At 40.5% G+C, this 70,377-nt stretch overlaps 7 protein-coding genes and 1 pseudogene across 8 annotated transcripts; 4 read left to right on the forward strand and 4 right to left on the reverse strand.

Moving 5' to 3' along the window:
- Nucleotides 1-9,795: 9,795 nt before the first annotated feature.
- Nucleotides 9,796-22,863, forward strand: LOC121976714 (histidine--tRNA ligase, chloroplastic/mitochondrial-like). 2 transcript variants are annotated; one of them, XR_006110683.1, is made up of 14 exons: nt 9,796-10,119; nt 10,195-10,316; nt 10,402-10,497; nt 13,801-13,889; nt 14,065-14,194; nt 16,468-16,560; nt 18,178-18,252; nt 19,747-19,864; nt 19,987-20,129; nt 21,173-21,301; nt 21,548-21,708; nt 21,968-22,122; nt 22,484-22,617; nt 22,707-22,863. XR_006110683.1 is itself a non-coding variant. In XM_042529014.1 (12 exons), the coding sequence occupies exons 1-12, from the start codon at nt 9,957-9,959 to the stop codon at nt 22,104-22,106; spliced, it is 1,458 nt and encodes a 485-aa protein (XP_042384948.1). In that variant the 5' UTR covers nt 9,796-9,956; the 3' UTR covers nt 22,107-22,284. The 2 variants fall into 2 exon arrangements, 1 of the variants encoding a protein (XP_042384948.1); XM_042529014.1 differs by lacking the exons at nt 22,484-22,617; nt 22,707-22,863 and having other exon boundaries at nt 21,968-22,284.
- Nucleotides 22,864-31,068: 8,205 nt separating this feature from the next.
- Nucleotides 31,069-35,804, forward strand: LOC121976716 (calmodulin-like). The gene is made up of 4 exons (XM_042529017.1): nt 31,069-31,233; nt 32,370-32,527; nt 35,080-35,160; nt 35,330-35,804. The coding sequence occupies exons 1-4, from the start codon at nt 31,158-31,160 to the stop codon at nt 35,462-35,464; spliced, it is 450 nt and encodes a 149-aa protein (XP_042384951.1). The 5' UTR covers nt 31,069-31,157; the 3' UTR covers nt 35,465-35,804.
- Nucleotides 35,805-35,825: 21 nt separating this feature from the next.
- On the reverse strand, nt 35,826-36,394 carry LOC121976715 (zinc-finger homeodomain protein 11-like). Its single transcript, XM_042529015.1, has one exon. The coding sequence runs from the start codon at nt 36,375-36,377 to the stop codon at nt 35,826-35,828; it is 552 nt and encodes a 183-aa protein (XP_042384949.1). The 5' UTR covers nt 36,378-36,394.
- A 1,355-nt stretch (nt 36,395-37,749) lies between these two features.
- Nucleotides 37,750-40,900, forward strand: LOC121978680. The gene is made up of 10 exons (XM_042530988.1): nt 37,750-37,765; nt 38,252-38,305; nt 38,414-38,472; nt 38,935-39,015; nt 39,273-39,335; nt 39,418-39,591; nt 39,705-39,800; nt 39,897-40,065; nt 40,194-40,507; nt 40,610-40,900. Exons 1-8 carry the CDS (start codon nt 37,750-37,752, stop codon nt 39,975-39,977), a joined length of 624 nt encoding a protein of 207 aa, XP_042386922.1. The 3' UTR covers nt 39,978-40,065; nt 40,194-40,507; nt 40,610-40,900.
- LOC121976717 (protein ELF4-LIKE 3-like) lies at nt 40,067-41,101 on the reverse strand. Its single transcript, XM_042529018.1, has 2 exons — nt 40,967-41,101; nt 40,067-40,552 (listed from the first exon to the last, which is right to left on the reverse strand). Exon 2 carries the CDS (start codon nt 40,522-40,524, stop codon nt 40,210-40,212), a length of 315 nt encoding a protein of 104 aa, XP_042384952.1. The 5' UTR covers nt 40,525-40,552; nt 40,967-41,101; the 3' UTR covers nt 40,067-40,209.
- A 447-nt stretch (nt 41,102-41,548) lies between these two features.
- On the reverse strand, nt 41,549-42,503 carry LOC121978681 (transcription factor MYB1-like). Its single transcript, XM_042530989.1, has 3 exons — nt 42,368-42,503; nt 42,152-42,281; nt 41,549-42,071 (listed from the first exon to the last, which is right to left on the reverse strand). Exons 1-3 carry the CDS (start codon nt 42,501-42,503, stop codon nt 41,549-41,551), a joined length of 789 nt encoding a protein of 262 aa, XP_042386923.1.
- A 3,833-nt stretch (nt 42,504-46,336) lies between these two features.
- Nucleotides 46,337-49,789, forward strand: LOC121976718 (probable cinnamyl alcohol dehydrogenase 9). The gene is made up of 5 exons (XM_042529019.1): nt 46,337-46,457; nt 48,301-48,414; nt 48,521-49,034; nt 49,146-49,299; nt 49,400-49,789. The coding sequence occupies exons 1-5, from the start codon at nt 46,369-46,371 to the stop codon at nt 49,600-49,602; spliced, it is 1,074 nt and encodes a 357-aa protein (XP_042384953.1). The 5' UTR covers nt 46,337-46,368; the 3' UTR covers nt 49,603-49,789.
- On the reverse strand, nt 49,715-50,933 carry LOC121976719 (annotated as a pseudogene).
- Between the last annotated feature and the right edge of the window lie 19,444 nt (nt 50,934-70,377).

Here is a 70,377-nt window from a genome sequence, read left to right on the forward strand (position 1 = left end):
GGCTCGGCACAACACTGGTTCCGGAGATTGTCGGACGGATCGATCAAAAGCTTCACGGACTTTCGAACGGCCTTCCTCCACCACTTCGTTAACAGCCGACGTTGTCAGAAGACAAGTGTCAGCCTGTTTTCTATGAAGCAAGGGCCGAGAGAGACCCTTCGAGCCTACATTCAGCGCTTCAATCAGGCTGCAATGGGCATCCCCACGGTCTCCTCCGAAACCATGATGCATGCCTTCACCCAAGGGCTTACCGATGGTGACTTCTTCCGCTCGCTCATCCGGAAATCACCTCGCGATTATGATCATATGCTGAAGAAGGCGAGCGAGTATATCAATGTGGAGGCGACCCGAATAAAGGAGGTTCCGGCCGAGCCTGCTGCGCCGACCGAGCAAAGGCCGCCGGTTAATCATCAACCACCCGAGGACCTCAAACCGAAGGGATAAGGCCCCATCAAGAAGCCAGGTCACACGTCGTTCAACGTGTGGCTTCCGAGCGACCAAAGCCAAGGGGAAAGGTATGGACTCCCATGTTTTGTTCTTTCCACCAGTCTGTCAGCCACAACACACGAGACTATCGGGGGTTCGCCCCGGGCGTCCAGCCAACCCCGAGAACTATCGTCGTCGATCGCCCTCGCCCGAGCAGCGGCATCCAGATACCGGGCGGCGATCGGTTAGACGGTCGCCTGATCGGAAGCACCATCGTTCGCCCAGGAGTGGCGATCGACCCCGGGCCTCGCACAAGCGAGCTAGGCCCTCCGCTCAGGAAGAAGATAATAGGAACAACGCCGCTCGAGGGGAGATCAACATCATAGCGGGAGGCCCAACCGGCGAGGACTCCAATCGAGCCCGCAAGTCACACGCCCAGCGGCTAGAGATCCATGTCATCGGTTGCAGCAAGGAGAAGGCGAGCGGGCCCGAGATCAGTTTCGGTCTCAGGGATCTCGAGGGAGTCGAAGTGTCGCACGACGATGCCCTCATCATCCGAGCGGTAATAGCGAATTATACTATTCATCGCATCTTCATTGACACAGTGAGTTCGGTCAACATCATCTTCAAGAAGGCGTTCGACCAACTCCAGATCGACTGCGCCGGGCTGCTGCCAATGACAACCTCCCCTGTACGGGTTCACGGGCAACGAGGTCCTGCCGCTCGGCCATATCAAATTGGACATGTCGCTCGGAGAGGAGCCCTTTCGGAGGACAAGAGTAACTAACTTCATCGTAGTGGAGGCCCTCTCAGCATACAATGTCATTTTGGGTCGACCGACCCTCAATGGGTTCCCCGTGGTCGTCTCGACTTTTTGCCAGAAGATCAAATTCCCGGTCGAGGATCGAGTAGGAGAAGTGAAGGGGGACCAGCTGACGGCTCAGCGATGCTATGTCGAGATGGTCAGGACAGAAGTTAGGTCTGCCCAGAAAACCCCGCGAATTGAGGTAAACGCCATAACTGAGAAGTCCCTTGTTTTTGTTTATGAAGAAAATGAAGAAGTGCATATACATCCTTGCCGACCAGAGGCGACGACTTTCATAGCATCTGATATGGGAGCTGATCAAAAAGTCGAGCTGATCAGATACCTCCAGCATAACCATGATGTCTTCGCGTGGTTAACACACGAGCTGCCTAACATCTCCCCAGCGTCGCGCGGCATGAGCTTCATGTACGCTCAGATGCCCCGCCAGTAAAGCAAAGAAAGAGAGATTTCAGCGCCAAGCAGAATCAGATTATCCGGGCGGAGGTCGAGAAGCTGCTAGAGGCCGGCCACATACGGGAGGTCCAATTCCCGGGCTGGTTAGCGAACGTAGTACTCGTCTCCAAGTCGAACAACAAGTGGAGGGTTTGCATCGACTTTTGGGACTTGAACAAAGCGTACCCGAAAGACTTCTATCCCCTGCCCAGAATCGATCAGATGGTAGACTCAACCGCTGGGTGCGAGCTGATATGCATGCTGGATGCATACCAGGGATACCATCAGTTGCCGCTCACCCGGGAGGATCAAGAGAAGGTGAGCTTCATCACGGCGGGCGACATCTATTGCTACAACGTAATGTTGTTCGGATTGAAAAATGCGGGAGCTACCTACCAACGACTCATGAACAAGGTGTTCAGGAGGCAGATCGGCTGCAATATGGAGGTATACGTCGACGATATCCTAATTAAATCCCTCTGAGCTACTGACCTTTGCACAGATATCAGGGAGACCTATCAGACCCTACGAACGTATGGAATCAAGCTGAATCCCCAAAAGTGTATGTTCGGCGCAAAGAGTGGGCGTTTCTTGGGATATATAGTCACAGAGCGGGGGATTGAGGTCAACCCCAGCAAAGTAAAGACACTCCAAGATATGTCGCCTCCAAGAAATCTGAAAGAAACCTAACGTCTTACTGGACGGATAATAGCTTTATCGAGGTTCATCTCAAAATCTGCCGACCGGAGCTTGCCCTTTTTCAAAATCCTACGCCGAGCCACAAAGTTTCAATAGGATGAAGAATGTGATCGGGCGTTCGAAAAACTTAAGTCTTATCTCAATTCTTTGCCTGTGCTCGCCAAGCCGGTTGCTGGTGAACCCCTAAGGATCTACCTATCCTCGACCGAGCATGCGGTCGACTCGGCTCTTGTAAGGCCGAACGGCGAGGAGCAGCATGTATACTTCTTGAGCCATATATTGAAAGACACTGAATCTCGCTACACCGGCCTCGAAAGCTCGCCTTCGCGTTAATACTGGCCGCTCGGAGGCTTCGCCCATACTTCCTCGCGCACACTATCATTGTGAGGACCAACAGTCCCCTGGGACGAGTCCTCCTCAACCCGGAAGCGTCCGGACGATTGATCAAGTGACAACAGAGCTTAGCAAGTTCGACATCTAGTATCAACCCCGAACTGTTATTAAGGCGCAGTCTTTGACAGATTTCGTCACTGAAGTGCAGAACCCCGAGCCTGAGACCACGTGGCGAATATATGTGGACGGGTCGTCTACTCGGCGAGGTGGTGGAATTGGTGTACTGCTAGTTTCTCCCCGGGACGAACGAATACATCTAGCCGTCCGGCTGGACTATCGGGCCACCAATAATGAGGCCGAGTATGAGGCCCTCATAGCCGGCTTACAAGTCGCTCGGCATGTGGGAGCAGTCAAGGTTTTGATCTACTCAGATTCTTGGCTAGCCGCTCAGCAACTTGCCAGAAACTTTAAGATAAGCAACCCAAGGCTCAGACTCTATGCAGAGTTGTTTAAGAGGCTAAAGGGCAATTTCGAGGAAGTGATCGTACAAAAGATTCCCCGATCAAAAAATCAAGCTGCTGATGATTTAGCCAAGCTCGCCAGTTCCATATCACCAGTCCTCATTCAGCAACCGGTCGAACAGGTAGCCTTAGTAGCTCATGTAGACAAGATGGAAGGGCTCAACTTTCCCCATGACTGACGGATGGTCATAACGGAATTCTTGAAGTCTGGGGCCACACCCTCCGATCGGAAGGAAGCGCATCTGCTTCGAAGAAGGGCTGGTCGTTTCGTCCTGATCGGAGAACAACTTTATAAGAAAGCATTCTCCAGGCCTTTACTTAAATGCATCGGTCTGGAAGACGTCGACTATATACTACAACAGGCGCATCAAGGGTCCTGCGGAGGACATCCGGGCGGCCGCGCGTTAGCAAGAAAGGTCATTTTAGTCGTGTATTTTTGGCCGACACTCCAGGAATACACCGCTCGGATAGTCAGCATGTGCCTGTCCTGCAAAAAATACCATAGCTTCTCGCATCGCCCGACGGAAGAGATGAAATCCTCCACCATGTCCTGCCCGTTCGATCAATGGGGCATGGACATCGTGGGGTCATTTTCTATGGCACCTGGGCAACGAAAATTCTTACTGGTGGCGGTTGACTATTTCTCCAAGTGGAACGAGGTCGAGCCGTTAGCGAAGATAACAGAGCAGATGGTCATGAAGTTCATCTGGCAGCATATCATCTGTTGGTTCGGCATTCCCCATCTGCTCATTTTGGACAATGGGAGGCAGTTCTCAGGTCAGCAACTGAAGGAATGGTGTGAGGGGTACGACATACAACAAGCCTTCACCTCTGTGGCATACCCGCAGAGTAATGGGCAAGCCGAGGTAGCAAATCGAGAAATCTTACGGATTCTTCGAGCTCGGCTCGATCATGAAGGGGGAAGCTGGGTGGACGAGCTGTCGGGTGTATTGTGGGTGATCCGCATAACGCCTAAGGAAGGGACGGGGGTCACCCGTTCCATTTGGTATACGGAGGAGAAGTCGTCGTTCCGGTCGAAGTCGGAATAGAGTCCGACCGGATCCGACACTACAGCGAGGACAACGTCGAACGGAGGCAATTGGAGCTAAACCTGGTGGACGAGACGCGAGCCAAGGCAGCCGTCCGGCTGATGGCGTATCGACAAAGAATGAAATAGAAGTACAACAGGTGAGTGGTACCCAGATCATTTCAGGTCGGCGACTTAGTTTAGAAGAAAGTCAAGCTAGTCGGCGACGTCACCAAACTGGAGGCCGCATGGGCTGGGCCATTCAAGGTTGTGGAAAAACTTCGCTCGGGGGCATATTATCTGGAAGACGAGAACGGGCGGCGATTGGAGCACCCGTGGAGCACCAAACACCTGCAGTCATACCGAGCTGGATGATAGGTGAGATAATGTAACTAATATTCTGTACCTTTGCATTCCCCTTCGCCTTTTCATTACAGGCTGAAAACCAAAAGCACAGTGTTCGCTGAATTTATTGTCGAACGACCAATCCTCAAGACCTCACCAGACCGTCGAGCGGCGACGTTAAACCCCAGAGTCGACTCGACGACTATAAAAACCCCGCTCGGAAGACCGTCGAGCGGCGATGTTAAACCCCAGAGTCGACGCGGCGACTATAAAAACCCCACTCAGAAGTCCGTCGAGCGGGGACGTTAAACCCCAGAGTTGACTATAAAAACCCCTCTTGGAAGACCGTCGAGTGGCGACGTTAAACCACAGAGTCGACACGGCGACTATAAAAATCTCGCTCAGAAGACCGTTGAATGGCGATGTTAAACCCCAGAGTCGACGCGACGACTATAAAAATCCCGCTCTGAAGACCGTCGAGCGACGACGTTAAACCCCAGAGTCGACGCGGTGACTATAAAAACCCCGCTCGGAAGATCGTCGAGTGGCGACGGTAAACCCCAGAGTCGACGTAGCGACTATAAAAACTCCGCTCGGAAGACCGTCAAGCGACGACGTTAAACCCCAGAGTCGACGTGGCGACTATAAAAATCCCGCTCGGAAGACCGTCGAGCGACGACGTTAAACCCCAGAGTCGATGCAGCGACTATAAAAACCCCGCTCGGAAGACTGTCGAGTAGCGACGTTAAACCCCAGAGTCGACGCGATGACTATAAAAACTCCACTCGGAAGACAGTCGAGCGGCGACTATAAACCCCTGGGTCGGAGCGACGACCATAAATACTCCGTCTAGAAGACCATCGAGCGGCGATGTTAAACCCTAGAGTCGACGCGATGAGTACAAATACCTCGCCTAGAAGACCACCGAGCGGCAACGTTAAACCCCGACCTTGAAAAATCGCCTAACACAAACACTAAAGCTGAAGTCAGACAACAATTCTAAACCCCAGAGGTATAATCCTAAGAGAATCTTTCAGTAATATCATGGGCGTCATTGCCGATCGGGACTACGCGACCACATACACAGCAAATCGACAGCATATGAAAGAGACAAGATTTCATTCATAGACATTATCGAACGACAAGAAAGTCATTAAGGCTTACAAAAAACAAGGCTTTTACAAAATAGCAACTTCTTGCTCACTCGATATATTCAAAGGCCTCGTTAGGGATACCCTCCAGGAGCTGGACTCGATTGACATCCCGGTCGGAAAAACCTTCAAAGAGGTGGTCGTTTGTCTTCAGTTGGGCGAGCGTGGCGGTAATGGCCAGCTCGAACGAATGGATGATACGGTCTGTCGCCTTCTCCAGAAAGGGCTCCGAGCGGAGGTATTGATGCTTCATGGCGGCAAAGCGAAACGGTTCGGCCTCCTAGTAGGCCTTCAAGGCAGCACGCAATGCCAGCAGCTCATCTTCAAGACGCTTCACGTGGCCTTGTAGTTCAGTCTCCTTGGCCGAGTGGCTCTCCCGCTCAGCAACCAGGGAGTTCTCCGCTGCCTTCAGCTTCTCGGCTAGTCGCCTGGCTTCCTTGTTCTTTTCTTTTAAGTCAGCGACAACCCGTTGCTTCCTCGTGGAGGCCAACTCCAACTTCCTATTGTAGGTCTTCAATAGAGCCTCGATCTGACTCAACCTGCTGGCCTGTTCGGCCGACTTCTGCTGCTCTTCCGTCAGAAGTTGTTGGGCCTTCTCTAGCTCTGCCTTCAACCGAGTGGGTGACGTCCCCTGGGAGGAAGAGCCTTCTCCCGAAAGTTTGAGCTTCTTCAGCTCATCCTCCACCTGTGCCAGCCGTTGGCACATGGCGATGCTTTCCACCCAGTACTGCAAAACAAATATTAGTGACAATCGGAGGTAAGTTATAACCAAAAGTACTAACCCTGGTGGACATCTCCAGGTGATTATCGGCCAGTGCGCCCGGGGGGTTTCATGGCTGCTCGAGCCCTCGCCTCCTCCCATACATGGGCGAGCTGACCCCCGATGTAGATTTGATGTTGGGGAGATTCGCCCTGATCGCCCGGCTAGCGAAGATCCTGGGTCGGCAAATGAAGGGTGGCGGTGATGAATCATCTCCCGCCCGGTGTTGATTAGGCAGAGGAAGACAGACCGGAGGACTGGGCAGGACGAATGGGATGAATGGCTGAGCGAGTTATCCTCCTCCCAGCCAGAGGAAGGGAGGTAAGTGGCTGCACGGGAAGTGGCTCCTGCAGCTCGGCCACAGATGGGGTCTGATTGAAGGAGATAGCCTCCACTGTTGTGGGGGTTGCAGATGGGACACCTCCCGCGGAAGTTTGCACAACAAACGTGGCAGACCGGGAGGGCACGTTGGGCCGACGCCTCTTGTAGGAGAGCGGAACTTCATCGCCCGAGGATCTTGATCCCTCGGTGGGAATGGCTAGAGGCACCTCTGGGGCACTCCTGGGTCAGTAGTCCCTCCCACGCTTGGCGTTTGTTCGGCGGTCCCCTCACTCGCAGTCGCAGTTTCTCCAGCTGCGCCCTCCTACGAGCCGACAGGGGTCAAGCCGAGTCGTTCCAGCTCCTTGGTTACAGTTGCCTCATCTCGGTCTGCTTGGCCTTCATTATACCGGCAGCTCGGGCTCGCATCATAATGTCAGCTGTAAAAGAAAAACAGAATCAGTTAGATTCAAAGGAAGAAGGTTTAAGAAATTTTTTACCTAGGCTGCTCGGAAGCTTCACTCGACTCGGATTCAACCCGAAAATATACATTACTCCCTGTGGAAGCAATTTGTGGATATTGAACTTCAGACCGACCAATATGTTAGCGGCGTGGAGATAATCTGGTTGGGTCTTGTACCTCTTCAGTTCAGGCGGAGGTGGCAGAGCGGTCTGGCCGCTCGGGGAGTCTGATGTAGAAGAAATACTCCTTCCAGTGCTTGTTGGAGGAAGACATCCTATCGAAAAACACTAGGCCGATCCGAGATTGGAAGAGATACGTGCCCAGCTCGGATTGTTTGGGATAGTAAAAGTAGTGGAAGACCTGAGGGGTCAGTGGGATGTTGTGCACCTGGAACAACACCACCACGCCGCACAGCAGGCGGAAAGAATTAGGGACGAGCTGGGCGAGTGGGATTCGGAAAAAATTATAAACTTCAGTTATAAATGGGTGGATAGGGAACCGGAGACCGCCCACAAACTGGTCTCGAAAGAAACAAACAGTGTCGGTCAATGGGTTGTGTGGCCAATCGGTTGGTCCGGCTAGGACAAGCTCATGGTCGGACGAGAGGTCAAAGGCATTTATGAGATGTGCCGCATCACCAGCATCAAACCTGGTCTCCATGGTGGTGTACCAAGGACCAGGGGTCACGTCGACCGGTTGGGAGGAACTGACCATAGTCGGAAAACAAAGAGGCGGAAGAATTTACTAAGAGAGTTGACGGAAGAATGAGGCAGGATCGACAAGGGGTTCACTAAACAGAATAAAGGAATGTCGAAGGACGATGAAGGCTAAAAGGAAAAAAATGGAAGTTAGAGCTTACAGGAAAATGAAGTGTCAGAGGAGAAAGCTGGGAGTCGCCGGAGCACTGGAAGCAAGCAAAGTCGCCAGAGCAAACGAGGGAGAAGTGGAAATAGAGCGCCGAGGAAGCGGCGCCGCCACAGCTTTATAAAGATGGGCACGACTGAGCTGAGCCGTCCAATCTAAGGCACAAGGATCGAGGTGCACACTGACCGTTGAATTCAAACCACCAAACGTCACGTCAGCAGCTATCACCTCGGATGTGCGACGGCTGCACCAGCGACACGTGACATCCCCCCACGAGTCAACATTTAATGGGCGCGTGCTCGACCTTAATGGAAGCGATCTGCACGTATCGTGAGGAGATTCGGACGACGTCAGCAGTAGCCGACCGGCCTGCGCCCCCTCGACAGTGGTGAGGAAAAGTATCCAAAAATGACCAAGTACAAAGACACGAAGCACCGACTGGGAGAAAAAGGTCGGTCCTACGGGAACCGGCGGGATCCAGCTCATCTACTGGCCGACCAGTCAATTTCTCAACAGGCTACTTGTCTAGTCAGTTGGACTTTCAGCCTCCTTCGACTAGACTTGAAGGGAAGGCATGTGATCTGGTGGTAAGGGGGGCCCGTCCGCCAGGAGGTCAAGGTGGTCAACACCCTGTAGGCGCCCGACCGGGCGAATCACCTCCCCGATCGGAGGAAAGCAGACCCGACATCCCGATAGCTCGGCTTGACCCGGGTCCGAGCTCCTGACGCGCCGACGAGTGACTAGCACAGCTTAACAGCAGGGGACAAAGGCTGAGCGATTTTCATCTTGACCGAACGAGAACCATGGCCATCGAGGTTCTCCTGTTCGAGCAACGCTAGGGCTGCCGTATGATTGGCTGAGCAGATGTCCCGCTCGGCCAACCGCGACGTTAGCCGAGCGGTTCTTCTGTCCGACTTGGTATGAGACAAAAGGGGCAGGTAACTGTATCTTCCTCGAGACAAGTGTCGCCGACATAAAGCATGGTAGGCGGCCGGATCAGACAGAGAATCGTAAGACGGAAGTTTCCACTGTCACCTCAGGGATATGCTCGCGCTATTGAGGTATGACGTCAGACATGCTTTTCTGACACATTCATTACAGGTATGCTTTGAGAAGCGTGCACATCTCGGTAAGCGTGCACGCGCCTTCAGGGAGCCTTATATAAGGACGGCTAGACTCCAACGGAGGTATGCACTATTCACCACTGTAGCTACAATTCTCGTCACTCTCTTTCGATTTCTTGCCGCCGAGAGTTGACTTGAGCGTCGGAGGGTCGTCGCCGGGATTCCCTTCCCGGCTCGGTTTTGTGCTTGCAAGTTCTCGACGGAGATCTGTGTTACTTAGAGGGTTACACGGAGTCAATGAGAATACCACGTTCCCAACGACCATCGACTCATCACTCGGACAGGATCAATGACATTTTTAATGCTTTTTTTAATTCGGTGAGCGGATTTTAAAAGTGAGAAAAGTTATTCCCACACAAAATTTTCTTGTTTATTTAGTAAGAAAATATGGATTACTCTTTCCTTTTTTTTTTCATTATTTTACTTATTATCACATAATAATGACGGATGGATTTATGAATCAATTTTTTGGGTTTTTTGATTCACTCAAATCGGATAGAAAAGCTACCTCTTTCTCTAATCCGCATCTCCACCCTTAACTCGCATCGGCCACGGGCGGCTCGCGAGACACGGGCGGTCGCGCCCTACGCGAGACGGAGAAGCCCCAGTCCATCCGTTCTCCCCAGTCCGTCCGTCTCGCGGAGAAGTGAAGAATTCGCGTCTCGCCATGGCGGCCTTCCCTGTCCTCCACTACCACCGCCTTCTCCTCCGCCCCGGCCTCCGCCTCTCCCGCACACCTTTCTCCCCTCCACTCCTCCGGCCTTTCTGCTTCCCCGTCTCCGCCCGGTCCTCTTCTTCCTCCTCCTCATCCGCCTCGACGGCCTCCCGAGGTGAGCTCTTATCTACCGTCCCTAGTTCGCACATTCACGTTTCTTGCTCTATTCATCTCACCAGAGTTCTTTCAGAGGAGACCGAGGAAATCGCGCAGCAGCAGCAGCTCATCGATGTGAACCCGCCAAGAGGGACGAGGGATTTTCCGCCAGAGGACATGAGGCTGCGCAACTGGATTTTCCAGCACTTTAGAGAGGTAAAGTGCCGGTAGGTGGCTTTGATCACTTCGGTTTGTGTTCTCTAGGTGTTTGAAGTGGTTCTTAATGGCGTACCTGTATCAGGTGTCCCGGATTCTATCTTTCGAAGAGGTTGACTTCCCGGTCCTTGAGTCTGAGGCGCTTTTCATCAGGAAGGCTGGGGAAGAGATAACCCAACAAGTACGTAATAATTAGTTTGGGTTGCGAGGTTGTTCTTTGGAGTTAAAGGATGTGATTTTTTTAGGGTGATGTCTCGATGAATGAACAAGAAAGACTGTAACTTTTGTCCTCTTCCCTTCACTTTGTACCTTTTGCTTTGGGTTATAGAACTAAAATGGTTGGAGAAAAGGAAGAATAGATAGCATTTAATTATCTGATCTTGCTGAAAACATAATTTAATACCTTTGACTGAATTATATCCTTTACAAATTTACCTGATCCCTCCCTCCGAGAACACCAGACTTCGTACAGGAACATTACATAGTTATCATCATTGTTATCATCTAACCCATGCCTGTTCCATCTAACCCATCTTATTCCTTCATAACTCTAATCAAGGCATATCTCTAGGAGCCTTAGGATTATTGATTTGCTAAATTATATTTTGACAACGACCAATTGTGATGTTGTTTAATGATTATGCACGATTTAGGTGTTATCCCTAAGCTTGAATACTGTTGCAATTCTTATTTCCAATATTTCCCTGATTAGGTGTGGATTTCTTACATCATTTGTTTGCTAGGATGTTGCAATATTGCTTCATTTCAAGTCCTTTATGGTATTTTGACGTGTCATACTAGACCTTTTTTGTTATATGTGGTATTTTTAGGTGCTTGTTACTCATGGGTAAAGTTGTTCATGGTTTGATACTAAGATGCATATGGTTAGATACTAAGCTGCATATGTCAGTGTATCAATTTAAACACTATATGCAAACTTCATATTGCGTTGGCAGTATTGGCAAAACATGCAATATCATGGCTATTGAACTATTAATTATAAGGCATGCTAAGTAAGCCAAGGATAATAGGTGTCCAATTATTTTATTGAGTTCAGTTTAGAGTACAGATCAATTTATATTCCCTCATCCTTCCTACAGGAAGGCCCCGCTTAACTGTGGTGGATATACTTGTGTCATAACAATTAAGCTCCAATTGAAGGACCTATTCTATTAATTAATTTTGAATTAAAATAAAGCCTGAGTAGTGTTTTCCTCAATGGATTCTTATTTCCAAATACATTTGAAGTTAAATCCTCATACACAATGATTTGGTGAAAGGTCAAAATGTACTATCATCTTTCTAAAGGAGAAGACATTAAAGAGAGATATATAAGCATTAAAATATGGTCACTGTGCTGAAAAATCCTTGTGGAGACCTCAAACAAACAAAGAGGCAATCAGGGCATATGACCTCTTTTGTTTTTTTATTGTTCGTTACTTAATGAAAATGAGGTTATAATTTTGTGAGAAAGGATGCTCTTTATTTCATTACTTACTATGTTATACAATTTGATAAAATATGCTTGCTCATGCAATGCGTTGGCAAGCTAAAGACTTTTTGTGGTAATAGATCATCCACTTTTTGAATTGCAAGCTCAAAATATTTTAATGTCTGATGGAATAATTTTGAGCGACTCTGGGCAATTACTATGTGTCATACAATGTTCATAAGGTAGAGAATCTAATCTTAGTTTAATTCAACAAAGTTAATATTACTTCCCTTTTAGCCCTATCAACAACAATCAAGCCTTATCCCACTAGGTGGGGTCGGCTATATGGTTCCTTTCATAATATTGAACTCTATCTCCAACTATATCATCATCTATATTTAAATAAAGTTTATCTTTTTTTATCATTGCTAACCAAGTTTTTTTTTGTCTTCCTCGTTTGATATGCGTGTTTGTTATAGTTTCACATTGCCTAACTGGAACATTTATTGGTTGTCTAAGTACATGCCCATACCATCTTAAACGTGTCTCTTGGAGTTTTCCCTCAATAAATGCAACTTCGACTTTCTTTCTAATGTTTTCATTTCTTATTCTGTCCATTCTCGTATGTCCACACATTCATCTTAATATCCTCATCTCTGCAACTCTCATCTTCTACTCATGTGCTCGAGTCATAGCCTAGCATTCAGCTCTATATAACATAGTAGGTCTAACTGTAGTTTTGTAGAATTTTTCTTTAAGTTTTAGAGGTACTTTACGATCACATAAAACACCTGACGCTCTCCTCCATTTCAACCATCCTACTTGTATTCTATGTAACACATCTCTCTCAATCCCCCCATTATTTTACAAAACTGATCCTAAATATCTAAACCTCTTGGTTTCGGGCAACTCGTCATCTCCTATCTTGACAATTATCTCATTATATCTAATATTGTTAAACTTAAATTCCATATATTCTGTCTTTATTCTACTTAGCCTAAAATCTTTCCCTTTTAGTGTTTCCTGCCAAGATTCTAATTTAACATTTACTCCTTCACGTGTTTCATCTACTAAAACAATATTATCTACAAACAACATGCGCCACAGTACTATGCCTTGAATATGTGTAGTGAGTTCGCCCATAATTAGTGTGAAAAGATAGGGACTTAGAGCTGATCATTGATTAACCTTATCTTTATTGGAAATGCTTCAGTTACTCCACCTAAACTCTTTACTCTAGTCGTTACATCCTCGTACATATCCTTAATTAGTTCAATATATGTTACGCTAACACTTTTCTTTTCTAGAATTCTCCATATAGTTTCTCTTGGAACTCTATCATAAGCTTTTTTTAAGTCAGTGAATACCATGTATAGATCTTGTCTTTGCGCCCTATATTTTTCAATTAATTGTCTAAGATGTATAACTTCTATTGTCGACCTTCCAGGCATGAATCCAAATTGATTTTCGGTCGCCGTAGTCTCCTTCCTTAATCTTTTTTCTATTACTTTTTCCTAAGTTTCATGGTATGACTTATTAGTTTAATACTCCTATAGTTTGCACAATTTTGTACGTCTCCCTTGTTCTTATATAAAGAAACTAGAGTACTTATCCTCCATTGATCAGATATTTTTTTTTTATTTTCAATATCATGTTAAATAATTTTGTAAGTCATTCAATACCTTGTTTCCCTAAGCACTTCCATACCTCTATCGGAATATCATCTAGTCCAACGACTTTTCCATTGTGCATTCCATTTAAAGCTTGTTCTACTTCTGAAGTTTGAACTCTACGATAAAAATTAAAATTTCTATACTCATTTGACCTACTTAAATTACCTAAGTTAAGTTGATCACCTAAACCTTCACCATAAACCCTAAGCCCTATGTGATGTGTTATTTTAGATTATTATTTATTTTTTAATATAATATTCTCCAGGATTAAAGAGAACCCAGAATATGTTCATGATTTGCATTACTTTCAATTTCATGTTAAATTTTATTGAAATATTCACATGGAATGATTTTGACTTGTAACCTTTTCAATTTTCAGCTGTATAATTTTGAGGACAAAGGAGGTCGCCGTGTTGTTTTGAGGCCCGAACTCACCCCCTCACTTGCACGGCTAGTAATCAAGCAAGGGTAATGTTTTACATGAGACATTTGAAGACATCAAAATTTCCCATTGCACATGCATGCCCTCCTCTTGAACTCTGCTTTACTTATGAAGTTTTTGCAATTATCCACAGCTTTAGTAGTTTATAGTACTTGCAGTATCTTTCACCAGACCTAATGCCTCATGAGTCTTTTTGCTCAGAAAGTCTGTCTCTCTTCCATTAAAATGGTTTACGATCGGGCAATGTTGGAGATATGAACGAATGACAAGGGGAAGACGTCGAGAGCATTATCAATGGAATATGGATATCTTTGGTGTAACCAGAGTGCGGGTATGCCCAATTTCATATTACATTATTTATATATATTTGCATTGATGCATTGATTGCACATGATGCGTTACTATTCTTTAATTTATCATGTGAAATCTTCGTCATATGAATGATAAAGATTAGGGCTTCCTTGATTCTTCTTTTTTGATAAATAAGTTAATGGTTAAATAAGTTGGTGAGGTAAAGAAGTAAGCATTAAAATCAATTTTTCTCTCAAAATAAAAGATGGTGGCAGGAATGTAAATGCTTTTAAAGGAGTTATTCTAGAATTGCCGGAGCTAATGAATCAATTGACATGCAATGTATGGTTGCCTTTGAGTCTACGGGTTGAATCAGCATATTCTTTATAATAATCATTTCCCGATAAAATTTCATTCCAACAATCAATATGCGTCTCTTGTATCAGCTTATCAGAAATCTCAATCATAGGCAACGCATAGATAATAAAGCAAACTCTTGAGGTTGTGAACCTTTAGAGCATGAATAACAACCATAGGCCCTGCATTCTTGCTTCTGATTTTTCTTGTTCAGTTTCCTATTTTGGTTTCTCCGAAAAATATAAATGAGTTGTTTTATGAATCTAGCCATGATTGGTGGCATATGGATTGCTCTATAAAGGATTGTGTGAATAGGAGTCTCTTCCAAGGATATGCCATCTGACGTATCTTCTAAAATCAAATCATTAGGGCAATCTTTTAAAGTCAATTCATTAAGATGATCCCTCTAAGATTGTCATTTTTCTAAGGTCAAGTCTTGTGGTTTATGTAATGATTTTTTATTCTTAGGGGAAGGATTACTAAGTGAGACTATAACATTTATCTGTGTCAATGTTATGGGTCCACTAAGGCTTTTCCTTAACATCACAACACCTACGTAGACTGTAAGTTCGAATCAATATTCTATCTGACTTAAGTGTGGTTGTTCTAGGTTTATGAATTTATTATACAGTTGATCAAGTATGATGAAATATATGTGCAATCATTTCTCGTTTCATCTCTAGTTATATCATCATTAGTTCTTCCACTATCATGTTATAATTGGCTTGGAAGCTGTTCCAAAACTTTTTGGCAGCTCCTAAAAGTTTGATTTTGACAAATTGTGCTCGTTCAACAAGGGTCATATTGTACCAGTTAAAAAAAAAATTTCTTTTTCAATTAATCAATTTAGAAATATGTTAAATCTAATCATCTGTCAAAACTCAGGCATCTGTCTTAACATGAATGAACCTTGTACCAATTCCAATTATCCTGTAGGTTTGTATTTACAATAACTCTTGGTGCAGATCTAGTGATTTTATAGGATTCAAAAGGAGATAAGGCCTCTATCAACATTTTTTTTTCCTTGAAGGAAAGCTATAGTAAAATTAGGTATATTGTCTGAGAAAGAGGTGTTCTCCTGATTTTGATTCGTCCTAGTGGGTGCTCAGATTAATCCTGCTTGTGGCTGGAGAGGCGTTTAATGCTTGTGAGAGGCAACAAGGAAGGGATTCAGAGGGCAATCCTATGACTGACAGTATAGTGACAGCTGGGGTAGGAAGACCATGGGCATTTGATACGGGTAGTGGAGCATAGAGCATATATTGTGGCCGATGGTGTGGTTGCGTGAGTTCGCCTGTGGTTGACGGAGGTGCTTGCAGTGCTGATTGGCAGTTGATCAATGTTAAGAGTGGCGATGCAGTGCTTGTCCAATGACGTGCAGATTTTGCACAATTTTAAAGCTAATGTAATCAAGTTAGACAAATGTTTTTAGTTAATTTTGCATGTTTTAGGATAATACAGCGACATAATATCTCAGGGTTCAGTTACATCAGTGCGCTTTTTGTTATTTGGCTTTAGACCTACATTGGTTCTGATAATCATTTATTTATATTTTTTTCTAGATGTAAGAGAAAACAAATATTTAGCATTTTTTAGGTCTTTGAATTTATTAGAGAAAAATGGTGCTATAAATATTTATTTCGCTTTTCTTTTTAAATTTCAATAGCCTTTTCTGAATATTGAAAATTAAAATTAGAAAATTTTCAAACGCCAAAGAAGACCTAACGGTATTTTATATTTGCTGAACAGCAAAATCTTCATGCAATCTTTTGACTGTAGATTTTGAAAATTTCTTAAATTTTTGTTCCAAATAGCATGTCAAACACTAGTTATTTGAATTGGACAAAAAATTTGAATTAGAAAGCGTGCATTTTGTTTCAGCTTTTCCTGAGTGGTCATTGTGAGATTTCTTCTGTATCACTTTTGTTATTATGAACTTGTCTTGCTTTTTGATAGGCAGAGGCTGAACTTATTCATGCTATTGTTCTGTTATTTGAACGGCTTGGAATAACATCGTCAGATGTGGGAATCAGAATCTCTAGCCGAAAGGTATTTCAAACAAATCCTTCATTTTCTTGCTATCATTTGACTTACCTTGATTCTGTATCATTGAAGAAGCAAAACTTTGACTTATTTATCTATCAAAAGTGGTGAGGGAGATTGTAATTTTTGACACATTTGTATTTATCAACGTGGACATAATGCGAGCATGTGCATTGCAGAGTGAAATCAGGGTTTTACTGTAGGATTACTAAAATTGCAATTCTCTCGAGAATAGTTTTTTACATTACATATATTTGCTTGTAGAAGTGATTCAAGTAAACAAAGGAAGACGTGTAAGATTACATCTTAAATGATTGACAATCTTTAATCTTGCATGTCACAGAAAAGACAAGTAGGATCAATATCGGTTTTCATGACAAGGTTCTCTTTAAATAGCCATCTTAAAATTTGAATGCAGGTGGACTTTTAATCTTTCTAATGTAGTGGCTAATAGTGTTACGAACACTTCCATTCTTTTGAAAAAGAATATTATGACCTTTTTGTATCAAGTCTATTTGAGAATAAGTAACCATCATAAAGTTTCAATGTAGGTGCAGTTTAATCTTCTTAATGGTGTTGCACCTATTGCCGTCCAACAGCAAGTTGTGGACCTTGCAAAAAGGAAAGTCGCTTAGGAGGAATCGAGGATCATTATTGTTGTGCATACAAAAAGAAGCCTCTAGGTTTTTTTAATTGAAACAAGTGCTCAGTTATTTGAGTCCAATAACATGCACAATTGTAGTAACTGGGATGCTAAGTGGTACAAACTAAAGAAACTATCAATTTTGACTACGATGTCAAAAGTCTGTCACTATATTTGTGAGCTTGGATGCAATAAAATCATCTGAAAATCCGTTAGTATATATGACTAGGGCCTGTTTCTGCAATCATTCTTCTGTTTTTATAAGATGATTTTGCATCCGAAGGCAGATTTAGGCTCCTTAGTTACTTATAAACCTATGTAAGTTGTGAGTTGTAGTCTAAAGTTTCATCACCTTCTAGTTCCTACTATTTGGATGTTTAACTTACAAACTTATATAGACTATACAATCTGGCCAGTGGCCTTTGCCATTTCATGAGAGGTTGCTATAACTATGTTGATAGGTCTATTTTCCTAGCCAATTTTTATTATCTCTCATGGCTAGAACTCAGTCTATGCAGTTTTGTTTTCATTATTATTATTTTTGGACATATATATTATAGTGCAAGAAGGAGAACCTTGGCACAATGGTAAAATTGTTACCGTATGACCTGGAGATCGCATGTTTGAGTCTCGAAAACAGTCTTGCAAAATAGGGTAAGGCTGCGTACAATAGACCCTCCCCAAACTGCACATTGGCAGAAGTTTCATGCACTGGACTGCCCTTATATATATATATATATATATATATATATAGTGCAACGGTAAAATTGTTGCCATGTGACCAAAAGGTCACGGGTTTGAATCCTGGAAACAACCTCTTGCAAAAAGCAGGGTAAGGCTGCGTACAATGGATCCTTCCCCGGGACCCCGCATGGCGGGAGCTTTGTGCACCGGGCTGCCCTTTTTTTTTTTTTTATAGTACAAATTAGTGCAGTGCAATGGTTTGCAAATAACTTACAAATTGATTATTTACCTTGCAGGTCCTTCAGGCAGTGCTGCAAATGTATTCTATACCAGAAAATTTGTTTGCAGAAGTTTGCGTGATGGTCGACAAAGTTAGTTTGCCTCCTGATATTAGTATTTTTATTTTGCTATTTAATGTTGGGGTGAAAATTTTGGTTTCTGGACTACTAATTATTTACCTCAGAGTGCCTTTTTTAGTGCAAGTTTATCATCCATGAGATGTAAAATTCCATCGGCTTCAAAGATTTTTCTGTCGATTAAGGATTCTAGTTAGACATTGTTTTATTCAGGCAAGAGAGGTTGGTAAGGAATAAAAGAGAGATTTTTCATTTACTATCAGAACCAGTAAGAAAATCACTTGGGTCCTCAATTGTTTCCGGCAACTGCCTAATTATTCCCTAAATAAATAAATAAATATATTTCATCTTGACATATGGAAGCTTTGCAAATGAGATGTAAAAAATGGAAACTTTCAAAGTATGTTCTTAGTAGATAACAAACAGGTGTATTAACTGACATAACTCGGATAACAATTTCAAATTGTGCAAATATTTGCATTCTCAATACTCTGTTTCATCAACCAGACGGATTGTTTTACAGGAACTACCAAGCGAACCCAATGGGAAGAGGGGGAGGGGAGGAATCGAAAAGTTTTTAAAACTACTTGTTTTCTATACAGACTAATTTAATTCAACATACATCAACCCTTAATGCACGGCTTTGACCCGTACCATTGTGCAAATTACTAAGGTGCTACTATTTTCTAACTAATGTTTCCATGTGCAGCATTTAACCATTGATACATTCATATTCTTTGGTTGCTAATATTGCTGAATTGTTTGAAGTATCATCATCGACAATCAGCTATATGATTTTAATCATCCCCATTATGTATGTACAAATTCCTTTCAGTATGGTATATTAAGCTTTTCAGGAATTGGAGTATTGTATCTGGTGGCACACATCACACTCCAAGGTTTTGGCTCCACAGCTTGCTGTGAAGAAGTGCTTAACCTGCTTTACTTTATTTATTATAGCTAAATAAAAGGATTCATGCAGCCGACCCCACCTAGTGGGAAAAAGCTTGGTTGTTGTTGTTGTTGTATGTATTAATTTGTATAGGTTTCAGTGGGCATCCACAAACTCATGGCATTTGCCTCAAAAAAACACGAAGTGCAGTAGTAGAGTATTTTAAGGGAATGCTACTCATCTAGCGCATGATTTGATGCGAAGGGTTCTTGCTGATGTTTTCCATCTTGTGTGAATTTTCTAATAACAACTGAGAACACAAATGCTCATCCTAGGAGAGTTGTACACTAATTGACCTAGCTTAATTTTAGTTCCATCAGAATTTAGTATGCTATTATGTCTCTCTCATGGAATTTTTTTAAAATATGTTTCTTCACACAGCCAAGCAATATCTCAATATTAATTGTTTTATTACATTCAAAACTCATCTCCTTAAAGTGTTTGTTGTTTATGTATTCTTTGTTGAGTTCTTAAATGCCCGTTTAAACTTAGTTTGCAACTGCAATATATTTTAGCATTTGTTCTTATAACGCTCAGCATTGTTACATATAGTGCAGTTGGGAAAAATCACCAAAGAAGAGGTTGAGAAGGAATTGATGTTGGCTGGGGTGACACCAGAAGCTGTCAAAGGAATAGTTGAAGTACTCTCCCTTAAATCATTGGAGAGACTTGAAGGTTTGTTTATAGAATTTTCAAGTTTACTGCTGCTGTTGTTTTGTGATAGTCAAACATATATCATGTTGCATGAACTAATGGAGTGACCGTCTCTTATGATTTTTCTTATTCTTTGATTGTAGAGATTCTGGGATCTGATGGTGAAGCTGTTGCTGATTTGAAAAAACTGTTTTCACTTGCTGAGCATTATGGCTATTCTCAGTGGATTAGTTTCGATGCATCTGTAGTCCGTGGACTTGCCTATTACACAGGAATTGTCTTTGAGGTCAGACATCTAATAAACTATTCTTTTTTGTTAGTGTAGGCTGGTTTGTTTTCCAAAATCATTGGAATTGGTACATACCAAAATATGGTTGTATAATTTAGGTCTAACGTCAGATTGTCCATGGTGTGGTCAAAATCTGATTTATTGATAGCTATCCTATTGCTTTTTTTTTTTTTGCCGGCTTTGGTCTACTTTGTTTGAAGAAGAATGTTACAATAATATGACAAAAAGTTTAATTATTTGTTTAAGAAATGATCTCAGCTACACCTTTTACATCTGCTTTGGTTAAGTAACATCTTGCAATACACTATGATTTGAAAGCCTAGTCTGGGCTGAGACTAGTTGATTAGTTTTGTTATCACCTGCAGACCTTGGTTTCTTTAATTAGATGTATTTGATTTTGGGTTTTTCAGTTCAAATTTAAATAGGAATGAGGTAATGTTAAGATAACAATTTGTTTCTTTCTTTTTATGTATTATCGACTTTTTTTTTTGTAATTCTTGCCATTCCAATCGATTGGCATGATTTCCTCATTTAGCAGTAGAGTGACTTTGTACTTGGTATCAACTTGGGTTGTGGATTCAACCATCTATATTAACTAAATTTTGGCACCTAAGGTGACCGAGAACTAAAATTCACTTCAGATTTCACTAGAAGTAAGCTGTTTATTTAAACCAATATTCTAACTCCTTTTCGGTTTTCAAGTAATCTGTTGATTAGGGAAATGCCAATGCCACATAGATGAATGGAATATGCCTTAATGGCAATCTTAATTAAATTTATACCATGGCAAATCACCAGATAGGAAAAAATTACAGATGACAGGAAAGGCGAAGGAGAACAACCTAGATTAACTGTTGAGTGGAAAATTTTATCATACGCATCTTTTGTTTTGGTGATTATTTTTGACCTTTTCTTAGTTTTGATGTACCTAAAATGTAATTCAATTGCAATTTTTTGGCCTCATGTTGTATGTCATGCCACAGAATAATTTGAAGGGCCTGGTTCTTGCTTCATATGTTCAGATTTTTTTGTCTTATCAGGCATTTGACCGAGAAGGTAAGCTCCGAGCAATTTGTGGCGGTGGAAGATATGATCGATTGCTATCCACATTCGGTAGTGAAGATATTCCAGCTTGTGGTTTTGGATTTGGGGATGCTGTTGTAGTTGAAGTAAGTAGATTCTATCATTTATTATTGTTATTGTTATTGTTATTGTTATTGAGACGTCCAGAATGAAAACTTAGAAACTTCATCAAGAGTCATATTCGTTAAGAAGAAATTGTTGTTACTGGACAAATTTTCCTTGAACTAGCATCTCGGTTATCCACTTCTTAGTTAGCAACGCGAGGATTAGATGGTTGCACTTCTGTTATTTTTCGATATAACCATTTTTAGGTGTCTGCTGTTTGATCACAGTTACTAAAGGAAAAAGGGCTTCTACCTGAACTGGCACGCCAAGTAGATGACATAGTCTTTCCATTGGATGAGGAACTCGAAGATCAGGCCTCAATGGTTGCCTCCTCCCTTCGAAGTAAAGGCCGCAGCGTCGATCTTGTAGAGGATAGACGCCTCAAATGGTACGTCTTGAACTTTAGTTCAATTTAGTTAGTCCGTAATTCTTTGTTTCAGAAATTAGTTAGGGCATCCCACTATCTAGTATAAGTATTCTATAAACCTGACCCGATTCGGCAGGTTAACATGGGAATGGTATAGCACCTTCCAGATCATCTTTTTGTCAGTTCAACAGAAAATCCACCTCGCTGATCGGTTTAGAAAACACTTCTTTCCCCTTGCTTCCCTCTTGATTCCCCCCCCTCTTTTTTGCCTGTTTGATAGGGTTTTTAAGCACGCTGAGCGAATCAATGCAACTAGGCTTTTCTTGGTGGGCAATTCCGAGTGGCAACGAGGCACAGTGCGGGTAAAGGTTCTATCGACAAGAGAAGAATACGAAGTCAAAATTGACGAGCTGGGTTGAACAGAACAATTCAACGGTTTGTAATTTATAATCGTTGTTCAATTATAATAAATAATTTCTTATTTAAGTGGCTGAGAGCAGGAAAAATGTTGGCAAAAATGATTCTCTTTTTTTTTCCTGTATTTTTTTTAAAAAAAATTAAACTGAATAAATACATTCATCTTGTTTATTTTTCCTACCTTGATTGTGATCCTAAAGCATTCCTCAACTTGTACTTGTTCTTTTCCCTTAAACATGAGGGTCCATATGTTATAAGTGGTGGGGAATCATGACAAATTAATTTTTTAAACAACTTTACATTAGATATGATCATTTTTTATTTTGTTGTTCCGGTGGTAAGGTAGGGTGTATTTTTGAAGGATTTAATTTTCATGCAGGATACATTTATGACAGATTGAATTATTGATAAAGTTAGGACGTCATGCCAAGAGTCAGTGGATGGAATGTGAGGACTTTTTTTGATTTATTTGGTGGATGGATTGTGAGGGCGGTTAATGTCAAAAGCTAATCTGTATATTCTCTCTCCTCATCTACAATTTCTTCACAGTTCTTTCCTAATCCTTCAGTTGACTAAATGATAACAAAAATATTTATCGAAAGGTACATGACAATTCCAAGTGGATCGAGCTATCGACAAACACAATCTCGCCAAAAGGATCAAATGGGACCATACAAAAATATGAGAAGATACATGCACGACGAGGAATCAAATGGGGCCGGGGTCAGGGATCACTAGGATGGTGGTTTCATCTTTTTGCCAACTAAATAAAGTTGAAAGCAAAATAAACAAATTAAAAGTAAAGAAAATTTTATATAAAAAGAAGTCTGAGATCTTCTACTTTTATCCTGGTACTGTCTTGCCATGTAAACAAGTATCTATCTATCTGTGACCACCCAAGCTGCTGCTGCATTGTCACATCTAGAGATGTGTTATATTCTCAAAGCTGCTGTGCTCTCCACGTACGAATTATCTTCTTGTATGTTTGTTTGTTTAAGATGAATGCATCAAATTAAGTCTCACAGAAAAGAAAGGGCACATAAAGATTTGCCCCTGATGCGGCCTGGATGGATAACCCGGTAAGACTGTCATCCTCGTTATCATCCCTGCACAACCAAAGACTAAGGACATCTCCAATCTTAGAGTTTTAAATAATTTTTTTTTAAAATTTCCAATATACTACATCATATAATGGTTAGAGTTCTAAATAACTCATATGCATAAAAGCATGCTACTCTCTTTACAATAAAAAATCTCTCTATAAATCTCAAATTTCATTGTTAATTAATTATAGGCTCCACTCACATTGTTAATTTCAAAAGAAAAAAAATTGAATTTTCACTACCGCAACTAAAAACCTCAAACCTCATGGCGAGATTCTTTGTTCAACTTACCTCTCCAAAAACGACGGTGCTCTACGGGTCCCAATTGGCTCCAACTTTCTTGATCCACTCAAACACAACGATCTCTAAAGGATGAGAGGGTTCTATTTCTGAGTAGACTCTCTTCAACCTTAACCTCTGATATCTCTTGACACGGTACTGACCCTTGCAAGTTGTCTACTCTGAAGGCGACACCTATCTAATGACTTGATAGTGTCAAATGTACGGTATAATGACTATCACCCAGTCGATAGGATGGTTGCCTATGTGCCTAGTCTAAACCTCGCGGGACAGTCTACGTGAATATTCCTTCTCATCAATTATATAACATTCAACGAAGGTATGATTTTCTTAAGCTACTCTTTTTCATCTTGCGCGGCTGCGATTCCTTTTCTCAAGTCCAAGCTAACTTGATCGTCGGAATGATCACGCTGACCAACCGGCCTGATGCCCGTTGACGTCCTTGAATTGTAAACGACCAAAGTTCGATCCATCAAAGGACGGAGGTAATTGTGGGCCCTAAGAGAGAGGGAAAGAAGGAAATGGAGCATACAGAAGGACACCGTCAACCCTTTATTTATTCGCTTATGATCATTTTGGATGGAGTTGATTTTCATTGCGTGTGAAATGTATTGCGGGTCAATTGATCTGATGTAAAAGGTCACTGTACTAGACGAATCTTTCAATGATTTATCTCTCTTTCATGTCGCATGAGATGATCCTGAAAGCTCCAAAGGATTAAGTTATCATGTATAATCTTGGTTATGTGTTTACCAGATAATCACATAACTAAGATTATGGGGAATAAAACATAACCAAATATTGTTTGGTTCAATCTAGGTAATACAACAAAAACGTGTTTGTTGTTTTAATGAATATCCTAATTTAGTATTTTACTAGATTATCCTTAGTTACAAAATTAACTATACATCATAATAATAATAATAATAATAATAATAATAATAATAATATTATTATTATTATTATTATTATTATTATTATTATTATTATTTAAACTCTATTATATTTTACTATATTTTCACGTTTTATATATATATATATATATATATATATTAATGTGTTTTTAATTTTTATTTTTTTTTTACTTTTTTATTTTTTTAATTTTTTAGGGTTTTTAAATTTTTTTAGGATTTTTTACATTTTTCTATTTTTTATTTTTTTTAATGCTTTTTAACATTTTTTATTATTTTTTTAAAATTTTTTTTACGTTTTTTCTCTTTTTTATTTTTTCTATTTTTCCTATTTTTTTACGTTTTTTGTATTTTTTTAAATTTTTAATGTGTTTTTTTTTAAAGTTTTTTTTACCATTTTTTATTTTTTATTATTTTTTAATGATTTTTTTTAAAAAAAAATTTATGCTTTTTTTATTTTTTTTATTTTCCATTTTTTCTTTACATTTTACTTTTTTTCACATTTTTCTTTTATTCGAAGGTATTTTGGGTAAAAAATATTCGATAATCCCGGAATCAAGAAAAATCTCAGTTTTTCAAGATTTTTCGATTCTTGGTTGCATGTCCCTTTTGCTGACGTGTCGGACATGGAATATTACTCGGGAATCATCGATTACTTAAATCAAACAGAGTTTTTGTTGATAATCTTGGATGAATAACTAAAGTTATCAAAGATAATTCCCAATCAAACGTACTCTTATGGTCATTTTAGGGTTGACCTTAAGGTAAAAGTGTAAGGCATACACATGGGTTTCATAATTAGAGATGTGCTCTGTGACCTCACACGTCTATCTTCTCCTTTAGCTCCATAAGAAGCTGGAGAACCAGAACCACAAGGCCAATCTCTTTCAATTTTCATTCTTTGAAGACTGTCGTTGTTGTATTAAGATATATTATATTATATATCTGATTATTTGATAGTTGACCGAGTTTAAAAGATATCTGACCTATCACATATCCGATCAGTTATGCGTCCGACCTGGGTCAGGGGATCCAGCTTTCCACTCAGTACAAATTTTTCAGCATATGGCCGGTCGACCCGACCGTCGGTCGACCCGACCGTCGGTCGACCCGACCGTCGGTTGACCTTATGGACTTTCTCACTTGCTAGTCCTTCCTCATCTAGATGTTGATAATAATGTCGGTCAGAATTATATAGTTCAACATGCCCACCAATTACACATACAGAAAAGAAGTTCTCTTTACAAACTCGACCGGATTTTTAAATCTCAGGTTCTCACTTTAAAGACAAGTCTTCTCTCATATGGACTAATGTACCGATGAAATATCTTGGGACTCAATTTCCTATTTCTTAGAGGCAAGTGTCCTGGTATGGTCAGTCGGTCATAAAATCGACCAGACCTAGGGGACTTAACTTCAGATTACTTCCAGAGCAAATTTTCAACATCACCTAGTGTATGACCAAGTAGCTTAAGGGAAGAACAGCTACACAGTCGGTCGATTTAAAGATCCGATCGAGATACACTAAGCAAACAACATGATTAGAGAATCACAAAATCTATCAAAATAACAACCATTTTTTTCATAAAATATTCCTCTATTATAATTTGAGCATTCACTAGAACCTTCATCGAAGATTATTACACTTCCCATCAACCGACAATTTATGATAGCATATTCGTTCAATTGTCTCATTAATGATGTAAGTTATAAAAGGGGTGTGCACGAGTAATGGAAGATTTCTCAGATGATGACTATATACCTCCCAGGCTATACATATTGTTTTACTCGACAATTTCTTACACGACATTTTCTGTCATCTCATTATTGTGAAAGTTATGATAGATAGTATATAAAGGAGGGGTCTTCTCCATTGGCGAGGTAAGTGAAATCATATCAAGTTACTCTCAATTACGCTTCTTAGTTGTGCTAAGCTATCTACTGTTCTTATTTTCGCTCGGCTAGTATACTGACTTGAGCGTCGGAGAGCCTATGCCAGAGACTCCTCCCCTGGTTTTTGGCGTTGACGTCATGTCTGTTCTCTTTGGTGTGTGCAGAGAGGAAGAAGAAACCTCTTTTTCTTGAATTCAAAATCTTCACGCAGTCTACAACGTAGCCACTTGTCCAGCGCATTATCTCTCTAATTTTAAGATGGGATCAGAATTCAAGCTTACCATTCCACGCACCGCGGAGTGGCAAAGTGGAAGAAGAAGGAGAGCGACGGGATGCCCAAGAGGGACCTGATGGAGCCGGTCAAGGCAAGGCATTGTGTGGAACATGAGGAGCTGGATTTTTGTTGCTGGTCTGGGAGCTTAAGACCAATGGCGGATGCAAGTTCGGTCACTTCAGTTACTCAGCAACAACAACAATCAGAAGAGGAGGAGGAGGAGGAGGAGGAGCCTGATCTCACTCTCAGGCTTTAACTTATTGTCCCTGTATTTTTTTTTTCCTTTTTTTTAATAATTCAGGTGTTTAAATTTCACCCGATTAATTAGAGGTAAATGTGTCTAGATTTTATCTAGAACATAACTTATTGTTTAATGTGCTAAATGTCTTGCCTTGGCTTGTTAGTAGGCATGGTTGCATACTTTGCTACGAAGCCAACATGCAGTCGATCGGGCAAAGTTCAGTCGATGTGGTTCAAGCAAAATGCTTCTACCTCGAGCGAGACAGCCTACTTTAGGCTATGCATGGCCTCCCTGATGACTCAAAACTATTGTAAGATATGAATGCTAAGGGGTGGTTTGAGTTAGTCCAATCTCACTTCCTCCAACCATTTGTTTGTAGCCACTGATCTCTTTTATACGCTCAAGAGCCGCTTTGGGTCATCGCCTATGGCTCCTCACTTGTTGTGTCGATATCTATCATTGGTTAAAATCTTCTTTCGCCGATGATAATACGTGCATTACACTACTAGTTAACGATTGGCGGGCATGTGCACCGACATCAAGTTCTTTTGTTTCTTTAGGATTTGCTTTTAGAAAAGGTAAAGAGAGGCATCCTTATGAATGGCAAGATCAAGCCCCTGGCAAGATCAAGCCCCACCATGTGGTGCTCTTTTTTTTTCCCCCTCTTATTAATAGCATAACAAGGTCAAGAAAGACATCATTATCTTCAACCTTTAGGTAAATTTTTTCTTGCATCCAATTATCAAAATTTGTAGGTTTTGATATTTATCTCGTAGACAAAGTGAATGAAAAAATTACTTAAAATTTGCTCCAATTTAATTGGAAAATTAGCCTCACATTGAAAGTGAATGAGGAATGAAATTGAAGCCAATATGAACGAAAGTTTAGTCCCATTTTCAGAGTTTATGATAGCATGATTGATTTATATAGATGAGAGGCTTTCTTATGGATGTTAATCTAGGAATATTAAAGTTGATAGATTCAATTCTATGATATAATCTTGACAATCTCTTTGATGATTTTTAGTTTAGTAAGTTCCTTCTAAGAAGATTTTTTTTTCTTCGTGTAGTTGGGATATCTAATATAAAATCGAATAATATTTCGAATTTTTCCTCCATCTAGTGTGAATTTAGTATCCTAGCTTAAGTTGGGATGATCGAACATTGTGGACCTAATCCTAATCTTTGATGGCTCAAAAATATGACTTGTATGAAGTGGGGATGATGATAATGAGAGGAAAAGTAGTTTGGCTTCTCCAAGAGCATCTAGCTACGATGCCGAAAGACTTGGAGACATAGTGCTTCTTGTTGTCTAGCAATTGGAGCATGAAGATCAAAGTGATTAATAAATGAGTCTCACGTCTACTATGGTAAAAATAAAAAAATAATTACAACTAGCCACTATTACGTATAGTAGCTACAACTAGTTGTTACAATATATAACGATTAATACAATATTGTTGTAGCATTATAGCCACTATTTAATATTTTTTATAATTATTTTAAAGTAATTTTAACTAATTTAAAGTGATTTTGATGAAGTTTAAACAATTTAGCTAAGTTGGTAAAAAAATATTTAAATATAATAGTACTCGGGATTTAAAGTTCAGAATTTAAGATTTATGTAACAACTAGCATTGTAAATAAACTGAATATTGGTGAATAATATTGGTGTTCGACTTCGTAAGAATTTGTTTATGTTCGTTCAATACACATAATATCGATTAAATAAACAAATTTGAACAACTCATTAAACTAAATAAACAAGTTTGAACATATATCTATTCGACTTGTTAAGGTTTGTAAATAACGTTTGTGAATAATGTTCATGAACCATGTTCATTAATAAAACTATTATCAATATGCTAAATAAATAAATAAAAATTAAAATAAACAAACAAGTTTGAATTATCAAGCTAGTAACCAATCAAATAGGTAAAAATTTCAAACAATCAATAAGTTTGAATTAAGAGTTCGATAACATCTAAACAAACCAAACTCAAGCTAAATTTAAATTAAAAACTCGATAACATCTAAATGAACCAAGCTCAAGCAAAGCTCAAACCTAGTTCAAGTTCATCAAAAATAAACCAAACTAAACTTGAACAATCATTTCAAATGCTTAGTTCATTTTAATCTCGGCTTGACTTGTCTCAGTTATATATATCAAACAAGCTTGAACACTCCAAAATTTGGCTTGTTTACCACCTTAGTAACAACTACTTGGTAGATTCTACAATTGTGCAGTAGTCATTATATTTAATACCTTCTACAATTATTTTAAAATAATTTTGATGAAGTTTATTTTTTTTATTAAGTTGGTAAAAAGTATTGTGATATGTAGGATTAGTGCACGTGTGAGATTGAAGGTGAATCATGTGTATTTTAAAAACAAAATTCTTTTTTAATAATTTGAAACAAAGTGCGGCGAAAAGAAAGAAATAAGAACACGAGAAGCAGAACACGAGACTCAGTTGGTTACTTTGTTCGGACCCTTCAGCGACTTTTACTCCAAGACCCATGATCTCTCAGACTATATTGATGGATAATCTACTAAATACCTCTTTCGAAACCACCAAAAGAGTGAATCGAGTATAATAATAACGAAGGACAATGTAACAGACTATACTATCTTTGCAATAAGGTAAATGATAGTAATTTAAAGTTACCAACACGTGATTATCAAAATTGAGAGCTTGTGTGTTGGTGTCGGTCTGCCGGCAACGGTCGGATGTCACGCAGTAGTAGCGCAGCAGTAATACAACATGTTCGGAGCAGCAGAAGGGTCGTAATACCTCATGAAGAAGTTCTATCTCAAGTGCTAGTTGAACTAGGCTTATATGGAGTGTTGAGGGCGCCTTCAGCCTTGTCCGAGGCACCTCTAGGTGTAAATCTGATCCTTTAAGCTTCGGTCATGATAAGTCGCGCGGACTATGGCTTCTATCCACTTAAGGGCTCCTTCCAAGCACTCTGAGGCACCTCCGCGCCACATTCCAGGGCGCCTCCAACCACATGGGAGGCACCTCCACGCCTTTCAGCGAGGGATCTTCGGCCAACACTCCAAGGCGCCTTCGACCAACGCCTGAGGGGCGGCTCCAGCACTGTTCATCCCTAGCTTAAAATGTATTTTCACCCTTGCAAGCAGTATTAATCTAAATAACAAACTATACCCTACAAAATAAAGTTTGCACAATTCAATATAAGAGATTATTAATTAGATCCTATCTTCCCAAAACCAAGATCTAGTTATGGTCTCAGTTTAGACTTCCAAAATAGACATAAACTAAACCAACGCCTACAGCCCCATAGGGGCTCTCTCTTACTGGATCACTCTCCTCTGGTAACTTACCTCACTTATCATTTGTAATTACTTGACTTACCTTTGACCCATCAGGTCTTCCCTCAGTTGTCAAGTCTGCAGACCCAACTGGACTTTGGCCAACTGTCAGGTCTTGCTGATTCAGTTATATTTTCTATCAAATATCAGCCTGGTGTGAGGTCCTGTAGACCCATCAATTCCTACACATTTGATAATAAGGTTAGAAAATATAATATCTAACTTTAATATATTTGTTATTTATCAAAACATGAGTTTGATCATCGATGCTAAATATAATAATAATAATAATAATATTTAAGGTTTAAGATTTACCATTCAAAGTTTAAAATTTAGAATTTCATTATAACTATGTAACCACTTCTACCAATATTTTAAAGTGGTTTGATTAATTTAAAATAATTTTAATAAAATTTAAATAGGTAGTCATAACTTAAAATGATTTTTGACCAACTTAGTCAGTAGTCATAACTTCTATAAAATAAAGAGTATTTTTTTTAAAAAAAAATAGGATGCTATTTTGATTATTTTTTATTTTTTTTTGACAATTTGTATAATTTGGGCATCCTTTTTATTTTCATTTTCCATTCTTTACTTTAAATTTAAAAGTGATGTTGAATAAATAAATGAATAAATAATTTTTATATAAATATATTTTATGTATAATAATTTTTTGATTAAAATGAATTTAAAAAATATTTTATTTGGTATGGTGTATAATTGTTATTACAACAGCCCTGGAATAATGCCTTTTTTAACTTTTTAAAAATATAGTAAAGAGGAGTATTGGCCCGCATTGTGCGTGTTTCAGTGGGGTCCGACTTAGGCGCGCGTAACGGGTCGACAAGGAGTCTTCAGAAGTCGTCAAGCAAGTCAAGCCCCTGGTTCGCCTCGCCCAATATAAAACCACCGGGAAAGGAGTGAGGAAGACGAAATCAAGGACGCGGAAAGAAGAAGAGCGCAAAGTAGTGAATCGTCTGTCCTCATTGCGATCAATGGCGGAGCAGTTGACGGAGGAGCAGATCGCTTTTTTCAAGGAGGCATTCAGCCTCTTCGACAAGGACGGAGACGGTATCCCTTCTCCTCTCCCGTTTCTACCTTAAATGGAACCCTAGGTTGTCCGCAATGTGTCTTCTCGTGGTGTTTCTCTGTGAGTTGTAAGATATTGAGATCGGTGGATCATGGATCCCTGCAGTGCTGTCTCTTTATCATGTGCGAACTTTGCAATCGAAATGATGATGGGGCCTTTTTTGCGTCGATCTTTGATAGAGGGTGATCTTATGTTGGGCAATGTTAATGTTAGACATTCTTACGTTTTTCTTCTGATTCATCTGGTTCATGGTTTCTCTCTTTCTATAATTTCTTGAGCGAGGAAAAGTTTCGCACCTGATTCTGTGGATTCGTGTGCACAAAAAACTAAACATTTCTTTTTATCATCACTGTAAACAAGTTGGTTGCAAACGGAATTGATTGCTCATAATGCTTTTAGTAAACTAATGTATCAGTTGCACTGAATGAGCAAATGGAATGGGAAATTGGGATCAATCGTATCAAGTCGCTTAAATATAGTGTGAAACCAAGGTACAATTAAATCAAATGACACGCGGATGGTGCATCATTCTTTCGAATGACAACATGTTTATTAGTAATAGCATGTTTCTTATTTTTGTTGTTTCAATTTTTTAGGCAAGAATCATTGCTGCCGCACTTCTAATAAATATCTTCCCTTATCTAGCGTGGCGTACAAGAATATTTCATACAACTGGGTATGAGTTCTAAGACTGTTGAGATGCATATGACCTAGTAGATGAAATTGTAACATAAAATGTGTACACGTGTTCTATAGCTAATCTTGACTATCATCTAGAGTTTTAATCATCAATACAATTTCTTTATGTACTCTTAGAAGTACTTTGATTTTTGTTTTATTGTATGTAAAGTAGGTTTACAGTTTGGTTTTTGATACCTTGTCTTTTAAGCATATACATGTTTTTAATTTACTTTCTTTTAAGCATAGCTTGTATATGAATGAAGAGTAAGGTTCCCTCAAATGCTTAAATCCATGTGCATCAGTTGGAAAGTTTGTCTGATATTTGTTATGTATTTGAGGTTATGTATGCCCAAGAAATAGTTTTTCAATGGTTACTTTCACATTGGTATTGGACTGGTGTCTGGAGATTAATATATGCATCTTTTCCTTTGTCTAGGCTGCATAACTACAAAAGAGTTGGGCACCATTATGAGATCCTTAGGCCAAAACCCAAGTGAAGCTGAATTGAGAGATATGATCAGTGAAGTTGATGCTGACCAAAATGGAACAATTGATTTTCTTGAGTTCTTGAATCTGATGACACGTAAAATCAAGGTCAGATTTCACTTTATGTGCTTTTGTTTTTTTGCTTCATAGCATCTCTTTGATGAAATTAAAACATGATGGTTGCTGGTCTTTTTGTGTCCACAGGTAGGTTTTTCTTATATGTACATTCTCCTATGATATTATTTTATAATTCAAGTCTGAAAATTTTTTTTAGCAAAAAAACTAATGAAAACAGCTAGTGACTTGAGATCTGTCATAGTTGTCAAGTATTGCAGAGATTTTGATCTTTGATAGATTGACATCGAGGCATTGTTTTCTGGCACTGCATAAATGCGGAAGAATCACTGATGGCCAGGATCAGGTTACATCCACAGAAAGGATCAGGTAGGTAAGGGGCTTAGATTTCTATATATAGAACTGGAGGTGAGGTTGGATGGAACTAGCAAGGGTAAAAGAGGAGTTGCATGGTTAGTTACCAAGTAGTTCATTCCAAAAAAAATTAGAGAATAATACACTCATGTGCAATTGTTACATTATAAAAATATATTAAATTTTATAATTTATATATACTTCTAATTTATATTTCTTGTGGTTATTAAATTATCTGAACATACTTCTTGAATTAATAGCATATAAAGGAGAAAGCCATTAATTTTTCTTGAAACTAAATCATTAATTTGATCATTTTTGTGGGGTCAATTGACTCCACTTCGTACCATGTTTTCAGCACTGATAACTAATGTCCTAAACTGTATATTTTAACAACAACTATCTAGGGTTGCCAATGTGAAATCATATCTGGTCATTAAATATTGCCAACATTTAGGCACCTTTTTATTATTTTGAGTATCCTGTCTACACTGTCAAATCTAATTAATTAAGGTTGTGTAACTATGGTGCCTGTCAGTTGTCTTTAAATATATTGTTTATCCAAGCTATGCTTCGAGGCATCATAACACTTCTAATTTCATCTCAATTGATGAGGCGGCCTGCCTCTTGTTTCATATTGAACAACAAGCAAAGGGCAAAGTAGGTACCCATCCTTTGTGCATCACTACTTTGAAAATGTATAAAGCTGTGACCGTCTCATACCCCATAGATCAGGTGAACTATGCAAAAGTGTCCTCCGCAGTCATCATGTATTAATACACAGATCTATTAACGCATATGATACAGTGTTTAAGGTGGGCCCCTTTGGGATGGGTCAAAGTCTAGGAGGCCGGCAGATGAGGGAGTCAAAGTCAGAGTCAAAAGAATGGCCAACAACATTGAGAACAAGAGAATGCCCTACTGGACCTCCGGGCTGGCCAGATCTTGAGTTCCAATCTGGTGCCCTCCAGTTGATCGGGCCTCGAAGCCCGATTTCATAAACAATGATGAAGCATGGAGCCAAGTATCAATTACCCCAACCCAATGCTCTAGCCGATCGAACGTATGGTCTGATCGGACATGCTAGACACTTGGTTGCTTGCGGTTCAAATAAAGAAGTTGAGTGAAAGCCGAGTCACCAACTGCATTCATATATACCAATCGAGTACCTCTCGGGAGTAAGGGTTGGTCAAACTATATCAGTAATTCGATTAGTTAGTCAAAGTAGACTATTGCGGGCCTCGCAGCCCAACAAATTGGCCCACAATCCAACAAATTAATACACTTTGAAAGGTGTTAGAGTCAGCCTATCTTTTTTGGTAGTGCTTCGAAATTTCACTATTCCTCTCCCAAAACCGATCACTGACTTGAGTGTCGGAGGGTTCTGCCCTTCCCTAACATGGCAACTAACACTCTTTGTGGCACCCAGGATAGTGAGGAGTCTTCATCTGGTCAACAACCGAGCCACGTTCCAGCCAGCCACCTTCACCGCTTTCGGACAGGATCAACATATGTCTATCTCATTGCTCATTTGTGACAAGGATGGTCTAGAAAGACAAGGGGAGGGGTTTTGAGCCTACCACAGCTGTGAGAAGATTGGAGGAAAATGGGCATTGGATGGGAGATAAACTTGCAACTGGAGTATGGGCTCGTATTGGATGTAACATAAACTTGGAGTTTCACAGTGAAACGAAAGCTTCCAGTAGGGAACAGAAGGGAGGTGTGAATGGGGGTGGCCGGATGGGTTGGGAAGGTGTAGGAGACTCCAGTATCATGTTAGAAATATATCTGTTTAGTTATGCAAAATGGGATTAAAACTTAATGCATTTACAGACTAAAATGTTTGTTTTACTCAGAAACTAAGGCATTCAATTTAGGTTATATTTTTCTATTTTATCTAACAATTTACTGATATGGTGTGTGCTACTGATGTCTCCCTCAGCCATGAACAAATTATCTGCAGGTAAGCACGCATTATCATGCATGGCACATTCAACTACTCGTATGTCCAGGCTTCTTCCAAGGAAAAAGTCCCTATTCAATTTGTTATAGAATGATCCTTGTCCCTTGCTGAAAAGATGCAGTTGAATTTTATTTCATATGATATTATAAGTCAAGGGAGATTTAGTTGAATCCACAGTGTTCTGATAAATAGTTCGTAAGCCTTATTTAATTATCATCTTTTAACCAAAATGATACATTCACTATATTTTGCTTTTGAATAAATGAAGGATGCTGATTCTGAGGAGGAGCTGATGGAGGCATTCAAAGTGTTTGACAAGGACTCAAACGGGTTCATTTCTGCTCAAGAGGTGCCATATATTCCCAAGATTTGAATCCATAACATCATTGTCAGAGAACTCTAATGATACTGCTTTCTGCTCAAGAGGTGCCATAAATACCTTGTATCAGGCTCTTGTCGAATCTGTAAGCAGAGTCTATATAATACTGCTTTCTGCTTTCCTTTTTCTGCATTTGCAGCTCCGCCATGTGATGGCAAACCTGGGCGAGAAATTGACGGACGAGGAGGTCGACGAAATGATACGAGAAGCAGACATCGATGGCGATGGACAAGTGGACTATCAGGAGTTTGTGCAGATGATGTTGAACAAGTAATGCTCGCATCAGTTTATGGAGGCACTCTACCAAACTACCCTTGCTTGTTAGAAACTGTTCTGGGCCACAATCATGGCTAACCTGCCTTTTATGGTCGAGTGCTTCACATGAACATTTTGGTCTTTATTTCGAGACACAAATGAAAGATCAATCAGTATCTGATTGGTAAGTGAGTTAGATTCAAAGTACTTCTAGTCAAACATATTGCTTTCATATCAAATGTGGTGTATGAATATATTTGACTTCTGTAAAAGCATGTCAGTGAATCAGATAGGAGCAGAGATAAAAGAGTTTTTCACGGAGGATTTAGATTTATTATTAAAATCATGTCCATATCAAACACATTCTGCATGCAATTAGCTCAATCAAGATCCTTTGCCTCCTCTTCCATCGCCTCGTCCCCGATCTTGATCACCTCCTCCACTTCTTCGTTCATAGCCGCTCCGCCTCGAGCGGTGGCCTCCGACGACGCCACCAGTGCTGCCGCCGCTACTGGAGCAGAACTGGCGCTGCCCTTGTGGTTGTGCATCCACACCTTGAACGCCTGCCTGGTCACCCCGATCCCGCGGCAGAACCTCGAAACCTGATCCTCCTCGCCTCCAGCCCTGGCACGGCTCCTCGGGATCTTCCACCCAAGCCTCTCCGCGCAGCCAGCCATGCGCTGCTTCTGCTCCTCCGAAAACCTCGCCCGCGGCCGCCGCCTCTCACTCCGCTCCGGCGGGGTGCCGGCGATGCAGAAGTCCGTGCGGTGGAAGTTGCGGTGGCAGCCGCACGCGCCGCACTGCAGCTGGCGGTCGCCGGACGCCGGAATGAACCTGCAGCAGCCGTCCACGGTGTAGCCGGCGCCGTGCCTCAGCGAGTGGTTCCTCATGCACTCTTTATGCACCTCCCTCGCGCCCTCATGACCCTCCATCACCGTGGGTTCGAATGCTTCGCGGTGCATGTTCTTGGGATGTTTATGGGGGATTTATAGAGTAGAGGGAGCAATTTGAAATTACATCCGAGGACATGCCATATTTAACCTATTTCCCATTCCTACATGCGCCTCGGCGGTGTCAAAATAGTAAATTCGCGTATGCGGAATTCCTACTCCGGGGGGTTTCTTCTTCGGATATGGTTGCATCGATGGTCGTAATTCAAAGCTGACAAAACTTTGTTAGAATACTTTAATGATTATTCTCACTGAGTTTACGTTACAAAGAGAAGGCTTAATCTCCTAAATCATCACTCCAAAAGGTTTTCATATGCTCAAATGTCTTTGTTTTTTAGGGCAAATGTAGCATGAATATGAGTGCATTCCTTAGGATGATCGAAGTTGATTATTATATTGTTTGAGTAAATCATTAAATTAAATAAATATATTTAATAGAAATTTAATTGTGGATATAAATAAATTTTTAAGGAGAATTTTTTATACAAACAAAATTTTAACAATAAATCAAATACACGAACAAGAAATTTATTAATTTCATATCAATATTGCTTCATGTTGTCGGACGACGACAGTGATTTCTCTCGTAGAGGTGGGCTGGTGCCGACGGTGAGACCTCGCCACTAGCAATCATATCGGAAAGTAATGCTAACAAGTAGCAAATGGTGGCAATCATATCGGAAAGTAATGCTAACGAGTAGCAAATGGTGGCAATCATATCGGAAAGTAATGCTAACGAGCAGCAAATGCTGACGGAGCTTGCTAATCGAAAGTTGAGGCTCTGTCATCGAAGAAGATGGTGGAGGACTTGGAGAGGATAAAATAGACAAGAACCTGGAGAAAAATGAATAGCAGAATAGGAGAAGAAGTCGTCCATCACTCTAATTAAGTGATTAAGATAAGAGAGCCAGCAAGGAGTCGTTATATATATATATATATATAAGCTATGATATTCATTTAGAATTTTCTAGATGAAAATTCTAGATGAATATCATTTTCTATATATATATAGAGAGAGGGGGCTCAGCGACATTTTGTACATGATAATGAGCGACGCGCAGATGTGACATCGGTCGTAGTTCGTATCGCGTGCCAGCTGACGGAAACTAAAACGTGCATGAAATCTTTTAGTGGAATTATGTTAATTGTAACTACTATGAATTTGATAAAAGAAACATTAAAATTAATTATATACTAATATCGAGTCAAATTCAAGAAGCAGGGTCCTGTCGAGTCCGAACCGGTATAAATCTGCGGGCCACAGCCCTTCAGCCCATAATACTCTGGCCGGGCCGGACGGGGCAGTGCCGTACAACGGGCAGCCCAGCCCGCTCTAACTGCCATACCCCGGTACATGCGGGCCGCCGATGGCAATCTCGTAAATATCCGGTCACTCTCAACTCAATCTCTTACCGGGTTTGGGCTTCGCCCTTCTTCTCTGCCGCGCCTTATCTCCAACCTCAGAAGCCTCCAACGGCGGTCGCTCATCGTCTCCGCTCGACGTCGCCCGCACCTCGTATCGTCCTTTATCTCTCATCATCTCAATCGTTTTATTCCCGTACGCCCTCCTTCCACAGGAAAACCCCTCGGCCGGCACCGCTGGCGTGCCGCTGCTCCTAGAAGAAAGAAGCCAACTTCGCCGATCAACTCCTCGACTACATAGAAGGTAAGTATTATAATGCAATTTCATCTGGACGTAGTTTTTGTTTTCTTGATTTGAGAAAGAAGTTTGTATCTCGTGTAGGATTGTCTCTTTTCTCATTTGATCGCGGAATAAAACTTTTCTAACAAATCGTCTGAGATTCATTAGTTTATATGTGCACTTTTGATGTGAGAAGATTAACCTTATTTTCTAGGCGGGCCTAAGTTGAGGAAGTGGTATGGAGCGCCTGATTTGCCTCCTAAGGATGGTGATCTGGAGGATGAGGATGAATCTTCAGATAGAATGAAATTTATGCATACTATAACTTGTATCTTTGTGGTCCATATCAATAACCTTTTACCTTGATGGATACTAGAGATCGAAGAAACACGCAATGCTGTGCTGGTTACTGATGGTGAAAGCGAAATTGGTCAGGTGAGGCCTTTCTGACCTAGACAGGAGAGATTATCTCTTCATTAATGTATAATGTTCCTTTTGTTTTGGAAGTAACTAGTTCACAGTGTATTTCAATGCTAAAAGTTCGCTAGTTCTTTCATTTATCAATATCCAATATCAGTCAAATTTGCTTCTTCTTCTTCTTCGACAATTAGTCTTTTTCCTTCCAAATTATTTCCAAGTTTTGATTTCTAACCAATCTAGGCATAGCCAATATGATAGTTTCTTCAGTTTACTATTTCTTCTGTGGTTTACACTTACACTAGATGGTAATCCTTTCATTGATTCTTAAGCGTGTCCGGATAAAGCAATAGTTGGATAAACGAGCTGCTGCTGATGCCTTTGGAACTTATGTTGAGGAGAACACCTGCACAATTATGATAGCACTGATCATATTTCTCCAAAGTAGAGTGGATTCTTTGAATCCTTTGCTTTATGTAGTCATTGGTTGGAGTTCTGAATGACAAGACCTTTCTCACAAAGACTCTCAGAGGTGTTCGTGCGATCATTTGTGCATCAGATGTATGTATTTTTGAATTCTGATGTGTACTTCGATTCTTTCTATCTTCCAGATGTCTAGAATATATATACTTGTTTAGGTTTACTTCACTCATTTTCGATTCTGACTTCTGTTTTTGCCATAGAAAAGATAGACTTAAAGGTATTTGATTCTTGCATAGTTGATGTTGCTTGCTAATCTGTGAAGGCAATGTGATTCCATTTTCTTATTAGTCTCATCTGACTGTTATGATCTTTTGCTAGACTCTCTTATCTTGCAGGATGGCTTTTTTTCTGATGTAGCTCGAACAAAAGGTGTAAACCACATTGTTCTTCTATCTCAGGTCCTCAAGTTTTTCATGGAGCAAATTCTCATGTTTTATTTCTCGTCATGGTCTTCAAGCATGAATTTTGATCAGATTGCAGTTGAGGTATTATAAAGGAAGCGGCGGATTTCAAGCAATTATGAATAGCAAAGCCAGAGAGCTGGCAGATAGAGATGAAAAGGCTGTGATAACGGCTGGTGTTCCATACACATTAATAAGAACTGGCTTGCTGCAGAGTGTTCCTAGTGGCGATCACGCTTTCAGCTTCAGCAAGGTACTTAACAATAATTTGAATTAAGCAACAAGGGCATTCATATCTGATAATGTAGGCATTTTTTGATGCAATTTATTCAATCCTTCTCACAAGCATGTCGTCACCAAATGTAGGGTGATGCAGCAAAGGGAAATCTGAGTAAAGAGGATGCAGCAGTTTTTTGTGTGGAGGCACTCGAGTCACCACCAGAGGAAGGTCTAATATTTCAAGTAAGCTAAGTTTGAAGATGCATTTAACCTAAACTGCATCATGTGTTTCTGCAACACTGATAGGGAGTGCTTGATGATGTAGTGATATTTGTGTAGGTGGCAAATGGGGAAGAAAAGGTTACAGACTGGAAGGTGAAATTTGCTGCCCTTATTGAAGGCACTGGAGTATTACAATGATGCTCACTTCTTATTGATGGTTTCGTTAGAATGAAATTTGAGATATTGATGGCATTTAGAAGACGAACAACGTGATGATCACAACAACGTAAGAAATAATCACCTTTTATTTCGATCTGCAAGCTGATCATCTGAAAAGCTTATACACTGTTCTGTATGCTAACAAGTGTAAGCTGTCTCATTCTCTTCCTCCCTCCTTGATATCTCTCTATCTAGGTAATTGAACGATTCTTTACGCCGGTCTGTTCCTCTTGTGGCCGCGCTTTCCATCAGAGTCTGCGTCCTTGGAGTCGGCGAATGAGACGGAGAGATTGCCGTAGAGATCGACTATGCGGCGGATGTTGTCGTTGAGCTCTCGGATGAGGCCGACGTTGCGGCTGAGGTTGTCGGGGATTCTGGACTCGTGGTTCTGGTTGATCTCGTTGATCAGGAGCCTGTTCTGGTCCAGAATGCTCTGCACCTGGAGGAAGTTCCTTTGCAAGGCCCCCAAGAGTTTGCCCTCGATTTGACTTCCATTGCCGATGACCAAGGTATCCATCTCCAACATCCCCTCCTTGTCTTTGTCGCCAGGAGCCCTGCAAAGTGAGAAGACTTTAAATCAAATTCATAAGGCATATCTGAAACTTTGTTAGGGTTTACTAGGGGAGGAGAAATAGTTGCCATGGAAGCTTCATTTCAGAAAGGCAACGCAAGCGAGGAGATCATGACACCCAAGATGCTCGCTGCCGCTATCTCGAAGTCTCATTTAACAAATTCTTCTTTCGAACAATCAAGACGATAATCGAATAAGGAAAATCGAAAGAAAGAAAAAAAACAGCCATCAGAGTGCACGAACGGAGGGGAAAATAAAACCAGGGAACCATATCGTACCATATTCACCATGGCCCAAAAGAAAGCTCGGAAAATAGATCTATGATGCAACCCAAACGCATGAAAAAAGAGATCTTAAAGGCGGGATCTTTTTCGTGGCAGATTGTCATGATACATACTTCAGAGATGTGAAGGGCAGCGGCGAGAGGAACGAGACGATGAAGGAGCGAAAACCTCGATGATATCGGCAATTTAGTCGAATCTGGAGAGGAATGCGGCAAATGAGAGAGAGGTGCAGAAAATCACGAAAAGAGTTGCTGTGGAGGAAAGCAGCGGCGTGGCCTTGTCCCCCTCGGGTTTTGCGTATGTGAATCAGGGATCGAATTTGTCCATTTCAATCTTAAATACTCATGATAAATATAGGTTTATTTATTTTATATATAAATAATTTAGTTTAATGTTAAATGAGTTTATTAGATACTTTATGAGTTTATTAATAATAAACTAGTTTTTTAAATTTTATTTTTGATGAGTTATTAAAAACTCCTTTTATTTATTCTCACTCGATGTATGCTTCCCACTTAAATCTTGCACATTATTACCAAACTAACTAACTAAAAGATAAAATCTGCCTGAAGCAAATTCGCACTCAATTTCTGTGTGAAAGCCCCATGTACGGTCGAATCCGAGATCTTTCCGGCCAACTTTTGCGACTGCACAGAGGAGTTTCACACAGAACTGCATAGGAGGAGTTTTGTTATCTACGAGAGTAAGGAGAAGCTGGGAGGATCATCATTTTCCTCCCAAGTGCCGTTTGTTGCTCCTTCACTAGCCATCATGTCTTCAAGATCCTGACAGTTCTTGATGCCGTCACCTCTCTGCGATTCATATCCAAACTCTTCGATCTCAATGCCGACGATGTTTGGCTCTTCCCAAGCACCTGAATCCAAAGGCCATGCCACTGCAAGCATGCCCATGGCAGAACCAGAGTAGCCTTCTGGGACGGCCAACAATGGCAGCATCAGAGGAGCATCCAGACCACAAAAGGCTCGAGCCATGTTGGAGTCAGCATCAGTCGGCAGAGATGCAACAGTGACCTTTCCTTGTGGTGGCGGCTTGGTCGCTGTGCAGCTAGAATTCGATTCAGTTCCAGTTGAAATTGTGCGATACGGATTGTTGAATTGAGGCAGTTCACCTTGCAGCTTCTTCGCCAAGGTCGTGTTCCAGTAGTTCTTGATCTCGTTGTCGGTTCGCCCGGGCAATCGCCTTGCAATCAGAGACCAGCTGTGGCCGCCCCCAATCGGAAAACAAAAGGGAATCACTATACTCTACAAATACTTGTTGAACATCAATATGAAAATGACCTGTTTCCAAGTAGCTTGTGGAGTCTGATGATCAAGGCCTCCTCGTCGTCGGAGATGTTCCCCCTCTTGATGTCCGGCCGCAGGTAGTTGAGCCATCGGAGTCTGCAGCTCTTCCCGGAACGCTTAAGCCCTACGTGCATTCTCCAAATCCAACACTTTCTCTTGAGAAATGTATTAGACAACACTTTTCAGAATATGGAACTGAACTGAACTGACCGGCTCTTTTAGGGAGAGACTCCCATTTGCCCACCCCGTAAGTCGATATGTAGGAAACAAGCACCTTGTCTTCTTGAGGAGTCCATGCTCCTCTATTGATCATCCCCTCATTCGAAGAGCCCGGCTTCCTCCTCATTTCCTTGCCAACTATCTGTTGTATCTTAATTCAGTACTGTGACTCTCCGAGGAATCCCAAGGGCCTTTTATAGTTCAAAGTCCATGGTTTAGCATGCTATTTGAAAGGTAGTTTTAGCAAGAAAAAGTGAAGTGGAAGGCCATGAAGGAGCTCACGTAGGTGCTGCTCCATGTTTTAGAAGAGGACAAAAGAACAGCTCTGGTGACCATTGGCCTCTCTCGTGCCCTTAAATTGTGGGACATGTTCAGAGGCACCTGCAAATCACCCACAACGAGTGCTTCTCAAGTTTGTCGTCGTTTCATGGAAAGCTTCAAAGCTATGGCATTGAATGGTGAGGGCCATATTGAAGGCAGATGCAGAGACACTGATTGATATGAGACAGCTGAATTCCTCCATCACATATAGAGAACAAATTAGCCTGGCTCAGCTTCTCCTCGAGATGGATGGATTAGGATGCGTTCAGCACAACCCTTTCCCTGCGAGACGGATGGACGGGGATGCGTTCCGCACAATCCATCCCGATTATATTGGAGCCGTTATTGGGCCTATTTTGATGGACCCATGATAATTTTACAAATTTAATTGTCATACCTTTCAAAAATAAAATAAAAAAATATTCTGACATATTTTTATTAATTAATAAGTCAATTTTTTTTCTTCTTGCTATACCCTAATTCCCTTCACCTCTAACTTACCATATAATTATTAAGCTAAAGAAATCATTTTTAGTTAATTAAATCTTAACTATTTATAAATTCTACGTCAATTCAATATATAAATCTTTGGTTAAAAATTTGATTTCTCGACTTAAATTATTGTAATGTGACAAGTCAAGTAAAAATTAAAAATATATATATATTAAATATAATTTGGGATCATAACAAAATTAATTTGGCAATACAATTTTTCTTAGGTCCGAATTATTGTAATATGACAATTTGCCTTTCTTTACTGAATGGAAGGTTTTCCATGAGTTTTGCATCATCATTTGCCAAGCAATTGCTCTCTCCCTCTCTCCCGTACTACTGCAAACAATGATAGTCCCACGGACATAGTTGAAATAGTAATTAAATGAAAATTTACTTGAGGTCGAGAAATCAAATTTCGGGATTGACAAGACGTAAATTTCTACACCCCGAATAACTCATCCTCTTAAATCCATTCGTCTCCTTAATCGTCATAATTATCTCCTTCATATTAATTCTGACACGGATTGACAGAAACATCGAAAACAAGCGCTTTGCATTTTTCCACTACTACAAACAATGACAATTGGAGACACCACGCTTGACTCCTTGCATCTCTAACTCCATGCTAGTCAGCAACTAAAGATTCTCCGGCTACAAAACTAGAACGTGGAGCTCCACAATTCTTTGGAATTGGACTAACTTCTTCATTCTGTCAAACCATTTAGATCATATACTGTTGGTCTTGGTACGATTGATTAGAGAAGGGGTTAAATAGTCTAAAATAATAATAAGAAATAGTCTTTTGCTTTTGCTCAGTAAGGATGTACAATTTAATTAAGCAAAACCGATTAATATCAAAAGAATAACAACTTAAAAAGACAATAAGTTAGAAGGCTAGAATTTTTATTTTGTTACCATTTATGTGATTGTTAATTTAAAATAGTTACAAAGTTTCATTAAAAATATTTCCTTTGTTAATCGTACTTGTATAAATTATTTACCTCGGATTTTGCATCACGCGCTAGAGCATATCATTGGGGGGCAATGGTGTTTCAAAAAATATGTAACATCATCAAACTCTACATAAAAGTATTATTTTAAGAATCTAAGCCACTATAAATTTGATAAAAGAGGTTTTAGCGTGCTAAGTTGGTAAAGGCTTTGCTAGATAATGACCTCCAAAATGGGGGTTTGTTTGTATATACATTATAAATAAAAAAAATTTAAAAAAAAATTGATCAAACATCTGAAAATTACATTCTAATTCCGGTCACAGATCCGATTTGAAGAAACTAGGATTGTCCATTGATGCGGTGATAAAAAGAGGTTTTATGTTACAAAGGATAACAGTCACAGTGGAGGTCAAAGTCAAAGTCGTCAATATTTAAATATCATCGATCGGTTCGACGATCATTTCTCGACCGGGAGGAGAAGGTTTCGGTCCGATCCCGCCTTTGATACGGGGGAGGTGTCAAATGATCGACACTCGATGGAATATTGGACGTCGGACGGAGGAGAAGACGATGTGCAGAAGTCAGGCCGAGCAGCTACCCCGTTCGGCCAGGCAGCGGGACTTGACTGGCATAGTGGAGTTCCGGCCCGCGAACGTGACAAAGGCACAGTGACGTTTCGGTTGAGCGGACGTGCCACAGGCACAATGGAGTTCCGGCCGAGTGGACACGACACATGCAGCGAGATAGCCGCTCGGAAGCTTTCGCTGTCACATCAGAGATATGCTCGGTCTATTAAGCTATTTGTGTCAAGGACACTTTACTAGCAAGTCTTTTCAGAAAAAATTTTGGGAAGCGTGCTTACCTTAGGAGCATACACGCGTACTACAGGAGCTCTATATAAAGGGGAGTCCAAGCATCGGCAAAGGTATGCAATAGACACTATTTGTGCTACATTGTTCATTCTTGTTGTTGTTCTGCCTTCTACTTCATCGTTGATGATTGACTTGAGCGTCGGAGGATCAATGTCGGGGACCTCTTCCATGGCTCGGCACTGACATCATTTGTGTTACAGGGCGAAACGGAATCTACAGGTGATCAACGAGAGCGCCACATCCCTAATTTTCCATTTCATCGACTTTCAGACAGGATCGTCTATCATTTTTTTTTTGTATATTTAATATTATTTATAAAAATCAAATAAGCTAAACCAAAAAGAACATTGGATTCTCCATTTTCAGTTTCTTACCAGATTAGAGTTTCAAGAAAATTAGATTAGGTTTACCTAATTATTATTTTATTTTTTGGTTTAAATTTGAAAATTTTATCCAGTCCGAACTCATTACTGATGAAGAATATATCTGATTATTAAAGATGATGGAGTTTGACATATATGTTCTATGGTATCATATAGTAAATCTTGTTGGTTAAAATTTAATCAGCTAGAAATATCTATCTTTTAATTATAATGCATATATGTATATGCACGTAATTAATATATAAATATGATATTATTAAAATATTTTTGTATATGTATACATGCATTTATTCTGATTGATTAGATTCTTGATCATTTATCATTATCCGGTATCATAATTCCGGAGGCAACCAAAAGAAAAAAATGTTAAGACAAAGAGAGGAAATGCACGTATGATTATTTCCAAAAGGAATGATTTATCGATTTCTTTTATCTTTTAGAAAATACGATTTATTTATGCTAATGAAGTATTTAAACTCCATTTCTCTTCATCTGACAGAATTAAAATAGAGTAACGTCCCTTCGTCGTCGTCGCTTCATTTATTTCAGCTAAACAAGAAACATCAATGTTTTCTTCCTTGTTAAAATAGAGTAACGTTCCTTCTCTTCATTATTTCAACTATGTTGGTAAGGTAATTATTCTTTTCCAATTTAAATAGTTAAGTATAATAAAATAAAACATTTTGGGGAATAAATATATTTTTCCCACACTTTATTAAAAAAATTGATAATGGAAGGGCGTAATGAGATACCCAAAAAACTTCTTCCACCTTAGAATGTGCTCGCTCTCTGTCACTCCGATCATTACATTTTGGAAAAGGCTGATAGGGCCCAACCCTTCATGATTGGCAGGGAACGGTGGGAGCCATTATTCTCAACCAATTACAGCTTGGCCTCGTCCCTTTATAAGGCCCTACTGCCCTCCTTCTCCATCGCACTGCCATCTTTGAGGAAGGAACAGAGGAGTCATGGAAGAACAGAAACAGGAGGAGGATGTTGTTGGCTGGGCAGCAAGGGACACCTCTGGAGTCCTCTTCCCCTTCACCTTCCCCAAAAGGTATCTCAATCCTTCTTAGCTATTTCTTGTATAGGCAAAAATGGATAGAAAAGATATTGAATAATAAAAGGGTAGAGTAATTATTAGGGCAAAAGTCAAAATCACATATTTTTTTTCTTCGAATTAAGGGTGCCTATATTTACCCTTTGACAATTTAGTACGGATCTCTTTATTATCTCTTGTCTAAATTTCTCATCTAAATTATGAACCGATTAGATATGTTATAACAATTATAATTTTATAGTTGTTACAATACATATTTAACATATTCTGAAATATTCATATTACAGTAGCTACGATTTTGTAACTCCTATAGGGAAAGATTAATCATGTTCACCTAACATTTTGATGATTTTTTTTTAAAAAAAAATATTTTCCCTAGTTATTATAATATGTAAATTCCTTTTTTTATTTTAATTTATCAAAAAGAATATATACATTTTGATACTTTTATTAACTTATTTAATATAATTATTTTTTAAAATCAAATCAAATCAAATTTAATAGCTACTATAATAATTATTATAGAAATCGATTGCTAAAATATTATAGTGGTCGTATATTATAACATTATTGATTGTTATAAGGTTATAGTAGTTAATTCTTAGTTGTTATAATATTGTAGTAGGTGACTATTGTAATAATTTACGATGATTTTCATTATTTTAAAATAATTTAATTATATTTATCAAAGTTTGTAATTAAAAGTGTTCTCTATATTAATTTTTTAATTAAGTTAAATCAATTTATTTTATTTATGGTAGTAACTACTGTTACAACTATATTAAAATAAAAATATTTTCAAAATAAAAAACACAATTTTAATGTCCTATTAACTTTTGTTTTTTTTTGTTTTGGTCAAAACTTCTGACTATTACTAATGATGCATTAACATCGATACAATATGAACACTATTAGGAACTTTTATTCATAATAAACTCTGTTTTAATTTAAAAATCTCACCATAATGACATAATAATAAAAATTTATCCTTAAATTTTTTTAGGTAGAATTATGATTTCCTATATAGAGTCAGGGCATCTTCAATGTAAAGTATACGAGAGATTTGTAAAATCTAAAAAACTGGATAAAAAATCTTGAACCATTGTAGAGATGAGGTTTGAAATTTGTATTTCAAGAACAATAGTAAAAACACAAATCTATTTTTTTCTTGAATTTAATGTAATATACATGAAGTCATACAACTCATGCTATGAATGAAATCATACATGCATTCAAAAGCTCATTTAAAAGTTTTTTTAATAAGTTTTAATATGACATATTGAAATTATGAAAAAAGCACATTTAGAGATTTAACTATTGAAATTATCTTTGTCATCATCAAAAAGTTTACCGAGAGAATAAAAGTTTGATAGTAATAGAAAGAGAAAAAAAATAGCAGAATGCCCACATAGTTAAATAACCTCCTTTATGTAGAAGAAGACTTCATTAATATCTCTTTAATACCTCATTACAGGATGTTATTTATAAGCATTGTATTCTTTAATAGTAGTAATTACTGCATACTAGCTCGGGAGATCTGAGGTTGGCAGCTTGGGAGTCGTAAGTCAGGAAGTCAAAAGAGTCAGCAACTAGGGAGATTGGATTGGCTTAGAAGGTCGAATAGTGCCGTATAACCCATGTTAAAAGTCCTAAATAATGGCACCCGGACTCCCTGTTAAACAGATCAAGAATCACTTACCATCCGCAATTCCACATCAAACTCCGAACAAATAACAATTCAACTTCTCTGTGAACCACAACTAGTTTTAGACTCTCTAATACTGCTGCATCTGATTTCACAATGCATTTGGCCTATATATCACTGTACAATACTTTTCAGGGCCATGAAGAGCGATGAGATAACCCTCAAGGTTCTCTACTGTGGAATTTGCCACACCGATCTTTCGGTAATCAAGAACGAGTGGGGAAATGCAATATACCCAGTCGTCCCAGGGTCAGAATTTCCTATCCATCTGCTCCAATGAATTAATTAATACACAGCAACAATAATAACTATCAAAGTTTTTATCTCACTAATCTATTAATTATTGGTCGACCAGGCATGAGGTAGTCGGAGTTGTAATTGAAGCAGGCCGCGCCGCTCAGAGGTTCAAGTCCGGCGACAAGGTCGGCGTCGGGTACTTAGCCGGCGCCTGCTTCTCCTGCGACAGCTGCGGGGTCGGCGACGAGAACTACTGCGCGGAGTTCGTCTGCAGCTTCAACAGCTCCCACCCCGACGGCACCAAGACCTTTGGAGGATTCGCCGGCAGCATGGTGATCAGCGAGCGCTTCGCTGTCAAGATCCCTGAGATGATGCCCCTGGACAAGGCTGCGCCATTGATGTGCGCAGGCATCACGGTGTATGCGCCGATGAAGCGCCATGGCCTGGACCAGCCGGGGCTGCACCTGGGGGTCTTTGGGCTCGGAGGACTCGGCCACCTCGCCGTCAAGTTCGCCAAGTCCTTCGGAATGAGAGTCACCGTCATCAGCTCGACGCCTGACAAGGAAAAGGGCGCTATTGAAGCCTTCGGAGCTGACTCGTTTATAGTCAGCAGCAACGAAGAGCAAATGAAGGTGCCACTTGTGTTGTTTTTTTGTTAATCCAATTCTTAAACCCGAATCATCCTGGACCGGCGAGAACGACCTACCTTCTACCATGTTTAAGGCATTTGTTCTTTTTGTCAGGCTGCTCGTGGCACTATGGATGGCATCATCAGCACAAGTTCTGGTGCTCTCTCTTTGGGAACTTTGATCACCTTGCTTAGAGTGTATGGCAAGCTGATTTTGGTCGGCTCGCCAAACAAGCCGCCAGAGCTGCCGACGTACGGCTTGATTTCAGGTTAGCTAAGTCACTTCCACTGTTTGCTCTTGTGTGTTCTGTTCATCAGGTGAAGTGTTTGTTAAGTAGCTCAGAAGAATTACGGGTGTATCCCTTGCAGGAGGCAAGAGTGTAGCTGGGAGCATGATTGGGGGGTTGAAAGAAACACAAGAGATGCTAGATTTCGCGGCCGAACACCACATATTGCCGATGGTTGAGGTCGTCGGAATGAACGATGTGAACGATGCGATGCAAAGGCTCTCAAGAGGGGATGTGAGATACAGGTTCGTCATCGATGTGGCCAACACCATTTGTGCAACTTAAGCATGGCAACAGAGCAATTCGGAATCATGTTGAATTCTGAGATTGGTGCGAAATAAACAAACGACATGTTCCATGTCTGGACAAGTTCAAATAAAGGAGCATTGTGCGGATATTTACATAAACAGAAATTATTATAAAGATTTACTCTTCTAATAAATTGCAAGATTTATCTGCATAATTAAAAAAAAATGTTAAATTGAATTAGAAGATCGAAATTGGGGGGATTTGCCCTAATTTCCTCGGTTCTTTTAACACGGGCGACTCGTCCGAGTTCTCCTGCAGAAAGTCCCGGAGCGCCTGCTTCGACTCGTCGCGGTCCGCGCCGGACACGAACGGGTGACCCAGCAGCTCCGCCACCGACCACCGCTTCCCGCTCTCCTTGCGCAGGCAGCAGTCGATGAAGGCCTGAATTCGTCCGACGCCGCCCCTTCCGGTAAAACCCCCTTCGCCTCCCCCAAGCAGATTGCCACCATCAGCGACGCCCAATCTGGCGGCACCCCCTCCGGAAGCAGCGGGAAGTGTCCCTGGTGCAGCTCCAGCACTGCCAGCCCCAGGCTCCACACGTCCGCCGCGTACGGATCGTAGTCCGCCCCGTAGGTGACCGAGTCTAACCGCTCCGGGCTCATGTACGCGCACGTGCCGACGTACGAGTCGCACGGATCGAGGGATCGCAGCAGCACCTTCCCACCCCGAAGTCGGCGATCTTGACCTCGCCGGCGGAGTTTACGAGGAGGTTCGCAGGCTTGATGTCGCGGTGCACGATCTGGCAGCTCCGCGAGGCCGAGGAGAGCCTGGCGAGCGACGGCCGCCAGAGCGAGCTCCGGAAAGGGGCGGCGACCGCGGCGGCGGAGAAGTGCGTCGGTGGATCCCCGGTCCATGTTCTCGAGGAGGAGCGCGACGTCGGCGGAGGGAGTTCGGACGAGGGAGTGGAATCGGACGACGTGGCGGCATCCAACCGTGCGGCGGAGGATGTCGACCTCGCGCTGCACCTGGTGGCGTAGCGAGACGTCGGCGCGGACCATCTTGAGCGCGAACATGGCTGCGCTCCGGCGGTGGCGAACCTCGTAGACGGTACCTCCGTTGCCGTGGCCGAGGACCCGAAGCGTGTTGAAGTCCGAGAGCAGGAAATCGGGATGATCGTTGGAGAAACCAACGGAGAGAGAGCGAGCCGGCGGCGACGGCAGCGGCAGGGGAGGGAGAAGGAAGCGGCGGCCATGGAAGTCGCGGGAGGGAAGCTCGAGCGCGAGCTCCGCATTCGGGAGCCTCCGATGGCGGACGATGGAAATGGCCAAGGGCGGAGAGGGGAAGTAATTTTCGGCGTTTACTTCCATTGCCGAGTGAGTGGATAGACGAGGGGGGAAAATTGGTATGAAGGAACTTTATAGTACTTTGCCGTATGCAACATTTCGATAGAAATATACACACTTGCGAACTTAGAGTTTAAGCAGGAAATATGTATTAGTTGCCCCTGCGGGCACTCTCCATTTTTACTTCGAAGGAGGGATTTAGAGGAATAAATAAATAAATAAATAAATAAATTAGAGTTAGAATTTTAATTGAGAAAGTGTATAGAAATTGTGTTTTGAATTTATTTGATAAATAAATCGGATTTATCTTTAAAATTGATCAGGTAAAATCTAAACACTAAAAAAATGAATTAATTACCCTATTAAAATAAACAAATTGTAAAGTATATAAACGGAGTTCGGTGAGAAATAACATGGAACGCGTGTGATTTCTTTAGATTTATCCATGGAATTCTTCCATAAAATATTCAGCGGTAGTTGACTTTCATCATCTATTTAAACGTATTAATCGGCTCAAGTTTCGTCGCATAGAAAGTTCTGCGTACCTGACACGTCCGTTATCCATTCAAATATTAAAATGCTATTTCCAGGTTTTTTTTTTTTTTTGGATTCACTAAATTTTAATAATTTAAAGCATCCATATCAAATACCCTGTTCAAAAATTTTACCTTAAATTTTAGATAAAATAGCTAAAAAATCTTTACATCAACTATCCTATTGATTCCCTCAATTATATATTTATGAATAATACTTCTCTAAATTTAGGAAATATGTTCTATTCCCTAAATATTATAGACGAGAGAGAAAAAATAGGGAAGCTGATATATGATGTATTGAAAAGTGAATATTCAAATTTAACAAAATAATTTTTTTACCCTAAATTATATATTTTGAATAGAGAAATTGATATGGATGATCTAAGTTGGAAGGAAATAAATAGACAAAATCTAAAGAATAAAAATGAGTAGAAAAGGGTTATTAATTAAAAATTATGCGTAGAAAATGTGGTTGTTTGAAGTGCAAGCATCTTTCGTCTAGAGAGCTAATCTAAAATTCCAAGTGGCAGCGTGACGTGTATTTTTAATCAAATTAATAGTTTTATTTTAATTACGTTAGGTAGAAATAAATAAATAAATAAATAGAAGGACACCCTTAGTTTTTTGGGTAGAAATCTTAGCATGCATATCCAATGGTATACAAGAAATTTTGTGAGCGTAAAGAGTATTTTAGGTTATAGTATTAAAGATTTTTTCAAAAAAAATACACATGGTGCCATAAGATATGTATCATTTAATGTGTAGGTAGTATTTCTCTATTTTAAGAATCATCAAAATAAGGTCATATTTTGATTTTTTTTTTATCAAATACGCGGGCCATCTCTAGATATACTATTCTTATATCCTGAGATATGGTGTCACGGTAGGATATTCAGGTTGTCATCCAGACATTCGTGATTCGATCCCCAGCTATGACGTATTTGTAGAAATTTTTCTCCAAATGGGGAGCGCAATCAAAGGATGCTGGATGTCTGGGTTGCCTGTTGCGTGCGCTTCCCGATTTACCCTGATGGCCGGTGGTAAATTTCCGTGAGACCGGACTGGTCACCCCTGAGATAGTCAATGAGACTCACTAGGATTATCATTTTTTTTATGTCCCAGGATCATGATGTCGTGGTATAATGTGAATGTTATGTAATTTTTAAGAGATAATAACTTTTAACTCGGATTGAAACACGAGACATGTAATATATCAAATTAAATTTGGCTCAGAGATCTAGATCTACATTTATTATTCGATGTAACTTGTAATGGTCAAATATTATACCCCAAAAAATATTGTTTAAAGATTATTTTGAGGTAAGGGTATCAATTCAGGTGGGTTGGGTCCGGTTAAATTTTTTTTAACCCAATCCTAACTGAACCTGAATTCAATCTGAAACTCCTAAACCCAAATCTGAATCCGACCAACCTGAATCCAACCCGGATAGCCCCAAAACTCAATTCAAAATGATTTTTTTTTTAAATTATTTTTCTTATAATTCTTCACTTTTATCCTAATATTTCATTATTATTATACTAAGATTGATATTAATATACATAAAAAATATCATAATTTTTAAAATAATATTTGATTTAACGTTAAAAAATCAAATAAACCCTATATTTGGGTCAGCCTGAGTCAACCCTAACCTGGTCCAACCCAACCTAAAAAATTTCAACCTGAAAACCCTCCAACTCGCTACCGACTTGAATCCAAAAATGTCCAACCCGAACCTGATTTTTTTTCGGATCAACTCGGATTGAGTTGTTAGATCGGGTTCATTTTTGACACCCCTATTTGGAGGTTTTTGAAAAATTTTAGTCCTCTTTATTAGAATTATTTTTTATATTATAGTAATTACGAAGTCGTAGCTATTACTACTATTATAATTATAATTATAATATCTATGAAATTATAATTACTATAATTAATAATTATAAAATTATAATGGTTATAACTACCGTTATAAAAAATTATAGCTATTATAACTACAGTTAACTGTATTATAGCTGTTGATTCTGTCTGAATGCTGAGTCGACAGACGTTGGGGATGTGGCGCTCTCGTTGACGGTGTACGATCCTCCGACTGGTGTGAGCCTCCGGTCGAAACCTGCAAGCACAAAACCGGGTCGGGAATGGATTCCCGGCGACGACCCTCCGACGCTCAAGTCAACTCCGGCGGGAAGAGATTGAAGCAGAATTACAGGAATGAAGACAGTAGCTGCAGTGATGTAGAATGCATACCTCCGTCGAAGTCTAGAGGTCCTTATATAGCACTCCGGGGGGGGAGGGGGGTGCGTGCACGCATCCCAAAGCGTGCACGCTCCTCAAAGCATACCTGGAATGACCTTGTCAGAAAAGCGTGCATGGCGCCATGCCGCAATCGTCCGGGCATATCTCTGACGTGACAGTGAAAACTTTCACCGTACGATTCTCTGTCCGGTCCAGTCGCCAGACATGCTGCCTGTCGGCGATGTACGCCTCGAGAAGGATGTCCTCAGCTGCTCCCTTTGTCCCCTTCTGCGCCTAGTCCGTTTTGGGCCGAGCGAAAGAGCCGCTCCGCATCGTAAGGCTCGGGCTTGAAGGCATGCCGGACCGAGTGAGAATGCTTCCTTGGTTGAGCTGTAGTTCAGCCGAGCAGTCATGCCGTTCGGCTCGGCAATTTCTATGCACTTGGCAACTTATGAGCGTCGGAAGCCCGAACCCGCGATCGAGCTGTGTTCGCACCAGCCCTAGTGCGATCCTGGCCGAACGGCCATGAGACTTCTCCTGGCCGGGCGATCATGAGACCTCTCCGATCGGCCCATTCCGTAGATTAACCTCTGACTTTAATCTCCACATATCGTTGATCTCTACTAATGTAAACCCCTTATCCTTATCATCAGATCAGCTGTTATAATAGAAACTACAAATACGGTTTAACCACGATTTAGGAAAAAAACGTTTTCTTATTTATTTTTTATTTTTTTTCAATTTCTTTTAACTATTAAAGGATATTTTTGAAAAAAAAATGTTCTTTTATTTTTAAAATACCCTTTTTAGGATTTAAACGATAATGATGCCCTATAAGATTTAATAAACAAAATACTAATTCATTTTTTTTTCGAATCCATATATTTAGTTTTTACAGTCGATTAATTTTGACAATGATTAATTACATCTCACTAAATTTCAGGTCATCTCAAGATTCTGAGGTCTAGGTAAAAAAAAAATAAAAAAAGTTTTTTAATATATTATTAATTTTTTTCTCAAATCTTTTTCATTTGAATTTGAGATTGATACTGACAGATTTCAAAAATTGAAAATATTATTTTTATATAAATTTAGTTTTCTAGTTAATATTTAGATATTTTCTTTATTGATAACATTGTTAAATTATTTAATTTTTTTAACATTTAAATGTAAATAAAATTTTATTAATTTTAATTAAAAAAAATCTGTCAAAGCATTTTACTTTGTTTTATATAGATAAAAAAAAACTCTAATTCAGATTATCAAGGAAGAAAAATTAAAAACGTGAAAGAAATATTATCGATGAATAAGGAGAAGGTTATTCTAGGCTTTCTAGCTAGTATCATTTTGAGAAAATATAAATGAATGGCCGATAAGGAAAATATATATATATATAAATCATCGATGAGAACTATGATTTTTGAGGGATATTGAGAAGGAAATTATTAGATTTTGTCAGATATACAATTAAATAGAATAAAATTTTATTTAATTATAATTATGAGAAATAAAATAAAATCTTGACTAATTTTAATTATGAAAAAAAATGATAAATGTAAAGTATAAATAGAAAGCATCGATAATAAATTAATATTAATGGGTTAACATTATATCTTTTCATTCATGTGTATGTTATAATTAATTAATATAAATGATCTTAATTTAATTTTTCTAATGTCTTTATTTTTGTAATCAATGTATCCAATAAAATTGAAGCCCTAGGCATAGATTTTCATACATTATCCTTAGGCTATGCTTGTTGAAAATTTTCATCAAATACCTGGGTACAAAATATTAATTTATGATAATAAAAGGTGGAATTCGTCATCCCAACGACTCCATATGATCAACCCCACGAGGAGATAAATCCAATGTGGAGAAAGATTTTTTTCCTCAATTTTACTGAAATTTGAATCCTTATTTGATAATAATACCTTTATCTTTATCCGTATTAGCCAACTCAACTTACCCGGAACACAAAATACTAATTCATGAATATTAAGAAGAGGCAAATTTTCTTAATCACGTTCTTTTTCATTTTAATTTAAATCCCTAGGCGCTGGGCACTTTGCCGCATGAACCCCTAATTTACTTAGACAAATTAACTTTTAATTTAACAAAGGATTTCTCTAAAATTTAATTTGAAACCGATCCCTTTTTCAATGAGATATTATAAACATACGTAAATTAGAGTTATAAACCGATCCCTCTAATTAACTCTCGCCCCAATGCGAATTATAAGTGAGCATGACTCTCACGTCCAACGATCATCTCGGTCGGTTGTCCCAGACTCTTGCCCTAGTGCGAGTTATAAGTGAGCACGGCTCTCACGCCCAATGACCATCCAGGTCGGGTCTCATACTCTCGCCCCAGTGCGAATTATAAGTGAGCATGACTCTCATGCCCAACGACCTTCCCAGTCGGTTGTCCCAAACTCTCGCTCCATTGCGAGTTATAAGTGAGCATGACTCTCACGCCCAACGACCTTCCCGGTCAGTTGTCCCATACTCTCGCCCCAGTGCGAGTCATAAGTGAGCATGACTCTCACGCCCAACGACCGTCCAAGTCGGGTCCCAGACTCTCGCCCCAGTGTGAGTTATAAGTGAGCATGACTCTCACGCCCAACGACCTTCCCGATCGGTTGTCCCAGACTCTCGTCCCAGTGCGAGTTATAAGTGAGCATGACTCTCACGCCCAACGACCTTCCCGGTCGGTTGTCCCAGACTCTCGCCCCAGTGCGAGTTATAAGTGAGCATGGCTCTCACGCCCAACGACCGTCCAGGTCGGGTCCCAAACTCTCGCCCCAGTGCGAGTTATAAGTGAGCATGTCTCTCACACCCAACGATCTTCCCGGTCGGTTGTCCCAAACTCTCGTCCAGTGCGAGTTATAAGTGAGCATGGCTCTCATGCCCAACGACCTTCCCGGTCGGTTGTCCCAGACTCTCGCCCCAGTGCGAGTTATAAGTGACCACGCCTCTCACGCCCAACGACCGTTCAGGTCGGGTCCCAGACTCTCGCCCCAGTGCGAGTTATAAGTGAGCATGCTCTCACGCCCAACGACCGTCCAGGTCGGGTCCCAAACTCTCACCCAGTGCGAGTTATAAGTGAGCATGCTCTCACACCCAACGACCGTTCAGGTCGGGTCCCAGACTCTCGCCCCAAGGCGAGTTATAAGTGAGCATGCTCTCACGCCCAACCACCGTTCAGGTCGGGTCTGTTAGAATGTATACTAAAAGCCTAGCTTTTGGTATAAAACATTTATCTAGAAATAAGAATCACATTGGTCAAATGTCTACATTTGTGATAAATGTAGTTGTTCAATTAATTTATATTGTAGATAACATGGTGTGTGGTGTCACACACAGAAGATCATGTTATCAGTACCTTATAAATTATAAACAGTAGCTCACGACCATGATGGAAAGGAACAAACCATTGGAAGGTCGTAGTGTAATTAGGTGTTAGTTTATCTTAACTATATAATTACACTAATACACTAAGAGTGTATTGAGTAGGATCATTAGAGGTCGTTTCTTTTATACTGACTTTATAAAGGAACAAAGACCTCAGTTATTATGGAAGTGTGTGCTCTTAATCCTAATATAATAACAAGCACATATATTTAATATTTATTTCTTTAATTTATCAATGGGTGAGATTTAGTTCGATGAATCAATAAGCCCGATAAGTTGGGAAATGATATCACTTATAGTGTGTGTTGTTGATTATAGAAGGAAACTGTGTCCTAGTAATCTAGGTTGAGAATGTCCCCAAGAGGAGCTCATAAGGATTATCATGTTAAACCCTGCAGGTGGACTTAAGTCCGACATGATGATGAAGTTGAGTGGTACTACTCTTGAAGCTAGATATTAATTAAGTAAGTTGTCAGTAACTTACTTAATTAGTGGACATTTGTTATCTTAAACACAGGGAGACTAACACACTCATGATAAGAAGGAGCCCAAAATGTAATTTGGGATTGGTGCGGTAGTTCAATAATAGTTCTCTAGTGGAATGAATTATTATTGATAAAATTAAGTTGTGTGTTCGGGGCGAGCACGGGATGCTTAATTTTATCGGGAGACCAAAACCAATTCCTCCTCTCGGTCCCTATCGTAGCCTCTAGTATATAGAGATTTATACCCACCGCATACCCACCTTCTTACCCATCCAATGGGGTCGGCCAAGCTAGCTTGGAACCCAAGCTAGGGCCGGCCAAGACCAAGTGGATGAGCCATGTAGGTGGCCGGCCAAAGCTTGGGTCCCAAGCTTAGGTGGCCAGCCACTAGAATATTAAAAAGGATTTTTATTAAAATTATTTCTTATGTGGATATCATGATTTTAAAAGAGAGTTTAAAAATTAAAAATTTCCTTTTATAGCTTTCTACAAAAGATTAAGAGAAGAGATTAATCTCTTTCCTTATTTGTAGTTTAAAAGGATGGTTTTAATTTTTGGTAAAAACTTTCCTAATTTGTAAATCATCTACATGTTTAAAAGAGAGTTTAAAATTTGAAATCTTTCCTTATTTGTTGATTAAAGGAGGATTTTAAATTTTAAGAAAACTTTTCTTTTTAACCATGTTCATGATTTAAAAGAGAGTTTAAAAATTAAATATTCTCTTTTATAAGTTTCTACAAGAGATTAAGAAAAGATTTGATATCTTTCCTTATTTGTATATTAAAAGAGATTTTAATTTTTAGAGATAACTTTCTTTTTATCCACATGTTTAAAAGAAAGATTTTAATTTATAAAATTTCCTTTTTATTAACCAATCATGAAGGGATGAAAATTATTGGAGAAATTTTTTATAAATTTCTAGAGACAAATTAGGAAGTTTTAATTAATTAAAACTCTCCTTGTTTGTAGCTTTAATATGGCCGGCCATATGAATTGATGAGAAGAAAATTATTTTTAATTAAATAAATTTTCTTTTTTCAATGGCAAAAGAATTAAGGAAGTTTTTATTAAATTTTCCTTATTTGCCCAGACCAAGGATTATAAAAGAGGAGGTAGAGGAGGCTTCATGGTGAAGAACTCTATTCTATTTTTCCTCTCTTTTCTCCTTGGATGTGGCCGGCCCTTTCTTTCCTCTCCTCTCCTTTGTGTGGCCGAAACCTTCTCATGGTGGAGATAGCTTTGGTGGCCGGATCTAAGAAGGAGAAGAAGGAGAGAAAAGAAGCCTCTTTTCTAGCATCCCTTGGAGCATGGTGGTGGTGGCCGAACCTCTTCATCCTAGGAGAAGTTTTGATGGCCAAAACTTGTAAGGAAGAAGAAGGTGCTTGGTGGTTCTCATCTCGGAAGATCGTTGCCCACACAACGTCCGAGGTTAGAAGAGGAATACGGTAGAAGATCAAGAGGTTTTCTAAAAGGTATAACTAGTAATTTTTCTTTCCGCATCATACTAGTTATTTTTGGAAATAATACTAAATACAAGAGGCATACGATTCTAGTGTTTCGAATTTGTTTTCGATATAGTGTTCTTTTGTTTTTCTTTTCCATGTGATTTGATTGTTCTTTTCGGTTGACCTAAAGTTATTTTAGGAAATTAAATATTAGCTTTCCTTAAAAGGTTTTGTCTAGTCGGTGGTGGTTGCTCCCATATCCAAGAAGGTCAGGTGCCTCGCCACGTCAGTACTGGGAACCAATTTTGGAAATTAATATTTAATGAAATTAATAACTTAGGTGATTTGGATCAAACGTGTTAAGTTCCGCAGGAGATCCAAGTCAAAACCTAAAAGAACAAATAGATTAAGTTATGGATCAAACGTGTTAAGTTCCGCAGGCGATCCAAAATTTAATTTAAAAGAACACATGGTAGCTAGGAAAAAGTTCAGACCTTTGTACAAAATTTTTGTACAGTGGAACCTCTAGGTTTTCCGAGTAGCAACCAACAGGGTCCCAGACTCTCGCCCCAGTGCGAGTTATAAGTGTAGGACCGTTACGGTCGGCTAGAAGGGGGGGTTGGATAGCCTGTAAAATCAAAAAACAAAACAACCCTTCTCGAACTCTTAAACTAGCACTTGCATAAAATTAACATAAACAAGAAAAAGCAAGAAAAGGAAGAGGCACCGGATTTGACTTGGTTACAACCGGGGTGGTTGTTAATCCAAGAAAGATGATCGCACTATCAATCTCCTTCAGGCGGAGAAGCATCTTACAACAGTGAAAGCAAAAAAGACAGAAGCTAAACTAGAACAGAAGCGTACAAGTGTTTGGAATGTAAATTTCTGAGTTGATTCAAAGCTTCTGGACCAAGGCTATATTTATAGCCTTGGTCGGGGGCGCTTGGAAGGGTTCCGGGCGCCCTGGGGGGATAAATTTTATCCCCCAACGTTCAGATCAAGTCAAATCTCGATCTGGTCAAAAACTGACTTCTGGGCGCCCGGAAGGGTTCCGAGCGCCCCGGAATGGTCCGGGCGCCCGGAAGGGTTCCGAGCGCCCCGGACTGGTCCGGGCGCCCCGGGCTGGTCCCGGCGCCCCGGATGCTGAGTCAACTCTGGTTGACTTTCGTCCGGGTCCTCTGCTCCGGATCCGCTTGATTGGGTGATCTCTGCTATTCGGAATAGGACTCACCCGAACCCAAGTTCCGGTCTTCTCGAGCGTGCTTCCCTCCGGTTTCTCGTCCCTCGGAATTACCGCGTGTTTCCTTCTCATCCGCCAGCGTACTCATCCGCAGTTTTCGTCCCTCGGTCGTCGACCTTCTCGCTAGCTGCGTCTCTTGCTCCCCGAGCAATCTTCCGCTCCGGCTTTTGTCCCTCGGAACCACAGCGCACTTCCTTCTCGTCCGCCGGTGTACTCTTCCGCAGCGCCTCGTCCCTCGGACGCACAGCGTGCCGTCCTTCTTGCTAGCTGCGCCTTCCGCTCGACTACCTGTGTTCCTAAGCTCCTACACACTTAGACATAAGGTTAGAAACAAACATGACCTAACTTAACTTGTTGATAACACCAAAACAGCCTTGGGGTTCCAACAATCTCCCCATTTTTGGTGTGATCAACCCAAGTTAAGCTAGGGTCAAATAGGCATTAAATAAAATTAAGTAAACTAACTTAATTTGTAATTTAAGTGCAAAAATAAAATGAGTTAATATTTTGGTCTACCTCCCCCTAGACTTATACTAATCCTTCTCTCCCTTTGATCACACAAAAAATGGGGTTTCAAGAAAAAAATATAAGGATTAAAGACTTAGAAAATATTGAAATAATTTGCAATAATTGGAAAAAAAATAAGTAAAATTTTCTAAGGGAAATTATAAAAAAAATCTAACTTAGGCATTTTTAAAAAAAACTTGAAGCAGAAATTTTCAATTTCATTATAACCTTTAACTAAAGACATTTTCTGAGAATTTTTCTAAGTGTTAAAGAGAATTTTCAAAAAATTTCTAAGTAAAAAAATGTTTGAAAAAACTTTGACAGCATTAATTAATTCTAAATTTAATGCTTTGACAGAAAGTTAATTAAACATTTATTTCAATATTTTGGCTTCCCGGTCGTGGCGAGGCACTAGGCCTTCTTAGTTATTGGAGCAACAATCACTTCCTTAGACAAAAGCTCATAAAGAAATTCATTGTTTAATTTTCTCACTGAAAGCGCTAACTTTTATTTAGATTAAGCAAGATTTAGGAACCCAATAAAGGTTCCAGCCTACTAGGTTGATTAAAAATTTCTTAGGGACATATTTTCTAGAGATATTCCTAATTTGTCCCTAGTGATATCTATAATACCAATTTAAATTATTAAATCTTCGAACATTGGTTTTAGATGAACATGCATAGTTTTTCAAGTTATCTACTTGAATTTTCAAATCATCATTTTCAAATTTCAATTTTTCATTTGCTAGTTTTAATTTATCTAATTCTTCTAAGGGACAAGACTTAGCTAGAATTACTTTAAAATTTTTATTTTCACTTTCTAATTTACAGCAATCTTTTGTTAAAAGTTTAACGAACTTAAACATTTTATCGAGAGAAAGAGATCGTACCTGATTTACCTTGTTGATCTTGTTATCCGTTTCTCCCCCTGAGCTGCTACTTTCTTCCGACGAAGCTCCCCCTTCATCGATGCTTTCGATGCTCATCTCGGAGGAACTTGAATCGCAATCGTCGTCTTGATGACTCGCCATCAGTGCGAGTCCGGAGAATGCTTCGACTTCTGATTCGGACGATGTATCGTCCCACGTCGCTTTTAGGGCTTTGCGCTTTTGAACATGCTCTTTATCCTTGTTCTTTAGCTTGGGGCAGTTGTCCTTGACATGCCCTTCTTCGTCGCAATGGTAGCAGCGGATTGTTCTTTTCTTTCTATCCTGTGGATGGTTAGTTTTTCTAGAATTGTATAACTTCTTAAATCGTCTTACCATCATTACCATTTCCTCATCGCCGAGAGAAGATTCTGACTCAGACTCGTCTCTCGATGCTTTGAGGGCGATGTTGTTCTTGGGCTCCTTCGAACCTGCACATCTTGATTCGTGCACTTCAAATGTCGAAAAAAATTCTTCTAAAGAAACTTTTTCTAGGTCTTTTGAAATATAAAAGACATCTACTAGTGATGTCCATTTTGAATTTCTCGGAAAGGAATTGAAAACATACCTGAGTGAATCTCGGTTACTTACCTCTTCTCCGAGATTCGAAAGTCCGGTGATGAGCTCCTGTATCCTTGAGTGTAGATGTGCAATTGTTTCACCTTCTTCAAGACGGAGGTTGGTGAGCTGGTTGCGAATTAAGTCCCATCTCGCAAGCTTTGCTTCGGATGTTCCTTCGTGTAGTTCAAGGAACTTCTCCCAAAGCTCCTTTGTCGAGTTGTAAGTGCCGACACGATTGACTTCTTGTGGCGAAAGTACGCTTAGCAGATGAAATTCTGCTTTCTTGTTTGCCATGTACTCGGCCTGCTCTTTCTTTGTCCATGAATTTTTTGCTTTGCCCTCGGGAGCTTTAAAACCGAGTTCCATTGTAAGTAATAAATCGAAATCGGTACCGAAAAATACCTCTATGTGTTTCTTCCAGCTTGCAAAGTCCCCCTCAAATTTTGGCGGGTGGATGTTAGATTCGGTCATCTTGTTGCTTCGTTCGGCGGTTAGTCCTCCTGAAGCGTCTCGGCTCTGATACCACTTGTAGGACCGTTGCGGCCGGCTAGAAGGGGGGTTGGATAGCCTGTAAAAACAAAAAACAAAACAACCTTTCTCGAACTCTTAAACTGACACTTGCATAAAATTAACTTAAACAAGAAAAAGCAAGAAAAGGAAAAGGCACTGGATTTGACTTGGTTACAATCGGGGTGCTTGTTAATCCAAGAAAGATGATCGCACTATCAATCTCCTTCAGGCGGAGAAGCCTCTTACAGCAGTGAAAGCACAAAAGACAGAAGCTAAACTAGAACAGAAGCGTACAAGTGTTTGGAATGTAAATTTCTGAGTTGATTCAAAGTTTCTGGACCAAGGCTATATTTATAGCCTTGGTCGGGGCGCCTGGAAGGGTTCTGGACGCCCTGGGGGTGATAAATTTTATCCCCCAACGTTCAAATCGAGTTAAAGCTCGATCTGGTCAAAAACTGACTTTCGGGCGCTCGGAAGGGTTCCGGGCGCCCCAGACTGGTCCCGGCGCCCCGGGTTGGTCCGGGCGCCCCGAATGCTGAGTCAACTCTGGTTGACTTTCGTCCGGGTCATCTGCTCCGGATCCGTTTAATTGGGTGATCTCTGCTATCCGGAATAGGGCTCACTCGAACCCAAGTTCCGATCTTCTCGAGCGTGCTTCCCTCCGGCTTCTCGTCCCTCGGAATTGCCGCGTGTTTCCTTCTCGTCCGCCAGCGTACTCATCCGCAGTCCTCGTCCCTCGGTCGTCGACCTTCTCGCTAGCTGCGTCTTTTGCTCCCCGAGCAATCTTCCGCTCCAGCTTTCGTCCCTCGGAACCACCGCGCACTTCCTTCTTGTCCGCCGGTGTACTCTTCCGCAGCGCCTCGTCCCTCGGACGCACAGCGTGCCGTCCTTCTCGCTAGCTGTGTCTTCCGCTCGACTACCTGTGTTCCTAAGCTCCTGCACACTTAGACACAAGGTTAGAAACAAATAGGACCTAACTTAACTTGTTGATCACACCAAAACAACCTTGGGATTCCAACAATAAGTGAGCATGCTCTCACGCTCAACGACCATCCAGGTCGGATCCTAGACTCTCGCCCTAGTGCGAGTTATAAGTGAGCTATGCTCTCACGCCTAACGACCTTCCCGGTCGGTGCAATGATTTTCTTGGTCAGTACTCCTTATATTCGTCGAAGCAAAATGCAACAAGCCAAGTTCTCGTGTCTGGCTGGTCAGTAAGCCATATTTCAAGGGGTTTTTGCTAAAATATGAAATCTCGCAGGCACATTCTCAAGTCGCAGGCACATCCTCAAATGTCTCAATTGCCCTGGTCGGGGGTTCATATGTTATGAGGTAAAAAGAAGATAGGGTAAGCTAGTTATCTCTATTATTTTTGCTAGAAATATTAGAGAAACGCAGGTGTTCTATAGAAACATAAGGATACCCGAGCAATAGGGTGTGTGAGGCTACACCATAAGCGGAACGCAAAAAGTTGGTTTTATTTCGTTAATCAAGGGTACATTTTTTAAGGGTTCACATTACTGCCAGATCCAGATGCTTGATCATTTCTAGCCAGAAGAGCTTGAGCTATAGTCAGATCTTCCTTAATAAGATCGATGGCGCGTTTCAGTTGCCCAATAGTCCCGTCTTTGATCCATCCTTCCTCTTTCAGGAGAGCCACCTCATCCTCATGTTTCATCTTCAAGTAAATGATATAGTGGACCTAGCTCTGGAAGTCCGATTGAGCTTTAAGCTTGAGAGCAATTTCGGCCCGGGTTCTGGATTTGGCGGCTAGCCAGAGGCTTTCCATTTTATGAATAAGGGGTGCTTGAAGATCTCTGCTCGCAGTCATCTCCAGCAGGGTTTCTTCTTTTTGAGCCAGCAACTCTGTCAGGTGGGCGATTTGCTGAAGCGAGGCTTCCTCTTTCTGAGCCAATAACTCCATCAGATGGGTAATTTGCTGAAGCAAAGGAGCAAGTTCGTCAAGTTCTGTTGTAGGTTCCATGGAGACGAGATACTTTATTAACAAGAGGATAAATTGAGGCATTAGATGCTCGGATCTTTTATAAGGAAGAGGAAGGTGAAGGGATTTCCTCGGAATTTGAGTTGATACTTGGAGAACCGTGTGACATTTATGGGAAAAGAGTAAGCTCGGAAGTTGGGGAGTCAACATACGCATAGAAGGAGCCCGTTCATCTCCTAGGACGGCTAGAAATTCTGTAGAAGACAGATGGAAGATAGGTCGGCGGAGGACGCGGGAACCAGGCTAAGTAACAAAAGGACTTGGGTCTAGTCAGTCGGACTAGAGCCTCCTTCGACTAGACTTGAGGGGGAGACTTGTGATACGACACATGTTCGTGGGGTCAGTAAGATGATGTGGCTAGGAGTCAAGACCACAAGATGGTCATAAGTCAAGCTTACGTGGGGGTCAGGATGGTCAGAAGTCAAGCTTACGTGGAGGTCAGGGAGGTCAGAAGTCCAGCCACCGTGGCTGGTCAGAAGTCAAGCTTACGAGGAGGTCCGAAGTCAAGTTTGCGTGGCCAGGGTCAAAGTCTCAGCTGACGAGGTGAGTCGGACAAGAGCCGGCCTCGATAACGATCAAGAATTGGGCCCACGGGCCAAGTACAGCTGAGAACTGAACCCACAGGCCGAGTACAGCTGAGAGCTGGACCCACAGGCCAGGTATAGCTGAGAAGTGGGTCCACAGGCCAGATAAAGGCGCTGAAGGAAAAGCCTCGGGCGAAACACAGAAGGTCAGGATACAGACCTGACATACACAGGTCGGGATACAGCTTTAACGTACAGGTCGGAACGGTCAAGCCATGGATATCAACTGGCAAAAGCAGGTCGGGATACAGACCTAGCGTACACGGCGGAACGCACAAGCCCTGGATAACAGCAGAGGCAGGTCAGGATACAGACCTGGCATACACAGGTCGGGACGTACAAGCCCTGGATAACAGCAGAAGCAGGTCTGGATACAGACCTGGCGTACAGGTCGGAACGCACAAGCCCTGGATAACAGCAGAGGCAGGTCGGGATACAGACCTGACGTACACGGTGGAACGCACAAGCCTTGGATAACAGCAGAGGCAGGTCAGGATACAGACCTGGCATACACAGGTCAGGACGTACAAGCCCTGGATAACAGCAGAAGCAAGTCTGGATACAGACTTGGCGTACAGGTCGGAACGCACAAGCCCTGGATAACAGCAGAGACAGGTCAGGATACAGACCTGACGTACACGGCGGAACGCACAAGTCCTAGATAACAACAGAGGCAGGTCAGGATACAGACCTGACATACACAGGTCGGGACATACAAGCCCTGGATAACAGCAGAAGCAGGTCTGGATACAGACCTGGCGTACAGGTCGGAACGCACAAGCCCTGTTGGTTGCTACTCGGAAAACCTAGAGGTTCCACTGTACAAAAATTTTGTACAAAGGTCCGAATCTTTTCCTAGCTACCATGTGCTCTTTTAAATTAAATTTTGGATCGCCTGCGGAACTTAACACGTTTGATCCAAAACTTAATCTATTTATTCTTTTAGGTTTTGACTTGGATCTCCTGCGGAACTTAACACGTTCGACCCAAGTCACCTTAAGTTATTAATTCCATTAAATATTAATTTCCATAATTGGTTCCCAGTACTGACGTGGCGAGGCACATGGCCTTCTTGGATATGTGAGCAACCACCACCGACTAGACAAAACCTTTTATAGAAAGCTAATATTTAATTTCCTAAAATAACTTTAGGTTAACCGAAAAGAACAATCAAATCACAAGGAAAAGAAAAAAAAACAAAAGAACACAACATCGAAAAACATATTTGAAATTCTAGAATCGTAAGCCTCTTGTATTTGGTATTATTTCCAAAAATAACTAGTATGATGCGGAAAGAAATATTACTAGTTATACCTTGTAGAAAAACCTCTTGATCTTCTACCGTATTCCTCTTCCAACCTCGGACGTTGTGTGGGCAACGATCTTCCGAGATGAGAAACCACCAAGCACCTTCTTCTCCTCCTAACTAGGTTCGGCCAAAACAAGAAAGCTTCACCAAGGAAGAAGAAAAACACCAACCAAGCTCCAAGAGATGCAAGCTTTCTCTCCTTCTTCTTTTTCTTCTCCAAGTAGTATCCGGCCTCCACAAGAGCTCCAAGCAATAGAGAGTTTTGGCCACCACAAAGAGGAAGAGGAGAAGAGATGATGGCTGACCACAACACCAAGGAAAAGAGAGAGAGAAATAATAGAGGTTGTGTCTCATGAAGGCACCCTCACCCCTTCTTTTATATTCCTTGGCCTAGGCAAATTAGGAAATTTAATTACAATAAAATTTCCTTAATTTCCTTGACATGATTTAATTGAGAAAAATAAAATAAAATTTCCCAATTTAATCTATATTGGCCGGCCACATCAAGGGGAAACAAATTTAGACAAGTTTTAATCAACAAATTAAAACTTCCTAATTTGTTTCTAGAAATTTTAAAAAATAAAATTTCTCTTCAAAAATCTCTTCATGGTTGATAAAAGGAAATTTCTATAATTTTAATTTTACAACATGTGAATAATTTTTAAAAAGAAAATAAAATATCTCACCAATCTACAAATAAGGAAAGAGATCTAATCTCTTTCTTTAATCTTTTGTAGATCTTTTATAAGAGAGGTATTTTAATTTTAATGCTCTTTAATAAATTATTTCTTCCACATAATAAAAATTAAAATTAAAATTCCTTTTTAATTTAATTTGGCCGGCCCCCACTAGCTTGGGTTCAAGCTAGGGCCGGCCACCCTAATTTATACCTAGGCCGGCCCTAGCTTGGTTCCCAAGCTAGCTTGGCCGGCCCCCTTTGGGTGGGTATAGAAGGTGGGTATAGGTGGGTATAATACTCTATAAATAAGAGGCTACGATAGGGACCGAGAGGAGGAATTGGTTTTGGTCTCCCGATAAAATTAAGCATCCCGTGTTCGCCCCGAACACACAACTTAATTTTATCAATAATAATTCATTCCACTAGAGAACTATTATTGAACTACCGCACCAATCCCAAATTACATTTTTGGGCTCCTTCTTATTATGAGTGTGTTAGTCTCCCTGTGTTTAAGATATCGAATATCCACTAATTAAGTAAGTTACTAACAACTCATTTAATTAATATCTAAATCCAAGAGTAGTACCACTCAACCTTATTGTCATGTCGGACTAGGTCCACCTGCAGGGTTTAACACGACAATCCTTATGAGCTCCTCTTGAGGACATTATCAACCTAGTATCTCTAGGACACAGTACTAGGACACAGTTTCTTCTATAATCAACAACACACACTATAAGTGATACCATTTCCCAACTTATCGGGCTTATTGATTCATCGAATTAAATCTCATCCATTGATAAATTAAAGAAATAAATATCAAATATATATGCTTGTTTTTATATTAGGATTAAGAGCACACACTTCCATAATAACCGAGGTCTTTGTTCCTTTATAAAGTCAGTATAAAAGAAACAACCTCAAATGATCCTACTCAATACACTCTGAGTGTACTAGTGTAATTATATAGTCAAGATAAACTAATACCTAATTACACTACGACCTTCTAATGGTTTGTTCCTTTCCATTTTGGTCGTGAGCTACTGTTTATAATTTATAAGGTACTGATAACATCATCTTCTGCATGTGACACCACATACTATGTTATCTACAATATAAATTAAATGAACAACTACAAACAAATGTAGACAATTTTGACCAAATGTGATTCTTTATACATAATGAATGTTTACAAAGCTTAGGCTTTCAGTATACACTCCAACAAACCCTGGACAACAGCAGAGGCAGGTCAGGATACAGACATGACATACACATGTCGGGATGTACACGCCCTGGATAACAGTAGAGGTAGGTCAGGATACAGCTCTAACGTACAGGTCAGAACGCATAAGCCTTGGATAACAGCAAAGGCAGGTCGAGATACAGACCTGGCATACACGGCGGAACGCACAAGCCCTAGATAACAACAGAGGCAGGTCAGGATACAGACCTGGCATACACAGGTCGGGACGTACAAGCCCTGGATAATAGCAGAAGCAGGTCTGGATACAGACCTGGCGTACAGGTCGGAACGCACAAACCCTGGATAGCAGCAGAGGCAGGTCAAGATACAGACCTGGCATACACAGGTCGGGACGTACAAGCCCTGGATAACAGCAGAGGCAGGTCGGGATACAGCTCTAACGTACAGGTCGGAACACACAAGCTCTGGATAACAGATGACAAAAGCAGGTCGGGATACAAGCCTGGTGCACAGGTCGGGATATATGAACCACGGATAACAGCATATAGAAGCAGGGCGGAGTATAGATCTCGGAATGCAAACCCAGCGTCCAAGCATTACAGGACAAACAAGCCGGGGAATCGTAACTGTATATCAGAGAATGTCAGAGAATAATCAGTGTGTCAAGGAATATGCTAACAGTCGGGGCTCACTACTCCTTTGGTTTCGCCGCCGACCTATTAGGAAGTGTCGTGTGTCATTCACCGCTAGATAAAGCATGATAGCCGACATTCCCTGACACCCGCCAGACTCCAGAAACATCCGTTGCAGTATAAAAAGGGATGTTTTATCCTTTATGCAGGTACGCTCACTCGTCATTTTTTACTCGTCTTTACTTTTCGTCCTTCCTCTCTGTTTTATGGGAAAAAAGTACCTGACTTGAGCGTCGGAGGGCCTGACCTGAGGACTTTTCCCTGGTTTCTGGTCTCTAATGACTCGTGGGCTCGTCTGAATGTGTGTAGAGCAGCCGTGTCATCATCCTGGTCATCTTCCTCCGTCAGCCGCCCGTGCGAACCTTTCTGAGGGGTGCCTGGTAGATTATACGTCGTGGTGACTTTCCGTCAACTTCTAGTACATCAAGGCCCGCCTTCATCCGACTCAACTTCCAGACGGAATCACCCCAGATCACAACAAAAATACTTTATGACACTAGAATGTTGAGTTTTCACAAGAGCTCTAAAGTTATTAAAAATTGTAAGATAATCGGACCTATATTTCATAAGATAGAACCAAGAGTAACAAGTGCAATCACCAATAAATGAAACATAATACCTTAATCCCCCCTTTTGTAGGAATAGGAGAGGGTCCCTATACATCACAATGGATAAGATCAAATGGAGCAGAAGAAAAAGAAAAATTTTAAGAAAATTGTAAGGTAGAGAATTTGACCAATTTACAACTACTAAAATCAAAAATATCAGAACTTTTTAAAGGTCCTAATTCTCCTGTAGAGGCTAAAAACTGCAAACGAGGCGCTGAAACATGACTTAAGCGAGAGTGTCACAAATAAAAATCAGATGATGAACGACTCAGATGAAAAGATGATAAATCCACACTCGAAGCTACAATTTCTGGTAATTTAAGTTGATCTAAAACATAGAGTCCTCCTTGCTTATGACTTGTCCTAATCAGCCTTTGAAATTATGAGTCCTGAACATAACAATTGGATGAAGAAAAAGAGACTAGATATCCAGACTCACATAATTGACTAACAGAAATAAGATTTAAAATAAGACTCAGAATATAATAAACATTAGTAAGAGATAAAGAATATGTAACAATTGAACCAACAC

This window comes from Zingiber officinale, chromosome 4B (assembly GCF_018446385.1).
Source record: "Zingiber officinale cultivar Zhangliang chromosome 4B, Zo_v1.1, whole genome shotgun sequence".
Taxonomy (NCBI): Eukaryota; Viridiplantae; Streptophyta; class Magnoliopsida; order Zingiberales; family Zingiberaceae; genus Zingiber; species Zingiber officinale.

Bases quoted from the DNA above. Each gene is read 5' to 3' on its own strand.
- LOC121976716 (XM_042529017.1), top strand. From the start codon at position 31,158: ATGGCGGAGCAGTTGACGGAGGAGCAGATCGCTTTTTTCAAGGAGGCA. The intron at 31,234-32,369 runs GTATCCCTTCTC...TCCTTTGTCTAG, and splicing joins CTTCGACAAGGACGGAGACG to GCTGCATAACTACAAAAGAG. The intron at 32,528-35,079 runs GTCAGATTTCAC...GAATAAATGAAG, and splicing joins TGATGACACGTAAAATCAAG to GATGCTGATTCTGAGGAGGA.
- LOC121976715 (XM_042529015.1), bottom strand. From the start codon at position 36,377: ATGGAGGGTCATGAGGGCGCGAGGGAGGTGCATAAAGAGTGCATGAGG.
- LOC121976714 (XM_042529014.1), top strand. From the start codon at position 9,957: ATGGCGGCCTTCCCTGTCCTCCACTACCACCGCCTTCTCCTCCGCCCC. The intron at 20,130-21,172 runs GTCAGACATCTA...TTGTCTTATCAG, and splicing joins ACACAGGAATTGTCTTTGAG to GCATTTGACCGAGAAGGTAA. The intron at 21,709-21,967 runs GTACGTCTTGAA...CCTGTTTGATAG, and splicing joins GAGGATAGACGCCTCAAATG to GGTTTTTAAGCACGCTGAGC.
- LOC121976718 (XM_042529019.1), top strand. From the start codon at position 46,369: ATGGAAGAACAGAAACAGGAGGAGGATGTTGTTGGCTGGGCAGCAAGG. The intron at 48,415-48,520 runs GTCAGAATTTCC...TTGGTCGACCAG, and splicing joins ATATACCCAGTCGTCCCAGG to GCATGAGGTAGTCGGAGTTG. The intron at 49,035-49,145 runs GTGCCACTTGTG...TCTTTTTGTCAG, and splicing joins GCAACGAAGAGCAAATGAAG to GCTGCTCGTGGCACTATGGA.
- LOC121976717 (XM_042529018.1), bottom strand. From the start codon at position 40,524: ATGTTGGAGATGGATACCTTGGTCATCGGCAATGGAAGTCAAATCGAG.
- LOC121978681 (XM_042530989.1), bottom strand. From the start codon at position 42,503: ATGAGGAGGAAGCCGGGCTCTTCGAATGAGGGGATGATCAATAGAGGA. The intron at 42,282-42,367 runs GTCAGTTCAGTT...GAATGCACGTAG, and splicing joins GTCTCTCCCTAAAAGAGCCG to GGCTTAAGCGTTCCGGGAAG. The intron at 42,072-42,151 runs GTCATTTTCATA...GGGCGGCCACAG, and splicing joins CACAAGCTACTTGGAAACAG to CTGGTCTCTGATTGCAAGGC.
- LOC121978680 (XM_042530988.1), top strand. The intron at 39,336-39,417 runs GTCCTCAAGTTT...ATCAGATTGCAG, and splicing joins ACATTGTTCTTCTATCTCAG to TTGAGGTATTATAAAGGAAG. The intron at 39,592-39,704 runs GTACTTAACAAT...CACCAAATGTAG, and splicing joins ACGCTTTCAGCTTCAGCAAG to GGTGATGCAGCAAAGGGAAA.